The following is a 52,352-nucleotide window of genomic DNA, read 5'->3' on the forward strand; positions in this document are numbered from 1 at the left end:
CCAGAAGAGAACATTAGACCACATTATCTCAGTTCCTGCAGAATTTACATTAATCCCACGGGCACCGAGAACAATAATTTATGTCTGTAAAATTCACTCTCCCAAAAGGCTTCCAGCCTTGAGCTGAAGACCTCAGCAAGAAGATGTGCCTATTGGAGCTGGAGGTAAGCAGAGATGGTCAGCTGAGGTCTAGAAAACATGGCCAGGGAGGAAGAAAAAAAAGTTCAGTCTAGGCAAGATTTTCAAAAAAGGTTTTCAAAGGTAAAGGTTTTCAAACGGATGTTGTTGAGGCAAAAAATATAAATGTCTCAGAAACGGGCAGGACAAATTCATGAAGCATAAGTCTTTCACGAAAAAACATTAGATGCCACTTCTGCTCATGAAGCCACAGATTGTGAAAAACAGGGGGTATGGTGTTAAAAAGCAGTCTATTCCAGCTTGATCTTTCATAATCTTTCCCTGTGCAACCATTACGGGTCGCTGTCAGAGGCAGCACACAGACCAGATGGATGCTTTGGTCCAGCTGGAGCAGCATGTTCTACCCTTCCTAAGCAGCAGGTGCCCCACAACTTCCCTGGACAGTTCACTCCAATGTCTAATCAGTCTTGCTGCTGAAAATAGCCGTTGCTTATTCATGCTAAATTCATTCCAGTAATTAACAGAAAATTAATTCAAGCCAGGCTGCTGTGCCCTTGAGAGTGTTTGACCTTGTTTTATGCAGTGAAGAAGAATTAGCCAAGGTCCATCTAATGTGAACTATCAAAAATGGCAGAAATAGTCTTTTCCTGAACTCCTGAATCTTTTTTTCCGCAAGGATTTATGGTCCACAAGAGAGGAACGCCATCCATTCCCTTCTCTATTAGCTCTCTACGTATTCCCAGGCAAGGAATAACTTTGCGTCATCTGAGGTAGCTTGAAATTTTCTTTATTGTCTTTTCTTTTCTTTTCTTTTTCTTCTCTGGGTGCTATTCTTACAGTTAGGCAAGCCTTAACCTGGTATCCTGTGGAAACAAGGCTTATGCACTAGCACTGCTTGTCCACCCCTTGATCAGTGGGAACTGGTTCAAAGGTCTAGAGATGTTTCGTGAAAATCAGTCAAGTAGAGGAGAAACACCCAAATGAGTGGTCCCACCAAAGGCACCTCAGCTGCTCCCAGGGGCAATAGCTACCTGGACCATCAGCACGTCGGTCCCGGCTGGCCCATCAGCACGTTTGTACCTCTGAGCAGCTTGCCGTTCACCCAGCAGAAGAGAAGCAGTCATGGGACAAGCTGAAAGGAAGGTGGCAGTACATGAACAGGCAATTGGGAGGTTAGGGGGCAGAGGATACATACACATGGGAAACTAAGCTTCATTAGTTTTGCTGCTTGTCAGAAAATTTTCTTCATTTAAAATACACCTCTTTTGCTGAACCCAAGCTGTAGTGGGTGTTGTTTGGGCCCCATGACATCAGTGCCAGTCTTTCTTTGCTGTTTGGGTCCAATTAAGTCTCTGTTTTTATCCTAGGCGCACTCCTGTCTGCATCCTTCGACATCGCAGCTTTTGCTGGAGAAACTGAGAATGCCGTTGTCAAACCCTGAGCTCAGAGCAGGGCAATGGTATCGATTACAGACATCTATGTTTGGGGCCCGTGGCACCTCTGAAAAGGTTACAGTGAAGCAGGATATGCAATTTGTAAAGGTCAGGTAGGAGAAGGGATCTCTGATTCCTGTCTGGGGTTGCATAAAGGACGGTTTTCAATCCAGTGACAGAACCAAAAATGTAGCCTGGGAGGGAACAGCTTTGAGTCATTTCATAACAATAACAACTAACTTTTTTTCTTCTACAACTAACTTTTTTTCTTCTATGTATGTGTTTACTGGTGAACATCTGACAGCACATGAGGATGGCCTCGATGTAGCGGCACACCTCAGAGCAGAGCGTCCAAGCTCCCATCATAGTCAGTGAAGATTTAGCCCATGAAGCCAATGGAGCTGGGGACGTAACTCGGTCAAATCCAGGCATCTATTTTAGGGTAAGTTGGATGATACCTTAAGCTCCCCTGACCAGATCTGCCCTGAGGGTAGAGAGCAGCCTGGATGGTATGTTCAGAGGTGACACCCCAATTGCACCAGACAAGCTCATCTTTGGGGTCTGACGTGGAAAGAAACCCAGAGCATCACTGAATGTGAAGTTGATATGGGCAGGTAAAAACTGGCAATCTGAGGATGCACAGAAGAAAGCTTTGAGGATACAGATATGAGTAGTAAGGAAACTATAAAATGACGATCATTTTTTCTAGTCAGTACTGATTACTTTGGCTACTTATGTGCTGTCAGGATGAGCGGAGGGCAATGTTCATAGTTAGAAACAATTTCATTTCCATGGTGCTGCTTGCCAATGGGAAAGTGGCCTGGGCCTCCTATCTAGTGCTTAAAATAGGATACAAAACTAGAATAAAGCACTCTGTTTAGTGCCATTCAAATACACTTTGCTTAGCAAAAAAAAGAAAAAAAAACTTCTCCTTTCCTAATGACTCCAAGAAAAGGTGGATTGATTTTTAAATTCAGTTTTCCAGCTAAACAATTAAGTAGGAGGAAATGACAGATATTAATCAGAATTCCCATTGTCTCTCCTGGTTTATAAAGCTCATCTTCTGCTATCCTAAGCACGGAAGCAGAGAAAACTTTTTTAATGAAACTTTTTTTTTTTTGTCAGAGTTTGCCAATTCATCAAAATCAAATTGCTTCGTGACACTGCGTCTCTCTGGCCCAATTAGTATATAATTAGTTAACACAAAGTGGAACAGTTCTGAAAGGAGGGACAAAGACAAGTACAATCTGAATTCCGGTATCTGTGGATAGAGCATCTGCTCAAGCGAAAGGACTGATCCCATATCTTCCTTATCTTAATTGCAAGTCTCAACCAGCAGAGACTGGCTATTCTAGACTGATCTTGCTCTCACTACCTAGTTTGGACTGTAAAATCTATCCTAGGCTTAAAATAGCTTTATTATTTCTGCAGAGAATTTCTTTGTCAACAAAATCGTATTTTCCAGTGCAAAAAACGCTTTGTCAACAAGTTCCTAACCAAGTCTCAAAACACCCCTGACAAATCTATTCCTTCAAGATAATACTTTCCTCATGCGTAATGTCATGAACTGACCGCTGGTGCCAAAGTTTCTACCCTTCACTATGTTAAAGCAGGGTGACCAGCACTACGGCCACAGTACTGGCCTCAAAATGTGGGCAAGAAGGAAAAAGAAGGGACCGTAATTGTCCAGATGTTTCAATGCAGCCCCTTCCACACAGGGATCTGCATCATCCCTGATGGCCCTGTATGATTTTTGGTGGGGTCCAGTCATCAGATCTACCTTTTGCTCCTTCTGCAGCAGCTAGACAGGAAAACTGGTTCCTTCCCATAGCTTCTGTCCTGGTTGTGGCTTTCTGTAGGGGCCAGAACAATTAGATCATTTTCCTGATGGAAGGAACAGGCCACAGACTAGGAAGCACCTGTGTTGGCTGGTCCTGGTCTCAGCTCTGATGCTGCCCTGTTGCATGATCTCAGAAGAGTCATGTCTTCTGCCTGTATTTCAAATACCTTTTGCTACTTCTACCCAAAGGAAGCTGCAAAGCCTGACATGCAAGGCAGTAAGAAACGGTTTTGTGATTACAGTGCAACCACAGAATCACTTTGTGGTCCTAACAGAGGCTTCTCCCCCGCACACTTCACCCCACCTCTACAGCTTAGGCACAGAAAAAAGTACTTGTCTTTCCTGCAAACCGCTCAAAAATGCACAAGGCATCTCCAGAAGAAGCTGGCAGGGATCCCACACTCCGAATCTTTTACAACCAAAAGAACTTAGCAATTAGCAAAATAACAAAAAAATGTCAAATGCATTTTTGATGCTCTGAAGTTGCTGAGATTTTAAACAAACAGTCTGGGCTGCTCCCACACGCCAAGAGGTCTGCGTGCTAGCAGCGCGGCAACAGCACCACCGCATGGGGAGCTCGGACCCCTACAGCCCTCGCAAATCATCTTCTCTACAGTTTACTCTGCGGACAAGATGACCGCCGTGGTGGGATCGTTTTGCAACGTATTGATTTCACGGTTGTCAGCAAGAGCATGTGTGACGTGATTTGAAGGGGAACTTTTTCTCCAAGGCTGGTCAGGCTAGCCTCTGCAATCCGATATTCCAAGTGGGACCAGCTGGGCATTTCGGTCTGTGTCTGGCCCCTTGTATAAACCCTCAAGGTCAAACAGGCTGCTTGCTTATCAAGCCCTTGCAATGTTCAGCGGAGGTATTTATTTGCACCTACAGTTCTTAAAACATTTCACCAGGGATATAGGTGTCATTAGCCCTATTTGCTGTCAGAGGAAGAAGAGGCACAAAGAAGGGAAGGAACATGCCGAAGGTCCCTCAGCAGGCCAGTGACAGAGACCCCTAAAATCCCTTTGTCTTTGCTCAATGCTCTTCCCGAAACAGCAGCTCCAGTCCGCTTTGCTGGTCTCGGTAAGATGTCTCTCAGCCAGCCTAGCTTCACCTTCATGTTCTCTGAAGCTTTCGTGAACAGTAATCCCTGTAGTATGAGTCAAACCAACGTGAAACAGTGGTAGACATCTACAAAGGTAGCAGCCAGACCCTCTCTCTGCTGGCAGTCACAGGTAGCCCAGGAGCAGCAGGAACTGCTGTTAGTGCTGCTGAGCTCAAGGCATGTGCATGAGAGAGGGGAAAAGAGCTAGGAGCTTGGCAAGAAATACCTTGGGCTGAGACAGGGCATGGATGGTGGCCTTCTGTCACAAGCAGAACAAGGACCAAAAATGAGGGTGCCTGTTATCTCACACACTGATAAGAAGAAAGCGCAGAGAACCAGCTCGTCTAGCTCCTCCTGACAGCTAGCTCTCCATCCGTCTCTGTGGACATCTGTACATCGACTTATTTTTAAATCTGTCTCTCCCCTTGTCTATCCATATGTCTTCCTGTCTCTCCAATCATATGCCTCATTTAGGAGCCACACTTCCCTCCTTACTGGCATGTGTGTAACGCGATCTGCCTTACTGCCATCTAGTGATTCAATATAATTTGTTCTCCATCTGTTCTGACTTTTGGGCAGTTCACTGCTCTTGCTTCTGAAGCCGCCTGTGTTCCCAGGAATGCAATTGCGTAGCAGCTAGAAATTCCCATTTTGATGCCTAAAATGGGCCACTAAAATCCCTCTCTACATGTCATCCTTTAGCATAAAGACATCCCCATAGTGAGTAAGCTTTCAGGCATGAAAGAAATTATCAGAACAAGGAACCTCATAGCCTCTTTTTCGTGCCGATATCCTCAGCCTCAGCTATGTGGCAAAGCCTGAGGATGGACCATGATATGCAGACAGCACCAGCTCACTCACTGGACACATATCAAGTGCCATGCAGGAGCGGAAAAGTCAGTAAGTTTCCCTCTGTATCCAGCCACCTCATTGCAGCCCTGAACGCAGAACACCCTGAAAGCTCCTAAAATTTTTGTTTACTCGTTTGTTTGTTTGTTTCCCTGTTTAGAGGTGGGGACTGAGATTATGGCTTGAGCTAATCTCAACTATCCCAGACAAATCACCCTCACAAACCACCTTCCGAATCGTCTTCTGGAGGTTTGACCTGTTTTCACTACCTGTGGGTAGCAGCAGGACACCTGACTGAGATTGGATGCTGAACAAAGTGAGATGAATGGCATTCCAGAGATTCCAGAGTCATTCCATGAGTCTGTTCAGACAACATAGCAGAGCAGTAAAATTCAGCAGAGTCCCCAGGTAACTCAGGCGACCGCTAGAAAAACCAATTCTTGAGCATGCAGTGACCTCTCTGCAGGGGCCAGGTAGCCTCCGTCCGCAGCTCTGCTTGTCCTGGCATTGGTATCTTGGCTGAAGACATGTGAGAAGGCACCACAGCCCTGAGCTCCGAGGCTGGGCCAACTCTGTAGGATCCCCGGATGTTTCTGCTCTTTCAAGGGCTGCAATTCATCCAGAGGCTCAGACGAGCATGTGGAACTTAATTTGCAGTTTCCTCTTTGCTGGGTTTTTTTTCTTCTTTTCTTCTGCACTTGAAAGACATCCTCACAAAAAAATACAGTCTGTTCTTGAAGTCTCAGATACATTATCTATGCCGTCTGACAGGCTTTGCTACAGCTTCTTCAAACCACCTAGCCAAATAGTTACCACACTCCAGGGTATCGGAGCAATTTTCTTTTGCCTTTGGAGATGCTCAGCATCACTGCCCATATTTCCCAGGCACCGTCTCACCTGTTGCCTTTCATGTCCTCAAGTTTTCAGCTCACACCTACTGATATTATACACCCCCCCTACCCCCCTCAGTGTTACCAGAGGCACCATGAGTCTGAAGCATGGCCTAGCACTACTTTCTCTGCTTGACACCAGGCAGGTGAACCAGGACCCAGCAAATAATGAAGCCCCCTTTCCCTCCCTCCTCAGCAGAAAGCTCCAGAGCTATGTCTGTCAAGAATCTGCAGTGACGCTTAAACCAGCATTAAAAAAGCCCAAGTGATTTGTAGGCATCCTTAGATCAGCAAGGGAAAGAAACGGATGGTCTTTGCATGCACAGTTAGATGAACTTGGGATTTTACACTATCAGGAAAACAATAATAAAAACTTGTACACACAATCCTACAGACAAGTGCATGTTAATGTACGCATGCACCTATAACGGGGCACGTTTGCCATCTTCAGGAGTCGAGCGGGAACTGCACATAAACTTTCAAAAAACTTTTCAAAAAAAGTAGAAAGCAGCAATCGATGTCAGGATACAGGAATTGCTGGGTTCTCACGCAGCCTCTAGCTGCCGCCACCCAGCACTGTATCAACACAGCGGCTGACATACAGCTGCTCTTAGAGCCCCACAAGTCCTGGTCTTTGTGGCAGCCCTGGGACTATTAGGAAAAAAAAAAGAAATAATAGAGAAATGATAGTACTAGGAGAGTTAGACTGGCAGCAAGTCAGACTACTGGGGATGTGAGCCACACTCCCTTTTGCTCATCAGTGAGTTACGTGAAGGAAGAAACATTTAATTCAAGGCCTGGGTGGATTTCACAGAATCACACAATGGCTGAGGTTGGAAGGGACCTCTGGAGATCATCTAGTCCAACCCCCCTGCTCAAGCAGGTGCCTCTAGAGCATATTGCCCAGGATTGCATCCAGGTAGGTTTTGACTATCTCCAGCGAAGGAGACTCCACCACGTCTCTGGGCAACCTGTTCCAGTGCTCGGGCACCCTCACAGTCAAGAAGTTTTTCCTCATCTTCCCATGGAACTTCCTGTGGTTCAGTTTCTGCCCGTTGCCTCTTGTCCTGTCGCTGGGCACCACGGAGAAGAGTCTGGCCCCGTGCTCTTGACACCCTCCCTTCAGAAACTTGTACACATGGAGGAGATCACCTGCCAGGCTTCTCTTCTGCAGGCTAAAGAGGCCCCGCTCTTGCAGTCTTTCTTCAGAGGAGAGGTGCTCCAGTCCCCTCACCATCTTTGTAGGCCTCCGCTGCACTCTCTCCAGCAGCGCCATGTCTCTCTTGTCGTGGGGAGCCCAGAAGTGGACACAGTACTCCAGGGGAGGCCTCCGCAGGGCTGAGGAGAGGCCGAGGATCACCTCCCTCCACCTGCTGGCAACACTCCTCCTAATGCAGCCCACGATCCCTTTGGCCTTCTTGGCCACAGGGGCACATTGCTGGCTCACAATTAACTTGTTGTCCCCCAGCACACCCAGGTCCTTCTCTGCACAGCTGCTTTCCAGCAGGTCAGCCCCCAGCCTGTCCTGGGGCCTAGGGTTATTCCTGCCCAGGTGCAGCACCCTGCGCTTGCCTTTGTTGAACTTCCCGACGTTCCTCTCGGCCTCACTCTCCAGCCTGCCCAGGTCCCTCTGCATGGCACCACAGCCTTCTGGTGTGTCAGCCACTCCCCCCAGTTCAGTATCCTCAGCCGACTTGCTGAGGGTGCACTCTGTCCCTTCCTCCAGGTCATCGATGAATACATTGAACAAGACTGGACCCAGGACTGAGCCCTGGGGGACACCACTAGCTTCAGGCCTCCAACTCCACTCTGCACCACTGACCACAACCCTCTGAACTCTGCCATCCAGCCACTCCTCAATCCACCTCACCGTCCACTCATCCAACCCACACTTCCTGAGTTTACCTATGAGGATGTGATGGGAGAGAGTGTCAAAAGCCTTGCTGAAGTAGACAGGTAGACAACATGCACTGCTCTGCCCTCCTCTACCCAGCCAGTCATTCCCTCAGAGTCATTCCATGGTCAAGCATGATTTCCCTTTGGTGAATCTGTGCTGACTACTCCTGATCACCTTCTTGTCCTCCACATGCTTAGTGCTGACCTCCAGGATGAACTGTTCCATCACCTTTCCAGGGACGGAGGGGAGGCTGCCAGTTTCCTGGCTCCTCCTTCTTGCCCTTTGGGAAGACTGGGGTGACACTGGCTTTCTTCCAGTCCTCAGGCACCTCTCCTGTTCTCCAGGACCTTTCCAAGATGATGGAGAGTGGCCTAGCACTCACATCCGCCAGCACTCGTGGGTGCATGCCATCGGGATCCATGGATTTGTGGATGTCAAGTTTGCACAAATGATCTCTAACCCAATGCTCCTCAACCAAGAGAGAGTCTTCCTTTCTCCAGCCTTCCTCTCTTGTCTCCAAGGTCTGGAATTCCTCAGGACTGGCCTTAGCAGTGAAGACTGAAGCAAAGAAGGCAGTCAATAACTGTACCTTCTCTGTATCCTTTGTTACCAGGGCACCCGCCCCATTCAGCAGCGGGCTGACATTGTCCCTAGTCTTCCTTTTGCTACTGATGTATTTGAAGAAGGCCTTCTTGTTGTCCTTGACATCTCTTGACAGATTTAATTCCAACTGGGCCTTAGCCTTCCTCGTCGCATCCCTGCACGCTCTGACAACGTCCCTATGTTCCTCCCAAGTGGCCTGTCCCCTTTTCCACATTCTTTACACTTCCTTCTTCTGCTGGAGTTTTGCCAGGAGTTCCTTGCTCATCCATGCAGGTCTCCTGCCCGCTTTGCTCGACTTCTTCCTCAGAGGGATGCACCGATCTTGAGCCTGGAGGAAGTGATGCTTGAATATTAACCAGCTTTCTTGGACCCCTCTTCCTTCGGGGGCCCTACCCCATGAGATTCCCCTAAGTAGGTCCCTGAAGAGGCCAAAGTCAGCTCTCCTCAAGTCCAGCGTTGCAATCCTACTCATTGCCCTGCTCCCTCCTCGTAGGATGCTGAACTCCCCCATCTCATGGTCACTGCAGCCAAGGCTGCCCCCAGCCTTCACATCTCCAACTAGACCTTCTTTGTTCGTTAGTACAGGGTCTAGCAGCGCCTAGATATTCTAGGCGGATTTGTTGGGGATGAGGTTGTCATCTCCCCTTGGCTCTATTCTTCCTCGATATGAGGAGCTAGATCAGGAGCTGAAGGGACAATCATAAGAGTTAAAAAAAATAATAATAAATAACCTTAAATATCTCTGAATAAGGAACGCCAAAGCCGGAGCCTGTTTTCTAGCTATTCCAGAAATGCTCCTGTAGTTATTCCCAGGTATTCCAGAAGAGTTGGCTATAAATGGGATAGTCTGGAAGAAAAGAAGGTGTACCAAAAGTTAACAGACATAGAAAGAAGGAGTTTTATTTACCTATTTATTTACACCAAGGAACTGGGCCTTGAACAGAAGTTCCAGTGTCCAAGGAGGAGCACTTAAGATCCCCCAAGGAGGGAATAAGATGTGCGAAAACATCCCCAGCTCCAGATTCTCTGCTGGTGTAGATCTGTGCAGCATCATTAACTTCAGAGATACGCTGGCTGACCTTCCATTACTCATCCTGCAGCCCCTCATCAAGAGCTAAGATCCACCGACACACTGACACATCTTCCTTTCAATTTGAAAAAGTGCCTGGTGTCCGAAGAGCTAAACTGTGAGAGAACAAGTCCCCAAAGGCTATTACTGCAAAGTTCCTGAGATTTAAAGAAGAACCCTAAAGAAAGCAAGAAACCATAGCAAATTGAATTTAGCAGGAAGCCCTGTTTTCTTTTACATTGGCATGTGCTGAGAAGTGGTCGAAGGGCGTGATGGATGGGTGAGCTCTCCAGCCAACCCACCAAAGTGAGCATACAAGCATACAAGTGAGCATAGGCTGTGTCTGAACTCACCTTCACTTGTGAAATGGCATTTCCTTAACAAGCCCAAATTATTTACACACCAACGTAAATTCAGGTGTCAAAACTGTACCTAGCCTATGCAAGACAGAGAGACAGACAAACAAGCAGGTGCAAGCCAGTTTATATAACATGGAGACAGAAATATTGGACAAAGCAATCAAATAGTCCCTTTGGCTTCAACACACTTTAAAAACCTGAACTGGGCGTTGTATTATACTAGACTACAGAGAATACACACAAATAAATGCATAGGAGCACACGGACACTCAGAAGAAGCCTAGGCACTGCTGCAAAGTTTGCTCAGAGATCTTACCACCACATGCCACAGGTGTCACACAGAGGCAGGCACACAGGTAAAATAGGTGGGGGTGTTTATTAAAGAACGTTTTATGCTTGTTTTAAACACAATAGCACCTCTCAAGGTAGCAAGGTGGGTGGAGAGCTCTGTTCACAGGGTGCAACCGCAGCCACCAGCCCCAGGGCAGCAGGTAACACCAGCCTTGTTCTGAAGAATTTGTGTTTTTTTCCAGTCGCGTGAACACCTTGCCCAAGGGTAGGAGGGAAAGCAGGGGGGTCAGGAGGGAGCTGCTGTCAGCTCAGCAACAGAGAATCACAATCAGATAGGAGAGGCCCATAAAACCAATATCAGCATCACGAATCAGCCCCTCCCTTAGTCCAGCGTGCAACCTCGCTCAGGTGCCTTCACGGGGAAACCTTCCAGGCGTGCACAATTCCTGCCTCCCGCACTATATAACGTGCCCCAAAAGAAGACAACCCGAACTCTGCGCAAGAGAGGCCGTCCCAAAATGAAGGCTTTGCTTGTCCTCCTGCTGGGAGCAGCCCTGTGCATGGACTCGGGTAAGACAGCATGGACAGTCTGCCGTGTGTCCTCGCCAGCAAGGTCCTCAGCTGGGAGGAAAGGCCAGTTAGGGGTTTTGGCAGTGAAGGAAGAAATGCTGAAGCAATTGTTGTATGTGACATGTTCGCTTTCTGATGGGGCGTCCTGGGTGTTGCATGGAAAAATGGGTAGTCTCACTGTGCTGATGGCATGATATTATAACTGGGTAGAGCAGCTTCCAGGAAAGATAAGTCCTGGAAGAGTCCTGGACAAGTCCTAAAAAAAATGAAATTCATGGGGGTCAAAATTATTTGTGTCAGACCACGTAAGTTTTTCTCTTAACGAGAGGGGAGAGGAGGATTATTTTTCTTTTCCCTAGGCTAACAAAATGTCTCATTTCAACATTTCTGCAAAGGTAAGTTTTCTTCTAACATATTCTTTGACTCTTCATTAGAAAAGTGGCCTCTCAGTCTGCAAAGTTTATCTACTTTCTAAAAGGAAGAAAAGTGGGTAGAGCGCCATGACGTATGATTTTTTTAGACTGAATGGGTGGAATTTGGAGAGTGCACATCTGTAACTCTCTTTTGCCTTTATGGGAAAACACAGTTTAAAACCAGCTCTACAATGTTACCAGAGAACAGAAGACCCAGATCTGAGCAGAAACTTGTCTCAAGCAGCAGAGGATGTTTAAGGAATAAGATGAGAAGGGGCTTGTACAGCCCTGCCCAGACCCTCTCCTCTGCCAGCCTCCAGCCAATGCTCTAACCCTCCATCAGCAGGGTTTGCTGAAATTTGACTTGTGTTGCGTTAGAAGTCACATATTCAAGGGAGCAGAATGCAGCACTGCAGACAAACTGGGGGTTTGCTTATTGCCTCTAGGACTGTATCAGTCATTTATGCAAACCAAAATGACTTGGACAGAGGGAAACCAAGTAGTTCAAACCCCTTCTTTCTTTTGCTCCCACTAACACTACAGTTTCTAGTTGGGTCTTGTCTATGTCCTAAAAGAGTATTTAGCATTAGGCGTTAGGCTTTTGGTTCAATGGAGTCATAAGACAAGCCCGGTGGTCAGTGCATTAAAATACATACGCATATTTACACACACAAACACACACACACACACACACATCCCTTCCTACACACTTTTCAGGGCTAGGAGGCTGCAGTGATGCCCTGGGGCACAGGTAGGTAATAGGAAAAGGGAATTGCACCATGCTGTTCTCCTTGGAGGGCTGTTTTTCCTCAGACCTTGTAAGTTGCAATTCCTGTGCTGGTAACCCAGGCTTCATGCTTAAGAACGTTATGGATGTTAATGATGCTGACTTGAATCCCCCATGGACCAATACGGCCATTTGGGGGTGGGAACGCCTGATGATGTGGTTTTCAGAAAGAGGCAAAACTGTGTTTGCACTTTGCTTTCTATGAGGGCATGTTGGAAAGCATATCACAAGTTGGTCAAACCGAGAAAGTGGGCTGGAATCTGCTCCACTCCTCTCTCACCCTCTCTCCTTTGGGTTTTGCCCGTTTCATCCAGAACAGGAAACAACGCCTCAGCTGAGTCTCACGAGCACAGCATTGGTACAACTTTCCTGTTTGCAGAGGCAGATAAATAACATCAACGCACTCTTTTGGTAACTTCTTCCCTCCATCCCTTCTCAGTTCACATGGAGATGGGAGTATCTAACAAGTCCTTATCCAGGCAGGAACTGTGTTGAGATAGGTAACTCTTAAATGTTGAGGAAAGAGCGTGGACCTTGCGCCCCTCATTGCACCACCTAAATCTGAAAGAGCTCCAGTACTTGTAAAATTTGCCCAACTCTCACCCGAAGTGAGTGCATCGTTCTCCACTGAAAAAGGAAAGACCACTAGTTTCCAAATAGCAAAGGTGCTAGCTTCTTCTGAGGACCCACATAATGGATTCTGGGTCCCAGTGCAATCACTAGATGTCTCAGTTCCTGACAGGGCTAAAGATGGATTTGCCTTATAACCTCTCTTGGCCTCTTGCAGGTTCTTCTTTGAAATGCTACAGCTGCACAGCACAACTCAGCAACTCCAACTGTAAGATGTCTGTGAACTGTAAGGATTCGGAAATGTGCAAGACAGATGTGATCGGTAAGGCAAGGTGGGGACGGGCAGTGTCTAAGCTACAGTGTCGGAACCAGGCATGGCCCCAGCCACAGATGTCCAAGCCAGCCCCAGCTACACTAGATACATCAGCTAGTGTATGCCAGAGCTGAGGCCAGCAAAGCTCGGTATGCCACAGGAAAAGAAAAGACATCTAGGGAGAAAAGGTGACCAAAAAAATACTTACAGATGGCTTTCGGTTTGAGTAAGAAAGGCAGAAGAACAAAGTTTAAACCTTTCTGATGGTTAGCCCCTTGGTAGTGGTGCTGGCCATGACCAAGTCCTCTCCCCACGCTGGCCATGCAATTGAGATCACAAGGTGGTATTAACACCCTGCATGCTTTATCCCATCAATTCCTCAGCATTTGCCAATAGATTGTGCTAACTGTTGAGCAATATGGGCATGCAGTGTTAGTGCCAGGAACAAATCTCGAGAGGGTGCAGCTGCTTTTTACAGCACCTAGTACAGCAGAGTTCATTTTGAATAATACATACCAACGTGTCTCACCTACACAACATCAGGTTTATTTGTTTTCCATAATGCCAAGGAGGTTTTGCTTACAAGGGCAACAGCTGAGCTGGTACTGTTGTAAAGGGAGCAATATGGGTTAAAATGGCTTTAGCTTCTCCTATAGGGGAATTTGGCTATAGGTGACTGCCAGATATAATGCTAACCCCTGTGAGGGGTTGAGTCTGATAAAATCTAGTCAAGGGGTTTGAAGGAGCATTCAGTGACAGAGCTGATTCTAGGGGAATTCAGTGGACAAGATGGAAATTCACCCGTGTCCCTCTACAGCCAGCACTGAATGCAGGCAACTGCGTATCTCTAGATAAACTCCTTTAACGGGTTATGATTTAATTCTCTCATCCTGGATCTGGAGAAAAAAAAAAAAAAACCCTTCCTTCCAGAAAATAATTGTTCAGTTCATGCAGATCTGTGATGACACCTCAGCTGCTCTTAGACCCAGGGGCACAGAGACCATCAGAGGCATGTCCAAACTGATCTCACTGGGGCAATGAGTGCAATACCTCCTATAGGCATCCTTGCACACACTGCATCCATGGCCACAGTTAGGAATAGCATTTTATTATTCAATTCTATGAGTCTTGGATTGGGTAATATTGCACTGAGTCCTTGGAGTAATGGTCTTGCCTTCCTTCCAGGAGTCATAGGGCTTTTCAGCATCATCAGCAAGGGCTGTGCTTCACCATGTGAGCCATCCTATCAGGACCTCACTGTGGGGAACAGGAATATCTCCTGCTGCAGCAACGACCTCTGCAACATCAATGCAGCAGGCAGCATGACGTGCAGCTATGGGATGACAGCAGGGATATCAGCCAGCATGCTCTGGACCTTCCTGAACAACAGACTGTGAGAAGCAGAGGAAACGCCCATGAACGCAGAAAGCCTTGGAGCACTCCTATTATGGCAGGAATTGTAGCCCGGATCAATTCGGTGTCTTGGGCACACAGCATACTTGAAGCTGATGGCAGATCTCTCTGCCTTATGATAGCTTCTTTGTGACTGTTATTTTATTTCTATAGTGCTGCTAAATGACAAAGTATGTGTGTATGTGTGTGCATTTTCTGCATAAAACCTAATATAGTTCTTTTCTGAATCAGATGTGTGTATGTTGCCTGTATATGCTTGGTTTTGTGTTCCTGCAACGAGCATCATCCGTAGGTGGGTATGCTGCACCTCTGGCCAAAGTTCAGTCTTGGTCATTTGTGTCTCGCAATGTTGTGTCCTGACAGATACCGTGGCAGAGCAGAATAGTGGCAGCAACTGTTGTACCTCCAAAGCTTGAGGGACTCTGATATATGACAAACTCTGGTGGGGACATACCCCAAAAAGTGATTGTACCTGCAGGGGAACTTGATTGTGATCAAGAGATTCTGGGATCCTCCTGTACCTTGTTAGAGATAGTGCAAGACAAGAGTAATGCTCATTTTCCCTGCTACATATGAAATCCATTCTTTCCATACTGCCTTCCTTGCAGCTGTAGCATACTTTGGGACAGAGGGCAAGATTGCACAGTCAGTTACCTGGAGCACCTACAGCCATGGTGGACAGTAAAGCAAAGCTCAGAGTATCTGGGAAACCATTTCAAGTTTTCTCACCTGCTGATGCCAGTGAGGTGTCTGCATGTAAGGCCGTGCTTGTCCTTTCTGAATAGTTTATTCTATGCGTATGAGCTTGGGTATTCCCACCTTGCACTAGGAGATCCTGAGCAATGGTGGGCAAAGGCAATAGAAGAAGCACCATAAGAAGCTTCCTGCAAGACGCTCTCAAAAGAGAGTTTTCAAAAGAGACAATGACACACATAAAAGAGCAACACATACATAAAAAAATCTGAAAAGCAACATAGAAAACGTTCTGGAAAAGGCCACCATGCTATATGTATATCCTCCCACTATACAAAAATAGAAGATAAGGCTGGTATCAGGAGAGTGTAGAGATCGGCCTGGGAGTTCCCCTGGCTGGATAATGAAACATACTGGACTTCTGACTTTTAGCTAAGGGCTGTAAAGTCAAGACAAAAGTGGGTGAAGGAGCGAAAAGGGAGAGAGGTCAGCCAGGTGTCACCTTTTCCACCCTCTCATACTCTAAGGACTCAGAGACCTGCAAAGGATATGAAAAGCCAAAGGTTGAAATCACAGAGAACCATTTTCCTGATGGAGATGAGTAATTTGGGGGATCCACAGCAATGAGACAAGGCTTAGCATCAAATATGGGGAGAAGTCAGTCAGAGGTCAGAGGATAATGAGTCTGTCTACTATTGTTAAACAAAAGTACTTAAAAGCTTGGGTTACAAGGCATTAATGAGCTGCTAAGTGTAGGATGCAGGGAAGGGGTTCACCTAGAAAGAAGTCCAGAATGAACCACCTCATATGAGACCAGTCTGGTTATTGCCAGAGGGAGGATATGGGACCTGAGGGGCAATCTATTCTGGCTCTTGCAAGCCTGCTGAGTCTCATGCACTGAAAGGGGAGCTCGTCCAGGTGTATTCCTCACAGCCAGGTTGTTTTATGAATGGATGACCAGCTGCATGATCTCTCCAGTCCAAGCTGATCTCTGCTCTGCAAATCTAGTGCACCATGAACACGAGACATGTCAGAAAGACTGCAGCGTTGTGTTGCGCTACCTCATGGGAACAATTCCTAGGAGACACCCAGACTAGCTACAGCTGAAAAAAAGAGCTCTTCTTACCCTACACCATGATCCCATTATGCAAGGTGCTGTCCTGCATGACAAACCCAATAAAGCTTGAGAAATATGCAGCAAGGGGTTAGGAAATGAGTTGGGTGGGTTGGGGGGTCAGCCTCATTTTTTAAAATAGCAATAGATATCACAGTAGAGTCTCAAGTTGCTTCTTATTACTTACCTCTGGCCCGCTTTGCTGCTGCTTCACTTTCTTTCTCACAAATGGTGCTGTCTGTACCCTTTCAGCCCAAAACTGCTGCTCACATGGTGGAAGGCTATGCTACCCAGCCCCTTTGTTGATTGCTCCCTCTCCTTGGAGTTAAGCGATCTGCTCTCCCTTTGCATATGCTGCCATTTGTAGATGACCTCTCCTCCTCCTCTGCCACCTCATTTTTTCGCAGGTTCAGATCCAGAAGACTCTGCCCATATCCACATTTAGAAGGATGAGGTGAGAACAAAAATCAAGCAGCAGTCTCCCCCAGTTCTTCATCAAGTTGACACTCTATGTGTGTCCTTAGCTGAGCGGACAGAGATGTGAACGGTATAACTTCTCATGGGTATAATGAGCACACATCACAATAAAACTCCCTAAAATCAGGCCTTCTGACCATGTCTATACTATTAAATCAGTCGGTGCCGAGCACTGGAGCTCTGTCAACTGTATTCTTGCAGTATAGGAATGTCACTGATGCACTACTGCTCTGTGCCCACTTTCTCAGTCATATCCCAGGCAGTCAGGTACTAGCACATCCAGTGGCCATTCCCAGTAGGCAGGTTGGTTACAATGAGCCTGTCTGGAAACTGAGAGTTTAGCTGTTCAAAAATGGCCAAAATAAGCTAGCCAGCCTCAGAGACAGAGAGGTTCCCAGTAACGTTTGGTGAGATATAGCCTCTATCTTCAACTTCCAGCTGACGAAGAGATCAAACATATTCTGCCCTGAAAATAAGCAAGATCCTGAAGTCTATAGCATGAAGGGGTGTTGCAGTTTACAAGTGCTATTGTATTTTGGCCACATGTAATGCTGATGTCTGGAGGCTGGAGCACAGAGAAGTTTAGAGCTCCTTGCTGGAGCTGACAGGTGATTTTTCTGTGCGCAGGTGGCTGAGACCCGATGTCTGGACCTATGGGCCAAAGGGTCAGTTCTTCCTCCCAAGGGAGGGAAGGCTTCAGTGCACCTACTGCTGAGGTTTTGAAGCTATGCTTTGTTCAGAATGACTTCTTCTGTTTTGCCAGAGATTTACTGTGGTTTCCTTTTCCTTACAAGTTCTGGAGGGATTTCACCATCCACTGCTGACTTACTTTCCTCTCTCTTCGATACATCTGGAAAAAGTTTTTGCAGGCATTGAGGTGAGGAAGGGTGAGATAGTCTAATACGGAGAAGACGCAATTGCGAGAGGCCACGACCGGGATAGACACAGGGAAGGGCACGGCAGGAAGCCCCGATATGCACAGTGCAGAGTGAACCTGTGGCACTCGCCCACCGCCACTCAACAAGCGAAGAGCGTAGCGCTTGCAATAGCCTAACACCGCACTCCCCATTCAGGTCACTGATGGGCAAGCTCAAAAACATCCCTCTAAATTCTGGGAAGAGTTAGGAGGTGGCAAACTGAGGCGGATAAATGACTCAGCTGTGGGTCAGAACCAGGGCTGGGCCAGGGCAGGACCAGGAAGAGGACTGTTTTCACAGGTGCTGTGACTGCACCTTGATGAAAAGGCTGGCCTCCCCTCCTGCCTCGTAAACCCCTAAAAAACACAAACAGGACTTAGTCCCTCCTGTTCCTTTCAGTACCTTTTGTCAGCAGCGCCCTTGGTAAGTGCAGGTGATCCAGCCCCACACAAATATGCAAACCCTATCTGAAGGTCAGTTTACTCTCCAGGTACCTGAGCAAACGGGCTGAGAGTTGTTTGGCTGGTCAAACACAAGCACAACATGCATTTGAAAAGCAAGGCTTCCCCCACCACCACCCCAGGCAAGCTGTTTGTTAGCATTGTTGGCTGATCAGTTTTAACAGTTCTTTCTCATATCTTTTTCTACACTTATCAAAAGGCCTAAAATCAAGAATAGTCTCTTTAAACAACTCAGTCCATCATGTATGCAAGAGGCTGTGGTTCATTTGTTTAAATAAGAAATAGTTGGACAGTTAAAATGGATGGTTTCCTTTTTTGCAAGGGCTGCAGATCCCTTATGGACTGAATTTAAACATACAGTTCTCAAATAAGTTTATATCTTACCGACGGGGAAGCTAAAGCAACTCATGTCCACACTAACTGTTTTTCTAAGGTGGGATACGTTACAGACAAATATCCAGAGTTTAAAAAAAAGAAAAAGTGTTGCTTGCATTATTGCTATAGTATTGTATTTGCTACTGGTAGTTTTAGACCGTATTTATTATCTGTGTGGGTAGGGATTAGTGCATACAGCATTGCATATGGCCCAGCGGGAATTATACCCAGTGTCTGTACCCGGTCTGAAAAGGTCATCAAGATCCCCTGAATTGCACCTGACTTGCTGCTGCTAGCTAAAGACTTTTGATCATGCTAGAGAACAGCTCTAGCACACAGAGGCCACATGAGCTGGTGTTTAAGGATCACCAGCTCTTTGCTATGCTTCCAACTTCCTTAGTGACCCGGGGCCATCTGCGTGGGCTCTCCATGCCTCTGCCCTGTAAAGATATTATCAGGTCTAATATATTGAGAGATGCTCAGATAGTGGCTTTAATGGGGCCAGGGCAGAGACTAAGGGAGGCGAGGACTAAGCTGGAGGAGAAGCAGCTAGTGTAACAGAGCTGGGGAAGGATTACCCGCTACCCACCCACCCTGCACAGCCACATTCCTGCTCCATCTTATGCGCACATGCAAATACTGTGTTGTGCAATGAGGCTTTTCACCCTCGAAACAGGCAGAGGGAGAGTCGGCGGTTAGCTCTGCTCTGCCAGGCATTAAGTCACTGAGAAGTCACTAAAAGCAATTAAAAGACCTGCCCTTTGATTACAGAACCTCCCTAAAGTAACTGCACTTGCCACTCACCCTGGGCAAGGCCGGATGAGCAAGGCTGGTGAAGCCAGGCTCACCCCATGCCATCCTGACTCAGCCTACTCCCATCGTGTCACTCAACAACTCTGGGTGGCAGGATCATTTGGGAGGACAGAGGGAGATCACGGGACTGGAGCAAGGCACTATCCCTACAAGCCTCACAGCTCTGCCAAGACTATGCTCTCTTGACCCATGAGACCCCTTGCTAGCTCAGTTATGGCCTTCCTTCAGCTCTGCTAATGCTAAATCACAGCACACCTTGAAAACCAGATGCTGCACCCATTCATACTCTGCTGATGCTCTTGATCCACAGCTCCTATTGCAGCCCTGACCTCTTCCCTAGACAGTGCAGCTGCTTTCCAGCCTACAACAAGCCTCTGTTACGTGGATAGCACCTTATAAAGTCACCGACTCATTAAACTCCTCTGATTACATGCCTGTACCAGAATTTGTATGCCCCAGCAAATAGCCATGTTCACCACTCACACAGACGCAGCCTCTGTGCCCATCATGGGCACATGCCGATGTGTGCCAGTGCTTCCCCACGCTAACCACTTAGAGACACTGTGATCCCAGTGCTGGGCCCTCATGCAGCTCTGTGGCTAGTCCTCTGTGCCCAGGGTAGTTTGACCGCATCCATACATCTGCCCTGCAACAGCATCAGAAATGCTGGGGCTCTGCCTCATTTTGGTGCTTAAGGACTGATAAACATGTCCGGTATGGAAACGAGATTGTTTTGCTCCCTCCCCACTTGTTATTTTCATTAAAGATTCAGTCTGATCTCCAGGGAATTTGTGGAGTGAGAACTTCACCCAGGGCAGGAGAGTGAAAGCAGAGTGATGGACAGGGAGCGGACTTGTTTTAATTGGGGATAACTCTATGCTTTGAGCTTTTTGCAGGAACCCACCTGACTTTCTGGATGGCTGCAAGGGGGTGTATCTTCAATTTGGAGTGATAACCACATGCATGGGTGTCTTCTGTCCACACTACTGGTGTCTTCTACTCTGGATGTGTACACAGCTGCATCCTTCAAGCTTGCTCTCTGCAATGTATTAAAGGGAAAATGTTTGTCCACTCTTGCAGACAAGTTCAAGGTGAAATGGTACAGGCTCCAGCTGTGATGTCCAATGTTTCTGCAGTCAAGCAAAAGGTGCCTATCCCGCTTAAGATATTGAGGCTGAGGAAGGAACTTGTTTTTTGGACTCCTATCTAACTGCAGTGATTAAAAAGCATTCTGAAGAGAGGAAGGCTTGCCTAAACATTCAAATCGTCATTTATCGTGTGATAATTTGCGTATGTCTGACCAACTCTATTCCTCTACACATAAAACGAGCTGTAGAGAAATAAAGGAATATTAGACTTAACGTTAGAATTTGATCATTCTAAGATTAAACGTGAGCATTTAAAAGAAAACAATTAAGAAAGAAACACTCCCTACTCTTCTCTGCGTGCCACAGAGTACAGAATGCCAATCCTTCGCCGAGAGCTGATGTGCAGTCAAAGCTTCTGGACCAGCTCCAATTGCCTTGTGGTAAAGTGGCAGAGAATTTCACAAGAGTCCTCACACCCGTGTACTATCAAAGAAAGTTGTTTCCCTGCCCTTCATAACCCCATGCACTGAATTTCTCTTCTTTCCTCATTTTGCAGCAAATGTTTTGCTAACAGGTGCTCTACAAATGCAGCAGCTCTCCCCTGCGTCTCCTCAGGAGCCCCCAGGAGGATGGGGAATTGTAGTCATTGCCATGGCCATGGGGACCAACTGCAGTGATATCTTTCCATGCCCACTGGAAGTAAGGAGTTTCAGGTCAGCTACAAGTGTTTCCAAGTCAAGACCACCACATGAGCTACTCCTCAAGCTATTCAAGAAGTGATCATCTGAAGAAGACTCAAGCTGGTGACGCTAGCATTTGACACCAAGATGACAAAGCAGAATAATACTGGCAAGAAGAAGTATCCGATGGGCAGGAGCCATTCATAGCTGAGAGCAGGCATGTCTGCAAGGCAAATGGAAAAAATCATCCCAAATTTCCCATTCAGGAAATCTGAGAACAGCCCTTACTCATTGTACTACAATGCAGAAAGACTTGCTGTCCCAAAGGCCCTGGAAATTGTAAGGGCCCCAAGTCAAGAATCCAACAGGAGCTCAGAGAAGCCGACAGAGAGACCTCATTGCTGGCCTTGGCCCCGGTGAGCACAGAGGCTGCAAGTAGCACATCTGGAGAAAAGGGTAAGCAGGTGTGGGACGTGGGGGATATGGCATTTGTTTTGCTGGCTGGCACCAGATATTGGCATTAAAAGCAGCAGAAAGCATAGACATTCTTCCAAGTCTCAGAAAACCAACAGTCTTTCCTCATCCAGGCTGTGCCCTGCTCCTACCTTCTTCCCGTCTCATCTGTGTTCACCTAATGTCTATAAGGAGCAGAGGTTGCTATGCAGCTTTTTGCACAGCCAGGATAAGGCTCTTTTCTACCTCAGCAATTGTTTTTTTATAAGCATTTACAAAAAATATTAACAATTATCTAAAATATAAAAAAGGATTGACCTGGCTCAAAAGTTGTGTGAAACACGTTCAGATGGCATAAAGTGCATATCTGTGTATGCACGCAGTGTGGTAGCTGAAGGAAAAGAGGTTAAGAAATAATCAAAAAATGTCTCATTCACATAGATGAGTGTTTCCTGAGCACTGAGCCCTGTCTAGCTCTCCAATAAAGTCCACAAGCAGCTTGTAATTGAGGGTTAAACACAGGGGATTACAGCTACCCCAGGAAATCTTGCCTGGCTACTAGAAAAACCACTACAGTCTCAATTTTGCATAAAGCTTAGTAAAAACATCTAAAGCTGTAGCCCAAGCAAAACCATAAGTTCTTACAAGGTTTAAGTCAGTGACACCCATATCCATGAGAGTCAGGAATTCACGAGTCCTGTACCTATGTTCTCCCAAACTCAGGCAGGCAGGCTATCTCAGAGCAGAGACTGCATCAAAAATAGTTTTGAGCCCCTCCAAGCGCTGTTTCTCATTGCAACGTGCTCTCAGTAGTGCAGACAGTTTTTAGCGTCTCTGCAGAGGAGAGAAAATGGAATTGCACACACAAAAAGTCCAGGGCACACAGGGCAGGCTTTTTTGAAGATTTCATGATGTCCTTCCAGTAACATACAGTGTCTGGAGGCAACATCCTACTATCAGTAACCCCTAGCAAACAGGAGTCCCCACTGCTTTTACGGACAGGTATGTGCTTTTCCATCAAAAGGAATGACTAAGGATGCAACTATGGATGCTTGAATTGCCATGAAAGAGTCAAATTTAGTCATTATCTGGGTCTCCAGCACAACATCTCTTCCGCTTGTGATTCTGTTTCAATATTATTTTATGGGTTCCCAGGCCCAGTTAGTGATGAATCAAGCCTAGTCGCAAGGAGCCGTGCAACCGATTATACAGCCTGCTAGAGTACTGCCTAACAAGGTCTCGAGGTGGGATATACCCACCTGCTGATAAGCACAGCACAAAATGTCTTGCCATCTGTAGGGAACAGGCTCTGGAAAGTGTGTTCAGCACTGTAGGATGGGATTATCTTTGAAGCCATGGAAACAAAACAACAAACAACAACTTGCCGCAATTCTAACCTTTCAGGATGGGGACCAGCCAGTTCCAGGCCCACAGGTTACAACTATGCTAATAAGTTAAACCTGGCCAGAGAACATTTCTGGGCAATTCCTGACAATGACAGAGGAGTTAACACAAGCCAGTGAGCTTTTCCAGGAGGCAATTTGGATGTAAACACACTGTTTTGGAAGGAAAGAGAGTCATAGGCCATTCCTTGGTAGTCAGCTTCAGTGCCACAAACTCGTCCTGGGCAACTTCAGTTTTTCAAGACACCCCATTTTTCCATCGAGAGAAATGACTATGACTGCATCTATAGATGCTTGAATTGCCAAAAAAAAAAAAAGACAATTTTAGTCATTATCTGATTCCCTCCCAAGTGGAGTGGGATATCCTCCAATACTAGTTTTAATGAATAGATAGTGTCTGCTGAAGTTGAAATCTGTAGCAAAAGAATGAAAAAGAAGATCTTGGCAGAGACTGAAGAGGAATGAGTAAAAGGTGGTATCACAGAAGGATTTCTGAGGCAAGAGATAGAAATAGTTGTGTAGAAAAGATGGTTAGTCTGACCCAAAAGCTGGTGTAAATCTCTATTGCTATAGCACCAGTTCGCCCAAGCTAAATTGGCTTGTCATTAATTAATAGCAGCTGCTAGGTGATGAGCATCCTGATGAAGAAAACCCTTCTTCCCAATGGACCTGGGAGTTCTCAGACTGAATCATTCTCTTCCAGACCAGGTCTGTCCAGATCCTTAAGACGGTGTCTTCAGCCAGTCGGCTCCTTAACCCTGGTCAGGGTCTGCACAGCAGTCATCTCTTCTGCTTGTTCAAGGTCCTCAGGTCTTGAGATGCACATTTGCATTCTCCTTCCTTGGCAGGCACAGTTAACGCCTTGGCTGCACCCGTTTGCTTACCTGTAAAGATGGACTTCCAAAGCTGTGTGTTTGTGGTGTTGAGGGAGGCCGGAAGCAACCACACATGACACTGTATCCCATTGATTTCCAGCAACATGTTCTAGAGAGCATCTCATCCACAGAGACCATCCTGCAGAGAGTGGAAAAGAGAGAAAGAAGAGAAAAATAGGACCTGGACTCTGGGATAGGTGTCTATTCCCTACATGTGGAACAGAACTGCTGATTATTTTCCTGCACATGTTCCAGCACAGTTCCTGTAAGGATTCCCAGAAAGCAAAGGGTGTAGCAGAATTACACAGAAAGCATATCTGCAATGCTGTGTGGGAAATTCCCTGCCATCACCACCCTGGTGATTCATGCTGAAGTAAAAAAACAATTGTTCATTTGGACGCCCTGGCATCACAGCAACTGCACTGAAATGTTTACTTCCATGCTTCCAGCTTCAGAATTAAGACACTGACCTCTAGAATCTCAGAGTGTTCAGAATAAAGTAGGGATGCCTTGGGGATGCCTAGGGATGCCGTCCATAGGGATGCCTTTTTTCCTATTGAATGGAGTGATAAGAAGCAGACACCATCCAGAAGAAAATCAACAATGTAGAGGACAAAATGGCTAGGTAGACACTCTCTGAAGGTGGATGGCATGGGGGCTGTTCTGGTCTACCCCACATAATGAGGCTGGCTGTCCAAAGAGACCCTAAGAGACCCTTCTAGCTTTCATATCTGGTGATGACAACTTGAAGCTGTCTGACTCTTCAAAGTAAATACTTCTTTTCCAGTTACACAGCCTAATCAGCCTGGCTCTGAAGGGGTGGTAATAAGTGAGATCCCGTTCTCCCTTAGCACCATCTTCTGTGTGGAGAAGAAGGGTCAAAACCTCTCTCACATGTAGCCCACACTCTAGATCATCAGATCATACTCTGTTGAAAGTCCACCTTAAAATCAAGCTGTTTGTTCTCTTTCCCATCTGCTGTAGAAGACTAATTCATTTCTTAGGGATCCATATCTCATTTCCAGCCTTGATTTTTTCATGACAAGATCCCACCCATGTGAGCTGTGCCACCATCTTTCTTACCCCAGACAGGTCTTCCCTTCTGAGCTGTCTGCTGTTGAACAGGTCCATAGTCAGCAATCATTTCTCCTTGTGCTAAGAAAACCCAGCTCTTTTAATCTGATGTGCTTTCCATTCCCTTCTTCATACTAGCCTTTTTCTGTACAGTTTCAGCTTCCTTAGGCATGGGTGATCAGAATATGTATACAGCACTGCAAGCACGGTCTTGCCAATGGCATGCATGTGGACCTAAACACTGTTCTGTCCCTACTGATAAAGCCCTCAGTCACGATAACCTTTTTCACAGCCTCATCAGATGCTTGTGACTCATACATAGCCTGTGATCCACCAATACTCCCGTCTCTTTCATCTCTTTGGTCATTTCCTGCTGACATCCTAGCTTATAGCAAAAGTTCTTATTATATTATATGATGTTATTAGCATATGACTTGCATCCAAAGTCACCTGGTTTCTTACAACATCCTGATCCTTCTCTGCACTGCTAGTATCTCCTAAATTTGCGTCATCAGCAAATTTCGTTAATCCCATTCTGTTTAGCAGCTCTCAAGATCACTATGGGAAATATCAAAGAGGAGTGCTCCAAGACCAGTTCCTTAGGAATAGCACAGCTGACCTCCTCCAGACTGATGTTGCTCCTCCCACCATTTTACAAACTTCCTACCCTTCCACTTTCAAGTCTTTAAGAATTTCTAGCCACCTTATTTTTTTTTCTCAGTTAATTTCCACCAGTTACAGCTAAATAAATATTCCTATGTGACACTGCCTTGTTACTTTCCTGAATTCTTGAAAACTGAATGTGTTAAATCACGGAAGAGCAGCCATGTGCCTAGCTTTCATTTCATTCTATTTTCTATGTCCTTCTATGTTTTCACAGAATCACAGAATCGTTTAGGTTGGAAGGGACCTCTGGAGATCATCTAGTCCAACCTCCCTGCTCAAGCAGGGTCCTCTAGAGCAGATTGCCCAGGATCATATCCAGACGGGTTTGGAATATCTCCAGCGAAGGAGACTCCACCACTTCTCTGGGCAACCTGTTCCAATGCTCAGTCACCCTCACAGTGAAGAAGTTTTTCCTCATCTTCCCATGGAACTTCCTGTGGTTCAGTTTGTGCCCATTGCCTCTTGTCCTGTTGCTGGGCACCACGGAGAAGAGTCTGGCCCCATGCTCTTGACACTCCCCCTTCAGATACTTGTACACATTGATCAGATCGCCTCTCAATCTTCTCTTCTCCAGGCTGAACAGGCCCAGCTCTTGCAGTCTTTCTTCCTAGGAGAGGTGCTCCAGCCCTCTAATCATCTTGGTAGCCCTCCACTGGACTCTCTCCAGTAGTGCCATGTCCCCCCTCTTGTCGTGGGGAGCCCAGAAGTGGACACAGTACTCCAGGGGAGGCCTCCGCAGGGCTGAGGAGAGGTCAAGGATCACCTCCCTCCACCTGCTGGCAACACTCCTCCTAATGCAGCCCACGATCCCTTTGGCCTTCTTGGCCACAGGGGCACACTGCTGGCTCATGTTTAACTTGTTGTCCACCAGCACTCCCGGGTCCTTCTCTGCACAGCTACTTTCCAGCAGGTCAGCCCCCAGCCTGTACTGGTGCATGGGATTATTCCTGCCGAGGTGCAGGACCTTGCACTTGCCTTTGTTGAACTTCATGAGGTTCCTCTCCGCCCACCTCTCCAGCCTGTCCAGGTCCCTCTGAATGGCAGCACAGCCTTCGGGTGTGTTAGCCTCTCCCCCCAGTTTAGTATCATCAGCAAACTTGCTGAGGGTGCACTCTGTCCCTTCCTTTTTCGTTATCCTCTCCTTCAAAATGTGTTCTTAATCCTGGCATGCTATTGAGGTCAGACAAATGCATCTGAAGAATGCATTTTACTCCCCTGTTCCTTAAGTTCAGTGGTAAATTTTGATGACATGATACCTTCTTGGACTTGGTTAATTTACAAACAATATTTGGGAATGGACTTGAGCCTGTAGTCCAGTATGCCAATTCTCTAAGAATTTAGGGACAGAAAATATCCTGCCCTGCTTCATCCTGACTTGAATATATTAAACTCTTTATTCTACCTCAGGTGTGGTTATTTCTATTTCTGGACACCCATCCCACTTAGCCATGCTGTCTTTACCCCCAAGGTCAAAAGCACTTTCCTTGTTGAATGAGTGGTTTTGTTTAATATTCAGTTTTTGTCTATCAATCAAATCTTCACTACTTTCTTCTGTCTCCCAGTGTAAGAGCGGAAGAATTTTAATGTTTTAACGTTCTACCTGAGATCTAAATCAAATCAAATTTTCACTTTATATATTTCTTGACTTCTGTCACGTAACTTTGTTCACTACTCACATTTTCCTTCCATTCTTTTCGGCTTCCTATTCATTCCCAGTATGATCTTTGAAATGCTTGTTCACCCATTTCAGACCACAGTTATTCCTTTGTAGATGTTTTTCTCCATTTTTTTCTCTTTGCTAGGGAAACAAATCCCACAAAGGTTTCTGAATCTTTGATTTTTGGGAACCTCAGGCTTCCTGCCTCACAGCCACATCCTTGAACTCACAGTTCACTCACCCTCTCGCTAGGCACCATAATTTAGCAGAGTTTATCTTTGGTGCCTGTTTAGTTTAAACTGAATCAATGCAACATTCAGTTATATTAGGAGAGAATATTGTTCTGACTGTGTTAGACTGCTGAGCCCCTCCATCAGAGCATGGCTGCTCAAAAACTTCTCTGTAAGGAAGGGAGAAATGGGCCGGGAATGGAAAAGATGAATGATCTGTGCTAAATAGGCAGCTAAATAGAGCTTAAGCTAAAGTAGATTGAAATGATTCCTAGCATTTAAGCTCTGGGTAAGCAGCTAAGCTCCGGAAACGTGTTGGATGTCCAGAAGAGAGCATCCAAAAGAGAATGCAAAAGGAGAGATCACTGACTGTGGTTATTTCAGTTGCAAAATCATTAATGAATAAAGAAAGAACCTGGTCCTACTGGGAAGGACTGGCATGGCATGCACAGCGCTGTATTGGGATTGTATTTCCTTGTCCGGTTAAAGTGTGTCCTCTCATTCAAGGGCAGGGATGGCAAAGAGGAGATTAATGACAAACACCCAGTTGGGACACATTGTCCTATGCAGATGTAATTTCTAAGCACGTACCCAAGGTACATGCTTCTCATAAAGCATGAGGGGAGGATGGAGACTATTCATTGCTGGGAAGACCAAACAGCATGCATCAGGGCCGTTCTTATCTTACAGCTCCAAGAGCACCCATAGCTTTGCTCATGGCCGAGTGGGCAGATTTTTAATGATTGATCCTTTATTATTAAATTCACAACAGATTTACTGTACAGTAAGTGCATTACATGTTAGGGTGGGAATTGAGAGCAGTATCCCGAGTGCTTTTTAATGGTTCTCTGCTGTTCACGGCAAAGAAGTCTTGCTGATGACTTGTCCAGCCTATTCCGTAACCACATTCAGTCACTGTTACTCATGCAAGAGTAGCCTCCAAAGTCCCCTGTACTTCTTTCTTTATCAAATCTTTTTTCTTCTAAGCTAGCCGTGGAAGTACCCACACAAAAAAAAAGTCCAACAGGGTTATAGACAATCATGCATTCAACTCAGTAACATACTGATGTTAGGTAATAGGAAGCCACATACTGGGAACATGGCCAGGAGGTCCTTACCAATTATGTTGCGTGAATATAAGTTTGTTTGCTAATAGGACAATCTTTCTAGTGGCTGGGAAAATGAAACGCCAGTCCCACCCATGTAGCCTGAGCCTACACAGAAGCTCCTCCACCAGGGCCCACAGTAAGCTTCTTCCATCTGTCATTTTCCTAGTGCAGCTCCACCCTGACAGCAATACTGGGAACATATACAGAAAGAGGTCAGTGGAATTTTCCAGCACAGTGACGTGAACTGTTTTTACTATTTTACCTGTCAAATAGTTTCATAGTCCCACAGACTAGCGTTCCAGTCTATAAGATAACAATATTCATCTCCAGCCACATCCTCAGAGATCAATCTACGTTCAAAGGTTGAAGATACTTTGCGAGTAGCAGCCCCCAGAGCATTGCAGTCCAATAGAAGTGTCTGAGTCCATGTGGTGTCCTATCCAGATCTTGAGTGTAATCTCAAAGACATCTGGGATGAGTGGCTCTCCTCGAGACCTTCCTCTTCATGTTCTTTCTAAACCCAGTTCCTAGAGGCTGATAAATGGACATTTTTTCTTGTACGACTGCCACTCAGCAAGTTGTCCGACAGTTATGTTTTGTGAAGAGAATTGACTTTGTGCCTTCCAAGACAACAGGCGCTGGGGTGGGATGCATCTGACAAAATGCACATATTTACCATAGAGAGGTCTCCAGGTGAGCTAGTCTTCAGGTGCCTTTCAAAGCCAGGCAAACAAGTAATCCAGGGTGCCTTTCATTCATTCCTGAGGCAATCGTCTGAAGCAAATGAGATAAATTACATCTGTGTCTGCTTGACTGTAAAAAACATCTATCGTGATTCATTTACTTTGTAGAAGACTATAGCTAAGTCAGATAACTCCCACTCAGGGTTCCACGGCCTGCTTCAATCTGTTTCTGATTGTGCAAATTTCTGAAGGATAGTCTCTTCTCATTTTCTGTTAATTGGTCCTGCCACAACTTCTGACCCTATGAAGGTGTCTTTGGCTGCATAGATCCCAATGACGGGGGCTGGTTTCTTTGCTGTGCTATTCCCATTATTGATCTAAATACCCATGCCAATATGCACAGTAAGTTGTTTCCATTATTTAGCAAGGCTCACTATTTAGACTAACTTAGAGTGAGACATCTAGGCCCCTATCTGGTGACAGATATTGCTGCCAACACAGGAGATGCACAAGGAGCGGTGTGAGGAACATACTTCTGGTAATGTAAAGGTCAGGCTTGCCAGCCAAAGGCACTGATGCTAATAATGCAGTGGCCACAAAGCAATGCGGGTTCAGTGCTCAGTCACAGACTTGGTGACAGTCCCTGGTTTTGACAAAGCTAAGTAATAACTTAAATGGGAGAATTCCGTTTCCGTCCTCCTGTTCTCTGTACACCCAGAGCCAAGTTTAAAAAAAAGGAGGAACTCGCTGCTAAGGTGAGGTATTAGGCCCTGCACCTTGGCCAGTCTTTGCCTGTTGCCCACTCCTAAACTACTGCAGAGGGTTATGCAGAGAATGACAGTGCCATCAGCTGAGGGTGAGCCATGGTATCTGAGACTCCTAGCCAGCAGCCCCAGTGAGCACATCCAGGACCTTTCGGGCTGGGCTCTAACCAGGACATCCAGGTTATGTCTATGCTGTTCTATAAAAGGTGCCAGGATCCACTCTGTGATCCTGAGGATGAGTGGCACAGCCCGTGCCCACATGGCTAAGGTCCCTTATCCCCCAAACAGAACAGCCTCAGCCACACTGGAAAATATCCTTGGCCCATGCTGTGCTTCAGAGTTTTTCCTGGGCATGGCCTGGGGTACGGCCAGTGGGTTCAGGCTGTAACAGTGCCAGGGAGCGTGCTAACCACTACCTACCCTAGGCAATGCTTAGCTCCATGCCATGTTTATCATGGCACGACAGACAAAGCCAAAAGGACCCTTTCAGCACCTGACTTCTAGATATCCATCCCTCTGGGGTAGAATTCAAAACCACATGTTGGGAATTTACATTCCCTCCGCAAATGCCTGGGAGACTTATGTCCCTCCTAGTGCTGATGAAACACAATTGGCGAGGTGATGCCTGAAGGGATTGCTCTCATCCCTGCAGCTAGAAGCAAAGAAAGTGCTGAGAATAGGCCTGAGGGATAAACTTCACTCCTCAGACACTTTCTGCAGGATCACAAAGATGCATCTGCAGGTGCATGCAGTCCATATCTCTGGACTGCTCTTTTTGCTTTCAGCACCAAACAGACCTCATTTCCCTTTCTAAAAGCACAGTGAGGGTGGAGGAGTTCCTCCCATCTGCACACCGTTTTTAAGTCTAGTGGTTAGCGTGCATAAGCCAGCATGTTGGAGACGTGATTACGATCTCCTTCTCTGTTTGAAGAGGTTCAAGTTCCTATTCATGCCTTCAGACAGGGTACGCAAACCACCAAAATGAAGCATGCATTTGGGAAGAAAGGGGTAAGAGCTCTGGATCAGAGCTGGGAGTTTGGCTTTCTCTTAATGCTTTGATACTCCGCCATGTGGAGAAACATGTGTTTTCTATCAAACAATCACTGGAAGAAAGATTGAAAGAGCTCTTAGGACAAGTGAGTTCGCCAAGTTATGCTCACACTTTCACCATCTCTCCTGCCCAATGAAGCCTGCATTCCTTTCTGCCCATTGGCACAGTTTCATCAGGAGGGTGGAGAGCAGCTCCACCCAAACAAGCCAATAGCCTTGTTATTAGCGCATGCCTTGGGAGGTGGGAGCTTCAGTTGGCCGAACACATCATCCAGCATCGCTGCAGCCACGGTCATGGGAAGTGTAGTTTCCCACTGCTGAGTCACCAACGATGACAGTAGAGCCCACAGTCATCCAAATGGTCCCCAAACAAAAATATGCCATCCCTGCATCACAAGAGCTAAATAAATAGCTGGCTTAATATACTAATCAATAACGCCTCTAGCTTCCTATACCTCAGTCGTCACTATATTATCTGGGAACCTGATGGCAGACTCCAGATGCAGCTCCCAAGAAAGACTGATGCCGGGTAGACTGCCACCCAAAACTGAGTGCTCGCTACAGTGCAATGGCCACGGGGGCTAAGACAGTTGTTTGATGTACCTCTCATGCCAGAAGGATGTGTTCTGCTTCTACCTGGAACTGGTTATGCTGTTGCTGCAAGAAAGCGTCGAGCTCTGGGGTGAGCGATGCAGGAGTGAAGTTAGTAAATCAGAGGTGGTTTAGAGAAGAACCGCAGGAGGGATTAAGGCACTGGAAGACCGACCTTCCAGGGAAGGAGTCTAAGAGTCCATCAAAGGGTATCAAAGGGGCATCCTGGTCAAAATGCATCTCCATGGGGAAGAGGGGAAATTGCAACAGTGGGTTAATAAGTCTAGCAGAGGTGTGACAAGAGCCACTGGCTGAGGAAGCTGGGTACATCAGAGTAGAAATATAGGGCTTATTTTACACACCACTGATAACTGACTGCTAGAACAACTTATCAAAGCTTGTAGTAGGCTATCATGGGACATCTCTAAAACACTGAGTTTCTTTTTCATCCAAACAAGACTTAGCTATAAAGGAGGTCAGATCGGATAGTTATAAAAGACACTGTCTTCTTGCCTATGAACACTGAACTAACGCCATCTGCTTTTCCATGCATGTGTGAGAAGTGGAGAGCGATTATATCTACCCTGATTACCTTATAAATGAGGTCAGTCCCACAGCAAGAGGCTTGTAGTGATATTGGATTGATACCACTGAAAAATCAGACGAGCTTTTGGGCACTCAAACCCTTTTTTCTACATACTATGCCTCATTCATATCCTCAGATCTTCAATCTTGCAATGACATTTCAACTGGAATCCCTTATGGCTCCTGTCAGATTGCATTCAAAAATTTGCCCAGGGTTTATTCCACACCTGTCAAAGACAGTCGGGAATGTAGGTCCTCCTGAGCCCTACAAGCCATCTAAGGCTGACCTACTGCCTATTTATCTCACATATTTATCAAGCTCCATCTTAAAGCAGGTGGGATTTTTACCCTGCCTTTGCTTTTAGAAGGGGCCCAAATTTTCTGAGCATTTAAGAGCCTACTTCTAATTATTAGACTCAATAACTTATGCTAGTCTGAATTCACCTCTAGTCCAATGTGATCTTTCGACTTAAGTAGTTTTTACTTCTGCAGTTCTGTTTTTGCTGCTTGCAACGTATTTATCGGTAACAAACATATATCTTCTCAACCTCTGTTCTGCCAAGCTAGATGAGGCCAGTGTCTTCCAGTGTAGTCTTTTGTGGTTGATCCCATTCCCCTAGTTTTCCCATTAGTTCCCACCTGCATTTCTTCCACCAGGTCCCCATCTTTCTCTAACAGGACAATGAAATTCCAGGTGAAGAGTCAGCAGAGCCTCATACGACAGCGTTAGCACTTCCCTAATCACCCTGCTAGCATCCTTCGTCACAGCCTAATGCATAACTTGAAATGGCCTGGGTTTATTTGGTTTTCAGGGCTTCATCTCGCTGGAGGTCACAGTTACTTTTAGATCAACTAATAACCGTTTAATAACTAATAAGGCCTTCCCTTCCCTTGGCATTTTTCCTGACACACTGCCAACTTATCTCTCCCTGCAGTTTTGCATTCCCACACACTCAGCCAGTCTGCAGGAGTTTTCACAGTTCCAGCTCTGGTGGCTTCTCGATCCTCTCTCTTACAACCAGATCTCAAACCCTTTGAAGCCATTAGGCAGACTGTAGTGGCTTCACAGCAGCCTGAGGCAAGCAATCCTAGACATCCCGTGTCCAGACACCAGAGTGACAGAAAACCTCCACCAGGCTGGACAGACTTATTTCATTCCCTATTTATATCATTATTCCTTCAGCAACACTGAGTTGTTCCATCGCCTTCTCGGTATGCAATGCCTTTCAAGCACAGGTGGACAATGCTAATGTGCTATGTGGACATCTTCTCTTAAGCAGCTACACAGTCTGTGAAGTGGCCTTCTAGTGGTGTGAATGCTGGTTTGTCAACCCTGCTGTGCTTACCTATGAAGATATAACTACCTTAAATGCTTGGAGGGCTGGCTCTTCTCCAGTTTATTGGGTGTTAATTCAGATATTGCTCAAATGTGGCTTGAAGTCCTCAGTAATAAGAAAGGATCTAGATGCAACCAGGTCTGGTGGTTTTTAGGGAGCAGATCCTATTCTAAACAATCAGGAAGCTACGTTTGTGCTGATTTTCTTCATGCTTCCAGTCTCTGGTGGGCCAGCAAAATAAATCAAAGATAACTAACTGATGGTTTTCACTCTCAGAACTGGTTTCCTTCTCTCTCTGGAGCACCACTGTGAAAGAAAATGAGCACGTGGGTGCATAGCTTCACCTCCCTTTCCCACAGCACTGTACCAGCCCCAGCACCCCAGGGACTGGTACAGCCCTAGTCGGCTTTGTGTCACCTGTGACTGTGGAAATTTTCATTAGCGATGCTTCTTGAGTTACTGTGAGTTCTTGAGAGAGCAGCACTTCCCCAGAATGTCCTGCTCTCAAAGTAGGAAAAGGGATAGGCTCATGACAGTGCTTGTAATAGCCACATGCACAGCCATAATGGGCCTGTGACAAACAAATCCACAGTTATAAAACCAGCTTGTACGCTAACGTTGTCCCCATCCGTCAAGTCTCTGAGTGTTTCACAGTGATTCATAAACTTTTTTTCCTCTGTGACTTATTCAGTTGTTTTATGGGAAATTACATAACACTGGGGTTTTCCACTCTGGATCGGAACAAGAACAACAAATTATCTTTTCCCATAACATACGAGATGTCATTGACTTAGTCAAAAATGGAGCAGCCAAGCATTTTCCCTAATTCCAACCTTTTTAAGACGTTTCTACAAATATAAGGTATAAGGTATGGGAAATGTAGGTGTGAAAGAGTTGCCTTGCAACACATAAAGGGAAACTTTTCATCAGGAGTCCCCCAGGACGCATCAACTGGACGTGCTTCCGCTCAAGTCCCCTGCACCACACCGTTGAAGCAAGCCCATTACTTGTTCACACCCTGGCTGCTGGGTAATCTTTATCAGACTCCTTTAATTTAGGGCTGGTAAAGGGATGAAACCCTCTCTGCCCTGAGTTTCTACTTAGGGTTTCTTCCCAAGTCTCAGATAAGTTAGATGTCTAACTGGTAGCCAGCACAGAGAGGCAGAGGGGCCACAAAACGCTTCTTATTATCATGGGGTTATGATGAAAAACCATGCCGATGTGGAGCGATATGGAGCTTTCCTAAGTTTCTTAAGGCAAGTGGGTTCCAGTTTAGTTATATTTGCACTGGAGATGGGAATACAGACATGCTTTGTGCAGATCCAGCTGCAACCAGCTTTCCACCTGCCAGCCCAGGGAGTGGGCATAAAGACATGGCGCAGGCCTTGGTGAGGCTGAGCCAATGCAGGTGGAAGCCCAGCCCACTGCCACTTGCATTTTGCCTGGTGTTACCCAACACAACACACATGTGATGTAATCCAGCTTTCGGCTCGCAGAGCCAGACTTAAAGGAACAAACATACCTTGTCACATTCCCCATCCAAGAACCGGTGCAGGGCCACCCCTTGCATTGCAAGACATTGTTTTGCCTTTTGCGTGAAAGCAGCCCCAGGACATAAACCTGAAGAGGACAGATGAGGTATGGCAGGAGTCTGCTTGTTGCGGTGACATCATCTCCTCCACAGAGAGGGAACTTGTTTTGCTATAATTCCCGATCCCGCCTGGAGCTGGGCTCTCCCCTGATCCACCTAAGGGAATCCGCCCACAGGATCAAAAGAAGGTGGAGGGTGAAGAACATATAAAGCTACCCCCGCACAGCTCTCCTTTATTATCCAGGGTGCACGGATCTGCTCTCAGCATGAAGACTCTTCTGGTTGGTTTGCTGCTTGGCCTGGCATATGTGGAGCTGGGTAAGACTACCGCGTTCCTGACACTGCAGGGATCCCTGGGAAATCCCTGGGAGGTGAGGGAAAAGACTGCAATGTAGAAAGAGCCGGTATTCCTAAGGTAGGGGAAATGATGCTTTTATGTATTTAGGAAGACCAACGGAGCAGAAAGTCCTGAGGGGTGGGTGAGCAGGGAAAGGGGATAAGGGTTCCTGGTGGGAAAAGCTGTGACGAGTGGTGGAGAGTAGTGCACAGAGTGGAAGTCATTCAGCCCTATGGGTGTTCACCTGTCACCCTGTCCCTGCTCACACATCACCCCAGCACTGGCTGGGACAGAGATGCTGCTTCATAAGGCAAGGGTGTGAATGACAGCCACATGGCACAAGTCTGAACAAGGATCTGAACCAAGAGCCTCCACCTAGGCTGCCAATATGTCCCTTTGGGGCCAGGATGGAGTATGTTCATTCTGAGCTTTTGCTGTCCCTCCAATGTCTCCAATGGTTGCAGAAAGTGCTAAAAAACAGACAAAACTTTCCGTAGTTCTGTCTGGGTTTGGCCCTTGCAGGATCAGGGTCTTAGGCAAGCTGGTGGTGGGATCCAGTCACTGTCATGTTCTTTCTGCACCTATTTGGGACCTACTGCAAATGCCTTCTTGGCCTGGAACAGAGTCATCCTTGAGGTGACACCAACCCAGTGGTTTTTAACCTGCAGTTCATGGGCCCCGGAAATCTGCTTTAAGGGGTCTCTGAAAAACCTTGAAGAAAAGGCAGCCTGGTGGGCTCCTCCATCCAGAGACCCGTCTAACTGGAGTTCAGAGGGCTGCAAATGGAAGGAGGCTGAAAGGCGCATACCTCGTAAATCTTTACGTGCAGAAGTGTCTTGAGTATTGTCTTCTTAAGGCTGCATTGCTTTTTTGTTTGCCTACCCTCAGTCCTCCTTACATCCGTCTCGGAAGCTAACCCAAATGCTCACTGACCATTTCCTTGCATGCGCTGGACTGAAACAGGACAGCTGCAGTTACTTCCATACAGCTACTGCAATCTGTAACGTTTCATTGCCCTTTTTTTCTTTTTTCTTTCGGACACTTCATAGGTGTCTTATTACATCTGTTTCTTTGCTTACCTCTGGGTCTAACCCTGTCCTGGATTTAATGGGTTTGCTGAGGACCTGGCAGAATAGGTTTCCACCCATAGGTTTCAAACTGCTTTGTGGAAACAGATAGGCATCACCACCCTCTGTTTTATAGTTAAGATTGAGGCTGAGATAAGGGAAATAGTTTTTCTGGGATGATTCAGCAGGAGGTAGCTAGGCAAGGAACAGCTCGTATTGCTCAGAAATATGTCTGAGGCTCAAAGAATACCATTCATCTTCCAGAGTTTTTTAAATCAGGGGTAAAAAGTGCTGTCAGACAGCGGTGGACTGCAGTTATTGGCCTCAGGTCAGGACATAGCACTGTCCTCTCTGTTCAGTTCTTCTCTTCTCCCATTGTCCTTGCAGTTTCAGACTTTCCTCTTTCACTGCACCCTTCCCAAGAAGCCACAGTACCCCACCCAGAATTAGTGAAATATGAGAGGGATCTGATGGCTGTCTTACTTAAAACTGCTCTTATTTGGAAGTGACTCCGCCAGAGCCCACGGTGCTGCCCTGCTCACCTGCAAAAATGGTGAGGTTAGAAATAAGCTCAGCCCAAAGGTTACAGACCAGTTTCTCAAATGCCTTAAACTATCACTGCTGCATCCATACACAAGCTGGTCCTACACACTCAAAAAATAATCGTTATGTTTGCCAGACTGATAGCTCCGTGTTTTTTCTCCCTATGCAACCTGCATACTAAAATGTAAAACCATCTCCTGTGGGTCACTTGGAAGTGATCTACCAAGATACTCAACTCAGTTAAAATGAGACAGCTCCACTGATCTTGCTTACAAAGGATATGGCCACAACCAGCCTAGTTCCTCACTACTTCTCAAATTAAAAAGCCCTTCTTACCTCAGCAAAGAGGATGGAAAATGCTCCTGAGTCTTTGTGGGGTCTCTTGTACAGCTTAAGGCTGAATTTTCCAAAGGAGGTGCTAAGAGAAATAGATGCCCTGGAAACGGATTCCAGAGTCAGGCGTTCAAACGACTGCCTTCAAAAATGTTTATCCTTATCGCAAAGTCCCAGAGGTTTCTCTGATGCCGCAGAATTAGTAAGAAGAAAGCATCGTCTTTCTGCAATTTTGCCAGTAGATGGCAGTGGACACATTTGGGTTGTTCTTCAGCTGCTGCGTTGTTAGGAGTTGGTGGAAGACGCATAGGGTAGAAAACATCCCACCGACCTGGTTTCAGTTCAAATCAGTACGCACGCTCTGTATCTACCGACTGTGGATGGACAGGTCTCACATCGAGACTTCCAAACATCTTTTACAGAGGACACAAAACACAGGAGCTTGCTAATTCTGGTCAGAATGATTCCCTAAATCTAAAATTTAATTCAGTTTGGAAAACTGGTATGGGCTTGCTTTTTGAGTCTACAGAATAACAGCAAACAGCAGCAGCTATAATGCACCTAAACAATCACAAGAACAGGCTGATCACTGAACTGCTGGCAGACAGGTAAACCCCGCAACTGGGATCCTACAGAGATCCTGCTGAAGCTGCTCAAGCAACAGATCCCTCTATATCCCCATGCTTTTTAGGCTGCTAAGCCCCAAGGTAGCGTGCATGCCCAAACCCCTGCAACACCAACTCCGCCCTTCGAGTGTCAGGGTCTGGCCCTTCCACTCGGAGGTTTCAAAGCATTGCTGTTGTCTCCAGCTTTGCTTAGTTTCCAGGGTCACTGCACCTCTGTCAGAGGGATGGAGCACCGCCCAGCACACGTTCCCCACCCCAAAGCAGAAAAACTGCAGACTTGCTGTCTGTCTTTGCCGCGATGACCAACTCAGACCCGTTCTGTTCCCCTCTGCAGCTCAATCCTTACGATGCTACACGTGCGAAAAACCCACAGACATTTCTCTGTGCAGAACAGTCACTGTATGCCCCCCGAGAGCCAGGGCATGCACAACAACAATGCTCTCCGTAGACTCGGGTAAGTCTTTTTGGTTGTTGGGAGAAGTCATGTCCAGAGATGTTTCCTTCATGCATTAAATGATCTCATGAACTTCTCCCATGCTGCTGTCTCCCCTTCCCAGTCCCCATCACGGGCACTCTTTAACTTGCCTATAGGAATCCGGATGGAGTTGTCCAAAATCAGGATGGGAAGGAAAGGAATCCATTAGACTCACAGCCTAATAGTGAAGCATAGGGGATCCCACTTAGTCTCCTTCGCCTTTCCTATCCCTACACTAAACCTACAGATGTGTGCACACATACTGCAGAAACCCAGGGACTCCCTCCTTGTTTGTGTGCACAGATGCTTTCACCTACCGCTGACTGTGTAACACGGGAGAAAAACAACATGACCACGTCAGCGCTACGCCAGCGCTTTTTGTGCAGGCTGGGCAGGAACCACTCACCTTAACAAAATATGCAGAGATTTGTGCCTCTTGTCTGCACTAGAAAAGATTTGGAATAATCAGGAGGGAGAGAGGGAGGGATCCAGGGGACCTGTACCTACATAGAGCAATCTGGATTACCAGCCTCAATGGATAACAAGATGCTCAACTCCTTATACATTTGTCTTTATTTGCCTTTACACACTCTTTTATTAAGTGTCCCTTGTTGCTTGATGCCAGGTATCTAAACTTGCTTTATCATTTCTGTCTCTCTCTTCTCCCTCTCCCCTTTCTTCCTTCTGTCCATTTTAGGTTACCCCTTTTTCGGCAATATCACTGTGATGAGGTCCTGCATAGAGGATTGCGTTGCCTCTGGCGGCATAGGGGCGAACCACCCCATGTCGTGCTGCTACACCGACCTCTGCAATGACAACAGCTCCAGAAGCAGCCCGGGGCTGAGAACCAGCTACGCAGCACTGGGTGCCATGGCCCTGGTCCTCGTCATGCTCTTCAAGCCTCCTCTGTAATGCAGTGGGCCCCCAGGCTCCAAACAAAGCATCTCCACTCCTCTCTCTGCCAAGCTGCCTTGTGAACTTGTAGATGCCTTAAGAATAACCTTCTTCATCAAACTATGGCTTCACCCATATTTAAAGCTGTGAATTCAAATGGATAGCTAAGAATTGGGGCACTGAGCCCTGAAACCCTTGAATTTCCAGGTTCCAGCTTCTAAGCAGATGTTCTTCACCTTGAGCTGTATCTGGTTGCCAGGACCCACATTCTCACCCCCTTGTTTTCCTTGCCAGGGCACAGTAGTGTGTGAAGCATGGTTGCTCTGGGTGGCAGGAGAGACTGGGCAGCATCGTCAAGGCTGGTGCACTGGGATGTTCTCCAGCAAGGGCAGAGGCTGTATGGACAACCTGGGCACAGATAGCGATGTCTACCCAGACCTTCCCCAGCTCTCTCACAACCTGTGCGCACGGGCCTTTACCATTTCCCCATGTACTGCCCCGAAAACCTGCAACTGTCCATCAGCAGCTTGGCTTATTTTCTTTCCTCTTTTGATGCTGTTTCCTGCAGTAATGTAGGGGATGTTAGTCCTCTCTCAAGACCTGCTCAGCAAAGTGCTGTTAGAAACAGCAGAAACCTAGAATCTAATTCTGCTCAGAATAAGCTAAGGAACGAGTTCAGAAGGGCTCGGCGTTATTGCACTGATATGGGTGTATTTCTGGAAAGCTCCAAAAATGCCCAGGATTAACAGGATAGGGCAGGTTAGACCTGCAAAAATAGACTCTGGAGTCTGGCTAGCCTAAAACTTTATCAGCCCTTTGCTTGAATTTAGGTTACAGCCCGAGCCCCTGGCTTTCCATTTCCAGATGTTTCACAGCCAGTTTCAAGCAACTTCTTCTGTTACTCTGCCCTCCCCCATCCCTTCACAGCAGAGGCCAGAGCAAAGAAAAACTAATGCTTATCGCAGACCTGTGGCTCTGGGAAAGGCAAATGACTCCACTCAGACTGGTGCACCAGTGCTGCTGGGCCCCAGCAGAGGATTTTCTCCGTTCTCCTTTGGAGCAGCTGTAAGATTGCTTTTCTCCCATCTGCTGTAGAAGCAGAAGGAGTGAAACAGGATCCAAACGAGCCAGGCATTCCTGGCTGCCTGCACTCTCTGAGGGGGGATTTGAACTTTGCTTTGTTCTTACTGCTGGGGCTCATTTAGGGGAGCAGGGAGTAATCTGCGAGAACAGGGGCATAGGGCAGGACAGATGCCATCCTCGTTAATGGTGCATCAAGGCCATCCCTGCAACATCCTCTGTGGCAAAATCCAGTTTCATTCTTTTGATCTATAACAGAAACCAGCCAGGCACCCTTGGAAATAAGAAAGGGTCTCTCTTTCTTTCTTGCACAGAGGTAGTTGTTTCTCAAGGTCTCCCTCCGTACCATCTGCAAGAAAACCTTGGCGGGGTATTGCATTCCTTGGAGAGGGCCCAGCACAAGCTTGGGGCACAAACAGACATGAGGAATGAGCAGCCCTTCATCCTGCAGGTGAAGTGCTCCGTACTTCAGTAAAACAGAGACAGCTGCCCTGAGAAATCCTGGGACAGTTGAGATTCTCCAGGGAAAAAATGCCATTGAGGGGAAAATCGTTAGGAGTTACTAGAGCGCTGGTATCCCGCCTTGCAGATGCAGATGCTAAAGCTTCATCTTCTGTTTTCTCATCTATTCCCTTCTTCCCCACTTGGAAAAGAGGCTGATGTGCCAGGCCTGAAGCAGGCCACTGTGCCTGCCATCCTTAGGTCAGATCCCCTTTCCCATTCCATGTACAAGGTCCGGAGGAAGAAATTATCCCCATAGGCCTTTCCGATCTGGGTCCAAGGTCCTGCGCTGTGCTGAGATGGACTGAACTTTCCTCCATTTATTGCACAAACAGTGATGGGGCAGGGCTGGATACAGAGGGACCAGGTAGGGGCTTCTTCCTGGGTGAGAATCTGGTGAATAAAATTGGATCCTCCAGTCCTCAGCCTGCAGCGTCTTTCTTATGTGCTCATCCTTCACCTAGGGAAGGTGCGGAGGGCAGCACAGGCTGCGAGGAGGGGATGTGTCTGGCTGGTTTCCAGCGCACCAAGCTCCTGAACGTCCCTGGAAGAGGAGCGAGGTGGCAGAGAGGGGAAAAACTGTGAAAGCTTCAGGAGGCAGGGAGGGGAGTTCAAAAATATTCCTTGCAAGAGCTGGAATAAAGGAAATCCCCACTGCGGGAAAAGGGGGAGAAGTGGGGCAGAAGGGAAGAAGACTGTCCAGTGACTGCCAAGGGGAGGTATGGGAGGCTCTTCTGGTGCATGCACAGGGAGAACTAGGTCTTTTCCTATGCAGCTTTTCCTGCAGCAGGCAAAGAGAAACCATCTGAGCTCAGCATTGCAAGGCGAGCAGACGGCTGGGAGGAGCCACCTGGAGTTTGCACAGGGGGTCTGCTCTGCCCTGCAAAGATGTTGCTGATGGAGACCACCGTCGTTCCCTCCGTGCTGCTGGATGCCTGGTACTGAGAGCATCCAACGCCCTACGGTGCTGCAGGTGTTCTGGTACTTCTGCCTCCCCTGTTAAGGTGGCTCAATCCTCAGAGCAGCAGACATCTACTTTAGCTGATGCAGAGCAAAAGGCAAGGCTTATCCTCAAGCATTTGTAAATTATTCTCGGACTATACAAAGTGAAAAGCCCTTAACATAATGTGTTAGGGGTGCAAAACATACTTTTTTGTTAATATTAATTTGCATACATAGTATTAGTCCTAAGCTGCAGGCTGAACAGTTGTCACTGGGAGCCCTTGCAAAGTTTGATTCTCATAGGTGCCATGCACCAAACTGTGTTCTGGATGCTGCTTCTGTTACTGCTTTTATTTATGCTTGCTGTTTGGTCCACAGGAGTTAAGCCCCAGCAAGCACCACCGCCACAGCAAATGCAGAACGCTGTCAAGTGATTCAAAAGCATTTGGAGACTTTTGCATGGCAGGGTAACGGGGACATATATAAAGAGAAGTACATGTATAGACTGGGACAGAGTAGACCAGAGAGAGATGTGTCTCCAGAGGGCCATAAAAAGATTTGCAGCTTTTAGGCCCTGCAAGATTAGGCTCTGTAGCAGGCAGCATCGAGCGCTGCTTGTTGCCGCATCGCAGAATTTTAGCTGCTCTTCTGGAGGCTTGTTCTTCCCAGCAGTCGCTCTGCAGGGCCAGAGGTTTTCCCTCTAGAGTTGAAGGCACTCCTCGGTGCCCAACGCTTTACAGTCAGGCAAGCAGTTGCCTTTTTTCTCCCCTTCCAGCCCTTCTGCAAATGTGGGGCAGGCCTGCAAGCGCAGCCCTGATCTACAAATCATAACCCTGGTTTGCCCAGTGACTTGCAGCTAGTACAGCAATTTGTGCTATTGCCCAGATAAAGCTGTGGGGCTTCTCTCTTTCTTCTGCGTGCAGATCTACGTGGTAACACACAGTGCGGGAAGAGAGCAGAGCAAATCTAGGTCTTTGGCTCTGCTCCAGAGCGTAGAGTATCACCCTCACATCTGAAGGCAAAGCTATCCTCTGCCTAGAACTGAAAGATCAAAGCCCAGTAAAGACTTTAATTTTGAGGAGGGTTTTGAATAATAAGTTGGTGAGCATTTGACCGGCAGCCTGTCATCCTGCATCACCTTCCCCACCCCTCTCAGGAGAAGGTAGCTCCGTGAGCTGTGGCATTTTTGGAGAATGAAGCCTGTCCTACTAGCTGCTCTTTCATGATGCCTTGGGCCAGCACAGCTAGAGGATTTGGGGTTTTGTACATGGTGACATCAGGGCTATTCAGAGTAAGGGGCTATGTCAGGTGTGCAGCCTCAGTGGAAATCACTGCTGTGTTTTTTCCCTGCCTGAGCCCTACCTCTAGAGGACAATATATCTGCCTTGCACGGTCTTTCTTTGAAGGCTGTTAATCTTAAGGGAAAATAAGAGTGGAGTGGATATATCCAAGGATATCTCCTTCCTCTGGAAACACAACCCACATCCAGCCTTAGCCTGGGCTGGATCAGGAAAACAGGTCACCCGCAGTCTGTGGCTCTTAGTCCCAAAACTACAAGGAGGGGACAGTGCTTCACACCCAGTTTGTGCAATATCAGCTAGGAAAGGCTGTTAATTCTCCACACTGCTGAAAAAAAGCTACAAGGGAAACCATTCCAATGTCTTGTGTGAGTTCAAATTTGGACCCAGTTCAATCCTCCTGGTTTGACTCAAGCATCCCGCAGCGGCATCGCTGATGCTATGGAGTTAGGTGAGTGGATGAAAGCTGCACTTCAAAGCAAACATTGTGACTAATGCTCACAGGATTTGGGTTTGCAACAGGGATCATTGCCAGTAACTTTCCACCAGTAGCAGCAGGACACTGGTCACATCATGTGTAGACCTGATTGGTGGTGGTTGTCATCTCAACATGCCCTGATTATGGGCTGGCTCAAGCTGCAAGGTGGACAGGAACTGTATCACTGCTTAATTTCTTCTCATTTTATGTATTTTGGCTTCTTTGGGAGAGAGGGTAAAAAAAGACACCTACAGCCCTCATGGAAGGTGTATTGATCCAGGGGTGCATGAGAGAAAAAGAGAGGAGGTCAGAGCAGAAATTAATGCAAAACTCTAACAAGAGAAGAAAAAAGAAGAGGATATCTCCTCAATTCAGACATTCACTGTGAAGTGGAGCTCTGATGTAATCAAATACAGAAAGAACTTGTACTTCTTACTAAAAATGTCTATATAAAATATAAATACACATTATCATCTCCTGCAAGGCTTGTGGAGATATCTGCTGTAGTCTCATATTTACAGATAGGGATTTTAATGTTTAATATTTCACATTCAAAAGAAAGTCACTTCGTCTGAGGTAGCTATTAATTATAGAAAGCACTTGGCAGGACTGAAGTGCAGCAGGACTGATATCATTCTCAATATCACTCCAAAATTATTTCTCATCTAAAACCCATCATGTGCAATTTTTTTCTTCTTAAAATAGACCTATTTTTCCATATTAGGCCTTGGAAGACTTGGAATGGCTGCCCCTAACACAGGCACATCCTGTCGCAGATGTCTTCATTACTGTCGTGCAAGGCTTTTGCACTCCTGATTCCCGGGGAACGTAAAGCCAGAGTCTGTTCATTCAGTACAGCCCCAGATCTAAGAATGAGGCAAATCTACTAAAAAAATGAGGTAGAAGAAAACTTTCGGGTATCTGAAGCAGATACATCAAGGGGACACAGAGGCAAGCAGGGCACCGTGGTTTAGATCTCAATTTAGTAAGGTCGTTTAGGGGTACCCGAAGCAGATGAATGTTGACGGCCCTCGGGAGAGCTTCCCGCCTGTATGGCCACCCTTGTTCCCAAACCCCATGAGCTGTCACAGATGCTAAGAGTACGGGGAAAGGATGGGGCAGAAGGGCTGCGACCACATTAAGGGACTTCCCAACGTGCCTTCACCTGCTTCCTTGGGACTCTGCCCTCAAGTTCAGGATGAGGTTTTAAAAAATACGGAGTGTGCAGAAGAGTCACTCTGTGCCCTGCACGAGGCTGGCCCTGACCAGTATGTCCTGCCTCACCGTCCACTTCCAGGGGAACCCCCAAGTTCCCAAACCAGCGTGCCACTCTACATCCACCAGCATGAAGTCAGGAGCAAGAAGCTCAGAGCAGAGGGTGGCCTTGAAGAGAGACCTACAGACTCGTGAACTGATGATCTGGCTCCTATTACACAGGCAGGGATTGTCACACATCGGTAGCTCCAATCTCGGTCCTGCAACACGCTTTTAGCGTGCATTGAGCTTGAAGCTTGTGAATGCTCTTAGTAAACTTGAGGAGGGACATCGTGCCTGGTAGGGTGGATCTGATTTTGCACTAGTCCCTTTTAGGCATATTACTGAAATCCGTGAAGAGCCATAACCTTAAAGGCAGTTGAAGGTACCAGTATTTGAAATCCCACAGTCAGAGTCCCGAAATCTAACCTGGCCACCTGACCAAAACACTTTAGGCTCCCCTCGGTCTTTTAAAGGGTGCATGTGGTTCATGTTTTCAGGTGCTTCCTCCCCATTGCAAGGGTTAGACATTTTTTCTGTGAGTGTTGCGTCACTTTAAGAGTTAACAGCTGTTATTCATGTGACTCCATGAACTAGAGTTTTAAGTAAAGCACCAGGTGCCTCAACACTGGCAGTCCCATCAGAGGTAGGACACCAGCACTGGAGCAAGGCCCAGCTCCTGTTTCAACACACAGCACCTCACCCTGGACTCACTGGTGTTTGGAGCAGGAGCTCTCACTCCTGCCTTGTTACTAGCTCTGGTGGGGAAGAGTTCGCTGGACTATGGATGCACAACCATCCCTCCATCTCCTTGCAGAATAAATTACTTTTACCCGCTAATCTCAGAATGGGAGACAAAAAGCTGCAGAAAGAGGAGAGGGAGTGTTCTCCAGGTGCTCTTGTTGGTGTATCTGCTTCTGCTTTACCGCGGGACTTACCATGAACACATTCCTAGCAAGGCCAGGAGCTTCGTGAGGAGCAAATCCAAAGAGGATTTGCTCCATCTTTGTGCCCTGCTGCTGTGCACACAGGTTTGCTGCTCACGTGTCTCCCCAGAGGAGACACAACCACAGGCTGCGACACAGCACTTTTCCACTTGCCAGCAAGACATCGTGGAGGCGGATGGCACTTTGCCCGCCGAAACTCTCCCCAGAGCAGCAGCAGGGTTCTAGAGGGCTCCTATCTGCTCTGAGGCAGTGATGGGTAAATGACGGGTCATGCTTACAGAAGGACATGCCACCGCTGACGCTGAGGAGAACCGGCTCCAGCAGGCAGCAGAAACTGGGTTCCCAGTGGCACTAGAACACGTTCACCTTACCAAGTGCCTCTGTCAGTGGCAGAGCAACAAAGCCTCATTTAATACCGTTGTGCTGTGATGTGGGTCTTCTTTGTGGATCCTCTGAAGTCTTAAAGAGGGCTGAGCTCAATCTTCAGTCCCAGAGATGGTTCCAGTACAGTCTCTTCCAGCTGAATACCTATTTTCCTGAAACCCTCAGGGACTTCACAACTCTGAACAACCAATTCAAACCAGCAGCCGTACTTTGTTACCTCTGCATGCACAAATCCATGATCAAATAAGCCTTGTCCTTATAAAGCTGGCCTAAAATCAAGCCAGATTTTGTTTTTATCTTTCCTGACTGTTAGCAAGTGTCTTTGCCCTAGGGAGAGAGAGCGCAAAGGAAAAGGTGTTTCTTTAGTGTAAAGACAGCTGTCTTTGTGTTTGGGGATGACATCCAAATCTGAACAAGAAACAAACACACAGGAGACAGTAACAGACTGTGACGCACTTATAGCAGATGAGGAAAGCTGTCCTGGTGAGGAGGGGAAAAGTTAATACGAAGAGATCTGACTTCTACCCAAAAAAAGAAGCAAAAGAAGTACTTTTAAAAAAGAAGTATTTTTAATACTTCTAATTAAAAAAAAAAAGAAGTATTTTTAAACAAAACTGCTGTAAGCATGGCCAGCTTGAGAAAGGGGTCTAGCTTATCTTTATCTCCGCTGCGGGACACACCATGTTACCTTTCAGAGCATTTAACCTTTGGAGCAAACAACCAGGAGACCGTCCATCTGCTGATGCCCTCACATCAAGACAGGGTTTTATGCAAGCTACTTTTCGGCATGCCACCTCTGCACAAAGATCTTGTGGGCTAATGAGGCTAAACAAGTCATCCTGTACTGGTCTTCTCTTGAAGGATTAACTCTCCAATTACAATCATTTTCATTAATTACGTCTATACTGGTTTCAAACCAAGTTTGTCTTGGGCAGTCCAAACTATGTGGAAGATCTCATGAGCCAGAAGAGCTTCACAAAGCAGATCTTCAGAAGGTCTATTTTTCCACCAGTCTCTTGGGACAAGGTTGGGATGGATAAAGGAGCTGAGGGGTGTTTTAAGTAGGTAATTACTAGATTAGGAAGGCAGCTCCTGAGTCATTATCTGATGGAGAAATACAACTGAAGGTCTCAGTAGAGTCCTCTTGTGTCAGTTCTCCTGAGTGAGGCAGGCAAAGTGTTTTTTTATCAAATGGAAAATGGTGATGGTGCAGACATTTCTGTTATCTATTCAGATCACACATGTACACATAGCACTACCCCTCCATCACCTGTGTGGGGATGCATGCACACAGCTGACTTTTGGCTTTCAAGATTTCTCATGAAAAAAATCCGCTAAAATTCCTTGGGAAAAAGTTGGCAGACATGGAACATTTTTCAAATGTAATAAAACGCAATTGCTGACCAACTGCTGTTTCAACAAGCCATGTCTGAGCTGTGTTCACAGATGTTGCTCATGGGATCCAAAAGCTCTCAGGAAACAGCACAGGTCTCGGGAACTGCCAGAACTTCTGAGGCTGGCATCACAACACTTAGAAATACCCCCTCAGCAGAGCCTGCAGTGGGCTCTATCCCACCATAGTCACTATCTCAACCTGCAAAGAAGAGGCTGGAGCTGGGTCCGGAGATCTCCTGGGGACTCCTGAGACAATGTCAGGCCCACCCTCTGCAGCCCACCCTGATCCTACAGCTGAAAGCAGCCAGCTGCAGTGAGCCCTGCTGAGAGAAAAGCCAAGGAAGCAGTGGGGCTGGTCTTCGCACAGCCCATGCCTGGGGCATCAGTTGGGCTTCATCGATGGCAACGAAAGGCAGCCAGCGGTCAGTTGTCCAGCAAGGAGCCCATCCTACCTGGGCACAAACTGGGAGGACCTCTGGGAGGACACTAGGAAGACATGGAGGATCTCTCCAAGCAGCTACCTAGCTGGGAAGTCACCTGAGCAAAGGAGGTGGGATCCATCCGGAGAAGGTGCAGCATTCCTTCCATGGCATTGCTGCTGCTACGGAGCAGTGCCTGGGCCAAGCACTGTGCAGGGTGTTGCAGTGGATTTTGGAAAGGCTGGAGGACGTGAGTGTGGAACTCTACACATGGCTGGATGGATGCGCCTGTGTTGTTGTTTCTCCCTCATTGCTCAATAATCTGGCTTGTTTTCTTTGGTGTGATCTGAACAGCCCTTGAGGCCATGGGAGAGTTAATAGGTTTTATGCTATCCTGTAATTATGCAAAGCTTGAAATAACGTGTGACTACATGATTTACTGAGGGGGAGTAGGTGTATCTAAGATTAATGAGGGATTTAGAAGATGCTTCGTTTATACTCAGGCACCAACTAGCTGCCGGTGTTACCCACACGTCCCCGGAAGTCTGCAGTTGCCTGTCTCCAGGACACGTGGTTGTCGAGGGTTTTTTTTTATTATATTTTCAGGGAGAAGATGTGAACACAGGTTTCCTCCTCCAAGCCCCAGCGTTCAGGCAGAAAGAGCCCCGGAAAAGGCCTCTCTGTGGCCCTCATGAACTCGCTCACAAGGGACTAAGTGTCCCAAAGTGACTGATAATTGCAGGTTAAAGCATAGGGTGCAATGACCCTTTCTCCAGCCCAGGTAGTTTCAGCACAGGGTGGGTTCAACTTTTTCCTTCTCGGAGGAGCAGGTGTATGGGCAAATTGCTCCCATTCCTCACTTCATAGCATCACTTCTTTCAGTAAAATTCAACACCTGCCTGAGGCCCAAAGGTAGGATGAATCCTGCCATGAGGAGAGGCCTGGAAAGATGCAGCAGAATGAGCCATCACAGTAGTAAATAGCTTTTAAAGAAGCCGGGTCCAGGGGATATTTACAGCTCTTAAAATTCAGCACTGTTATTTCTAACGCTTCTTTTTTAATTCCTCATGGGATTTTATTCCCCTCTATTTTCAGTGCTGAGATGTAGGTTAGGTTTCTGTTATAAATAGTCACATATTCTAACTGAGTCTGATAACTAGGACAAGGATGTGTTGGGCAGCTAGACCTTGTTTTTAGGAGATGAAGACTGCAACATTTCCATCCAAGCCTCAAGCTTTCTGTGAGACCTTTACAGGGATTTTTTCCACCATCTGAAAGTAGCCCTTCCCTATCTCAGGAAAACCCGTTCCTTCGCGTCTGGACAGTGTTTTGAGCTTCCTGGTTGTAAATCACAATGGGAGCACAGGTAATGACTCATTACCAACCTAACAAAGTGTAAAAACAGTGCTTTGAGGCTCTGTAGCATCTGTCTGTCTGAGGATCTCAGAGGCTGAACACCAAAGCCAGGTGATAAATATTCTCCCCGTTTTGCAGCCAGAGAAGCCATGCCTTAAATCCTTGTCTCTGGACAGGATGCTGAAGCCAAAGCCCTTTGCAAAAATAAAGAACAGAGGCTTTATGTGGTTTGTGAACAGTTTCAAATGACAAATCACTCCAGAAAAATCAGAAAGCAAGTTACAAATGCATGCCAAATAGCAGAAACAGTTTTGTTTGCAAGGAAAATTGTCCATTGATCAATAATGGTGAGATGACGGTTCAGAACAACTCTAAAGGGTGGCTCAGCTCTTATCCCACCCGCATGCCATTGTAGCCTGGGGAAAGTCTCCCAACCTCTATAATTTACTGTGGGCTTTGGATCAGGACTTTAATCTATGCATTTTCCAGCTGTTCATTTGTGAAACAAGGTAAAACCACTGCTAATTGCTGCTCCCTTGGGGCTGGGAAAGGGGAGGACGGATCTGCTTTCACATGTGATCCGCTCCTGGGCAACTTAGCAGCAGCCAGTGAAGAGCATAGTTGGATCTGTCTTCAAAACTGGTGCACAGGGGGCTGGACCAGAGACACTGGGGGCTTCCCACCAACCACGGGTGTTTTATAATGCTATAGTCTGGACCCATCCTGGGGGGAGAACTCCTTATTTTCTGCTTTACCCTCAAAACACTTCTCACTGTATACCAGCTGCTATCACCTATCGCTGGATGAGGTTTTGGATATCAGCAATAGGCTACCTTTCTCCCTCTTCTGAGGGCTACAACAGTGGCTGTACTGTACTGTGCTTATGTCTGGCTGTGCTGTACCCTAGTCCTTCACAGTTTGCCTGCAAAGGGGAAGGCAAAATTGCCATAGGAAGCAAGGACTTGTAAGCGCATAACCATTCACTGATGACGACATAACCTTACCCTTAAGGGCATGAGTCATCTTTGCCTATGTATTAAGCGAAAGATAATCTTCTTGTTACATAATGCCAGGTATTCTTCTATGATTAAATTAAGTAAGCTAGATTTGTTTTAAAAATAAGTTTTACAAAGAGCTTCCTGGATTTTACAGACGTACACAACCTGCCTGCGCACACAGGCATACCTGCTTGCAAACTGTTGCACTCATTCCGGGTACGGCCATCCAGTTCTCCAGGATAGTTTCGCGCAACCATTGCTGAAGGTCTATCTCTCCAACTTGATCAGAAAGGTGCATGGAGAAACACAGTAAATAAGAACTGCCATGAATAATAAATAAGCAGCAGATTAGACTAGATCCCTACTGCGTAACTCTGCGGACAGCAGGGAATTCAGCCCAAGAGCAATGCTGTTGCAGAGGGGACAGCACTGGCACAGCTCCAATTGCAGATGATGACCCACGCTGCCAGCAGCAAAACAGTGCATGCTTATGCAGGGGCATAAACAGAAACTGCCATGCCTCCCCGGATATTACCGAAAGGCTCTGCAACCTTGGCATGAGGTTGCCAGTGCCGTGACCTCCTGAAATGCCTCATGCAAGAGCAAATTAGAGAACACAATGGATTCAAATCACCTTGCAAGGACTTGGAACAAGACACAGGTCCATACTTCTCACGTCTTTTGCAGGCAGTGATGCTAGGTCTCAAATCTGGAGCGTTTTTGCAGGGGGTATCTGTTGCCTCCCTGTTGCCTTGCGTGTGCTATATCCTGCAGTCAGAGTTGGATTTTACCTGGAGAGCTTCCAAGCAGAGCATTCGCCTGCCAGACCAACACATTCCCTTCACTGTAGCACTAAGAAGAAGGAGAAACTACAGTGTATTCAGAAAACTAGTTTGTTATCTGGTAGGTAGATACCAGATAACAAACTGAGCGGGGTGACGTGTTTCTCAAGAGCCAAGTTGGATGCCTCCTCCTCTCCAGGGCCGCTTGTCTCAGATGTCTCAGAGTCCCAGAGGAAGGGCTCATGGTCTGGTAGGTGAAACACAGCGCTAAGGTCAAGCCGATCTACTAAAATTCACAGCGGAGCTGAGCTAGGAAAAGAATATGAAGCACTTTGGGAGAGATTCACGTTGCCAGAAAATCACATCACAGCTCATCGCAGTCCGATGCAAGCGTCAGAGATGTGCGGGACAGATGCCTACTATGCAGCCAGTCTTCCTCCCCTGATGAAGGAAAGATCCTATCAGATTTCCTCAGACTACAGAACTTTTGGACACGTCAAGTTATCTGGCTTTCCCTAACATTTCCATACCTTTGCTCCCTGTCTGCAAAAGGAACCGTCGTCCCTCCCAGCATTAGAAAACCTTCGCTAAGAGATTTTACTTAGCTTTTCCTTTTTTATGATAAACAGCCTGCCTTTCACTTTCGCCAGCACTGAGAAGTGTTGGCAAAGCAGCTACATGAAGTATTTATATAGTGTTCAGATATGAGATCTGTTAGGCTGTTCTTTTTTATTTTCAGCATCAAAAGTCCCTGGCTTTTACCGAGAAGATCTTCTAAACAAAAATATGTGTATTTTATTTTTCTCTAGGTTGGGAAAAACTGGAAAACTTCCACTTTCGTATTCAAAAATGACAATCAAAGACTGAATATATTACTAGGAATTACTGCAGAGAATATTACCCAAAATATTGGGAGAGAGGGTTCAAAATATTTTCAGGGTACTGGAAAAAATCACAGTGAGGGTAATTACATGAAGCAAAACTCTTTTTTCTGCTCATCTCAAACTACAAGCTGTTGTG

General features: G+C 46.7%; 2 protein-coding genes and 1 long non-coding RNA gene across 3 annotated transcripts; 2 read left to right on the forward strand and 1 right to left on the reverse strand.

Annotated features, from left to right (window-relative positions):
• Positions 1 to 10,681: 10,681 nt before the first annotated feature.
• Positions 10,682 to 14,943, forward strand: PSCA (prostate stem cell antigen). Its single transcript, XM_009688943.2, has 3 exons — positions 10,682 to 11,041; positions 13,029 to 13,133; positions 14,310 to 14,943. Exons 1-3 carry the CDS (start codon positions 10,990 to 10,992, stop codon positions 14,519 to 14,521), a joined length of 369 nt encoding a protein of 122 aa, XP_009687238.1. The 5' UTR covers positions 10,682 to 10,989; the 3' UTR covers positions 14,522 to 14,943.
• Positions 14,944 to 15,541: 598 nt separating this feature from the next.
• LOC138066103 (uncharacterized) lies at positions 15,542 to 25,176 on the reverse strand. The gene is made up of 4 exons (XR_011139367.1): positions 24,970 to 25,176; positions 23,896 to 24,025; positions 20,292 to 20,426; positions 15,542 to 17,671 (listed from the first exon to the last, which is right to left on the reverse strand). It is a non-coding gene; the product is annotated as an uncharacterized lncRNA (long non-coding RNA).
• Positions 25,177 to 35,096: 9,920 nt separating this feature from the next.
• LOC104153190 (secreted Ly-6/uPAR-related protein 1) lies at positions 35,097 to 41,503 on the forward strand. Its single transcript, XM_009688953.2, has 3 exons — positions 35,097 to 35,541; positions 38,464 to 38,583; positions 39,302 to 41,503. Exons 1-3 carry the CDS (start codon positions 35,490 to 35,492, stop codon positions 39,514 to 39,516), a joined length of 387 nt encoding a protein of 128 aa, XP_009687248.1. The 5' UTR covers positions 35,097 to 35,489; the 3' UTR covers positions 39,517 to 41,503.
• Positions 41,504 to 52,352: the final 10,849 nt, after the last annotated feature.

The sequence above is a fragment of the Struthio camelus genome, chromosome 2 (genome assembly GCF_040807025.1).
Source record: "Struthio camelus isolate bStrCam1 chromosome 2, bStrCam1.hap1, whole genome shotgun sequence".
Taxonomy (NCBI): Eukaryota; Metazoa; Chordata; class Aves; order Struthioniformes; family Struthionidae; genus Struthio; species Struthio camelus.

Coding starts and splice junctions, on each gene's coding strand:
- PSCA (XM_009688943.2), top strand. CDS start 10,990: ATGAAGGCTTTGCTTGTCCTCCTGCTGGGAGCAGCCCTGTGCATGGAC. Junction 11,042..13,028: donor AGCCCTGTGCATGGACTCGG/GTAAGACAGCAT, acceptor GGCCTCTTGCAG/GTTCTTCTTTGAAATGCTAC. Junction 13,134..14,309: donor GTGCAAGACAGATGTGATCG/GTAAGGCAAGGT, acceptor CCTTCCTTCCAG/GAGTCATAGGGCTTTTCAGC.
- LOC104153190 (XM_009688953.2), top strand. CDS start 35,490: ATGAAGACTCTTCTGGTTGGTTTGCTGCTTGGCCTGGCATATGTGGAG. Junction 35,542..38,463: donor CCTGGCATATGTGGAGCTGG/GTAAGACTACCG, acceptor TCCCCTCTGCAG/CTCAATCCTTACGATGCTAC. Junction 38,584..39,301: donor AATGCTCTCCGTAGACTCGG/GTAAGTCTTTTT, acceptor TGTCCATTTTAG/GTTACCCCTTTTTCGGCAAT.